The sequence below is a fragment of the Chaetodon auriga genome, chromosome 17 (genome assembly GCF_051107435.1).
Source record: "Chaetodon auriga isolate fChaAug3 chromosome 17, fChaAug3.hap1, whole genome shotgun sequence".
Lineage (NCBI taxonomy): Eukaryota > Metazoa > Chordata > Actinopteri > Chaetodontiformes > Chaetodontidae > Chaetodon > Chaetodon auriga.
Window position 1 is genome coordinate 7,818,816 of NC_135090.1, and position 60,531 is coordinate 7,879,346.

General features: G+C 44.6%; 2 protein-coding genes across 4 annotated transcripts; both read right to left on the minus strand.

The window, feature by feature from the left end:
* Positions 1-2,024: 2,024 nt before the first annotated feature.
* On the minus strand, positions 2,025-33,769 carry trit1 (tRNA isopentenyltransferase 1). Of its 3 annotated transcripts, none has more exons than XM_076754376.1 (11): positions 33,581-33,769; positions 21,479-21,619; positions 18,324-18,422; positions 18,017-18,174; positions 17,088-17,230; positions 16,791-16,902; positions 12,505-12,617; positions 12,276-12,353; positions 4,175-4,284; positions 3,182-3,299; positions 2,025-2,892 (listed from the first exon to the last, which is right to left on the minus strand). In XM_076754376.1, the coding sequence occupies exons 1-11, from the start codon at positions 33,737-33,739 to the stop codon at positions 2,663-2,665; spliced, it is 1,461 nt and encodes a 486-aa protein (XP_076610491.1). In that variant the 5' UTR covers positions 33,740-33,769; the 3' UTR covers positions 2,025-2,662. The 3 variants fall into 3 exon arrangements, with proteins under 3 accessions (XP_076610491.1, XP_076610493.1, XP_076610490.1); XM_076754378.1 differs by having other exon boundaries at positions 18,017-18,171; positions 33,581-33,761; XM_076754375.1 differs by having other exon boundaries at positions 18,017-18,240; positions 33,581-33,761.
* A 2,248-nt stretch (positions 33,770-36,017) lies between these two features.
* myclb (MYCL proto-oncogene, bHLH transcription factor b) lies at positions 36,018-41,385 on the minus strand. Its single transcript, XM_076754379.1, has 3 exons — positions 41,128-41,385; positions 39,564-40,277; positions 36,018-37,767 (listed from the first exon to the last, which is right to left on the minus strand). The coding sequence occupies exons 2-3, from the start codon at positions 40,231-40,233 to the stop codon at positions 36,977-36,979; spliced, it is 1,461 nt and encodes a 486-aa protein (XP_076610494.1). The 5' UTR covers positions 40,234-40,277; positions 41,128-41,385; the 3' UTR covers positions 36,018-36,976.
* Between the last annotated feature and the right edge of the window lie 19,146 nt (positions 41,386-60,531).

A 60,531-nucleotide genomic window follows, 5' to 3' on the forward strand; every position in this document is an offset into this window, starting at 1 on the left:
ATGTATGTGTGTGTGTGTGTGTGTGTGTGTGTGTGTGTGTGTGTGTGTGTGTGTGTGTGGGAGGCCATAGTTGCAGGTTTCCCATTTCAAAACTGGTTTGGTGCGTTGATTCTTTGTGCTCACGGTCTGCAGCTAATGAGTTCACTCAGTGCATGTGCATGTGTGTGTCCACAGATGATCCACTGCATCGCGTTGCGCAAAGCGCTAATTAGCCTTGTGACCATGGATGCTGCCCTAGTTCTCTACTTCTAATAGTGTGTGTACGCGTGGTTCAAGGGGCTAAAGCCTTATGTCATTGAATTGCGCAAGCTTCCTTCTTTAAATGCGGAGTGATTCAGCAGCGCCTGGAGGTGCCAGGCCAGACTCCAGATAAGAGCGTACCACACACAAAGCTGCCTCACCGACCGCCTCTTGTTGTTTCTGTTTTTTGTAATTACAGATGATAGAAATGAGGAAAAAAAGCACCGGAGGGGAAAGAAAACAAAACTGCAATTCCCACCTTGTGGTTGTATGCTTCCATCAACCAGTCAAGTTGCAGTTTACATGCATGTCTGTCCAGATGGAAGGTACTGACATGTATGATTCCAGTGAATAATTTCCAGTGAGAAACACGCTGTCTTCAATTAGAGACTATTCTTCCAGAGGGGTACAGAGGACTGATGGAGGGCTTCATCACATGGTGTAACAACAAAGCTCAATATCAGCAGAACCAATGAGCTTGTAGTGGACTACAATGCTTCAGATTTTCAAGGTGGACGCTCAAGATTAGTGTCACCAATTAAGTATCTGACCAAATGTGAACTATGGTCCCAATCTGCCCTCCTGCTGCAGAGTTAAGCCAGAAAAGGGATTCTACAGAACATTATGATGTATGGTTGGATGATTGGATGGATGTATTGGCATATTGCCCAAACCTATTATAATGTCACATTGAAGTTGAATCTTGTCATAATTAGCATATGGTCATGTCATGTCATGATGTTGACTCTCTGACCACCAAAATCTAACCAGCTCATCCTTGAGCCTGAGTGAACATTTATGCCAAATGTGAAGAAATTCCCTCAAGGCCTTTCTGAGATATCACGTTCACGAGAGCGCTGCGTGCAGGACAACCCAAAAATATAATGCCTCCAGCCGTGGCTGTTGCTGGCGCAGAGGCATAAAAATGTCCAACAGGAGGAAAGAAAAACAAGCCATCCAAACACAGAAGAGGTTATAAAAACCAGACACCGGTTGCACAGTGACCTTTGCTATCAGAGGGACTCTCATACTGTATGGTAAGCACCCAGTGAGCTTGAGGCCTGACCCAGTTTGGAAAGTGAGAATGTGGGACACACACACACACACACACACACACACACACACACACACACACACACACACAGACTTCCCGCTATTATATGGCTGGAAATATTTTTAGTCATGTGGATGAGGTCAAACACCGGGAGCCTGTGAACTAAGCTTGTAACGACAGAATACGTCTTAGACTCGGAGTGAAAGCTTAAAGAAAGAGATGATGGAGCGTTAGCCGGGAATGCAGAACAATTGTCTGACTCTCAGGAACGGGGGGGGAGGTGTTGTCCCGGTGAGAAGAAAAAGCGTCAGGTGAGGTGAGGGAAAGGGAGCGCCAAAAGAGGCCTTTGGAGGGATGCCAGGTATTGTGTAAGTGGTTTTACAGCAGGCAGGCACACCTTGGTTTGAAGGGGGTACGACATGCCGCTGGATAAACAAAGACCTGCAATCAGTGCTGTGAAAACACACTCTCTCCTCCTCGCAGCCTGAGCCGGTGGTTTATACCTCTGTCAGAGCAGAAATGAGCTCAGCTAAGCTCCACTGAAAGACAACAGCACAAATCTGGTGGCTCGCCATTATCAAACAAAGAGCGAGAAACACATATTTAATGGCACTAAAACAAGGTGGCAGCGGGTGAACAGCGCATACTTTGTGTCTCTCAAACCTCTCGAGTCCAATTTTGTGGATTTCCCGTTTTCGCTTCAGTGACACAAAACACATCAGCCTCTATTGGTTGAGAAACTTTAAAATCCCTTGGTTTATTCAACATTTTAAAGAGCAGTTGATTTAAATTAAAAGTGCACGGTGGTTAAGATAAACACAAGGTAACAAAGGAAGGTAAATCCTCAAATGCTAACAGTATGTAGCAACAGTATGAAAGATCCTCCCTTCACTTAAGGCACATTCTGCAAAAACAGAAAAATAAACCTCGATTATCAGGCAATAGCTACAAAAAGAGCCCTTAAAAATTCTTTTCCACAAGTTTCTTTGGCTGCACGTATCATAAAACATCTTGTTTATCCTTTTGAGTCCACAATGTTGCACAGGCCTGACCATCAACACACTGAATCTACTACAAAGATGAACTGCTTCAAGGATCCGGACTTGGTGCCCATGAACAAGGTGTTTTTTTCTTAGCTACATTCAGCAGAGATCTGTGTTATTTCCTCCTCTGTCTACAAAGGCTGAGAATGTCTGTCACCCCATTCAAAAGGAACTACTTACAAATAAGATGGTGCAGCGCGATAAAAGAGAAAACTCAAGCAAGAAAGGATTCCTATAAGGAGTGCAAGGAAACATCCAGCTGTGTGTGCAGAACAGTGGTGGACACCTGAATGAAGACGCATGTAGCCTAGAGTCTGCGCGACTCTCAAAATGTCACAGCTACTTCCTTGTGTGTTGTCATTATATCTTGGGAGGAATCCTGAGAGGTCTCAGCACAGCCCGGGGCCACAGTGTCACAAGAGTCCTTCGAGAGACTCTCCACAGCGTCTGCAGCAGAGGCAGGGGGTGCCGTGGTAACCTGGCATTGGTCACAGGCCGGATCGGGTTTCCTCTTCTTCCTCACATGATAGTGATGCTTTTTGGACTTGAGGTGAGCTGCGCAGAAAGGAAATAAAGAGGACACTGCTGGATATATTTGACATGAGAAAACAGTCATTGGATAACGACCCAAAATGAGTCATGAGTGAGTAAAATGAGTAGAAACTTGATGTCAAGAGCCACGGTCCAAGCTTGCCATCACTCCTTGTGGCCCTGTGGTATCTTTTAGCCCTTATAACATGGAGATGTTTTGGTCGCCCCTGGACCTAAAAACTGAAGTGGGTGTAAATATTCATGTACATTTTGACGGCACATGATTTTGTGCCATGTTGTCATATTGCCTCACCTGTCCACTCCAGGTCACCGATGATCACTTTGTCGCACAGGTCACACACATGGCGGCTCCGTTTGTTTCTCTGCTCCGCCCCCTGCACTCTGATTGGTGCAATAGATGGCTCCTCACCCTGATTGATTGAGCGAAACAGCTTTTAGTTTCACGGTGTGGTGCTGAAACCTGCCCTGGGGAAGTTTTCCTTTATTACATTCAGTGCTACTTTCCAGAAGACATGGCGTGTATTCTTGAGGTCTAACAAGCAAATTGAAAGCATTTTGCTCCTCACAAAACAAGAATATTAATAAACTGTTGCATTGTTTACATCCATGTTTCTATCCAGTCTTCATCAGTGTAAAACCAGCAGTAAGATGTGAGTAATGCACGTGCATATACACCCAAGTGTGCACAATAAGAAATCCATTTGTAAAAACCTTGCTCATACAAGTGGTTCAAAACTCCACAGGGTTCCTTTAATAGCGTGTTTATGGAATACTGGAATTAACTATTTAGTAATAATGACACAGAGTCAGGTGTGAAGGGAAAGGAGGGAGGAAATGAAGGAAAAAATGAGAGGAAAAAGAGAAGGAAGAAAAAGGACAGACACTGAAATAAAATGGAACAAACGAAAGCTGAAGAGTTGGATAAGGTGGTATGAAAATGGAAGAAAAAAAAGAGGGAAACAGGAAAAATAAAAAAAAAAGGAAGGAATGTTAAGTATAGAGGTACAAAATGAAAACTTCCCATTGGAGATAAAGGGAAGGAATCAAGAAGGCAGGGAACAAATTAGGAAGTAGGAACGGGGGTAAAGTGATGGAAAAGGGATGAAAGGGAAGGAAAACAAAAGTAATGGAGAAAACCACAAAGTAAGCAATGGAAAGGGGCTGAGTGATAAAGGGCAGAGGAACAAAGTGGGGAGTAAGGGAGGAAGCAGACGCATCGTTTTATCCCAACAGCAGATGAACGCTGCTGACAGGCGGCAGCTAGTTTACACGACTGGAGCCCCACCTTGCCGAGACTGTGGAGTATCTGCAGTGCAGGGTTCAGCACCGTCTCCTCCCACCTTGACACGTCCGTTACATCCAGGCCATACACCACCGGCACGCTGTCTCCTGGTCCTACACACACACACACACATTTAACGCACATTATGCATTTTACAAGGCCAACACAGCCTGGCAATAAATGTAATAAAGGTTTTCTCAAAGCCAATATTTTGATTCAGTGTTTCCACAATTTATTTTCATTGGACTTGCAGAAAAGCCTCTGACAGCCACATTTCCACCGTAGTAGCTCTGCAAGTTCTGCTAGCGACAATATTTCTTTCAAGTGTGTTTTGAGATAAGAATTTCTCACAGATGATCAGCGCACTGAATTTTAGACTGAAAATGTCATCAAAAAAAAAAACCCTGCAGCGTCAATCAAGAGGTTGATGATGCAGATACACATTCGATTCCTCATATGAGGAGACATATTGACTGGCTAATTATGCGGCTGATCATTTGACATCCAGTAATAAGAAACAAACGGTGACGTTTAGTCAGAGAGGATGAGGCCGACTTCAGCGTGAATGCTGTACAAGCTGGGAAATTTGCAGTAGCAGTGATGTGGCGGAGCCGCACCCTGAAGCTCTGTCAACCTGCTGACTCACACTGGCTCGATAATGTCTCTCCCTCCTTCCTCCCACCCCTCTCTCCTGTGCACCATCTCTCTCTCTCTCTCTCTCTCTCTCTCTCTCTCTCCCTCTCTCTCTTCCTTGCCATCAGTCTCGCTTCAGCTTTCACTCATTCGCTTTCTCTCTCTCTCCCTCCTTCTAACTGTTCCACCCCCATGTTTCTATTTTGCATCAGTCAGCAGTCTCCGGGCCAGGCCTCAGCACTAAACAGCAGCACCAGACCCTGCCCTGCCTGTCTGTCTATGTGTATCTGTCTGTCTATCTGCCCGCCGGTCTGCATCAAGAGCCCCTGCCCTGCACTGATTGAAGACCCAAAGATGCACAGGAAATGAAGGTGTGCGTAACTTGTAGAGACTTGACTTCAAACTGCATCTGTGTGTAAACAAACTCCAATTTTGTGCATAAAAAATACATTTAAGTTACATACTAGAGTTATAAATCAAGATGCGAGAAGAAAATACAGGAAAAATAAAGAGCAGTGAAGTATAAAGGGCAAATGCACAAAATAATTTCAAAAAAACAAGCAGGGTGTGCTTCAACATGACTTTAGCTGCTTAACCTGGATTTATACTTTTGCATTAAGATACCAACGGCAGCTACATGTGAAGGACCCGAAGCTACGCTGTATGATCCACCTGTTTGGTGTCAAGGTGGTGATTTGAACGGGTGAAATACAACTCTGACATATAAATCAAGGCCTACATCATAGGTATCTACGTCAGGCCTCCTGTTCAACCCTCAAGTCAAGCATAAATCAGGTTTAGGAGTCTCCAGCCATGCTCGCAGTTCTCCCAGGCAGTATTTCTGCACAGCGGTGCTTTGAGCTACATGCTAAGTCAGCGTGTTAACATGCTCACCTTGTATAATGTTCACCATGTCTCCCATCCTAGCATTTTAGCATGATAACATTTGATAGAAGGGATTTCATCATAAACAACAGTATGGGGAAAACCTCTGGCCTGATGATGGAGCTAGAGGAAAAGTCCTGTGATTGCTAAAGTGACTGGGATTAATCCTCTGGGGAACAGAATGTGTGAACTAAATATGATGACAATCCACCCAAAACTTATTGAGATCTTTCAGCCGCCCATAGAGCCACGCTGCTAGCAGGCACAAAGCTGGATCGAGTCAGGTGCATTTTTTCATAAAGCATCAATGGGTGAAGCATACACACACACACACACACAGGTGTAAATGAATCCCATTAACCTGTAAGGCACGGTGAGCCACCTCAATTATGGCTTAATCCTCTCCACATATAGACTGAACAGTGGAGCTGAGGACAGCAGACATCCTATAGACTGAAGTTACTAACTCTGCTGGGAATTGTCTGGGACTCCATTATTAGAGAGGAAAACAGAGCGGCATCTGTATAACTGGTCATCTGTACGGCAAACTGCACCGACTCTGTCAGCGGAATGAGTGTGTGTGGGAACAATGAGAGTCTTCACACAGCTCCGCCTGGAAGCTATAAACTTTCATTTTGGCCTGGTTCTTGGCACAAGCCACATTTCAACTCCTTCGGGTATAAGTTTGCATACTGTTGGCTTTATGTACCGTCGGCCACTTAAACATGTGATGCATTTCACTCACTTCCTGTCGAGGCCAACTTTGCTTAATTGAATGGCTGACAAAGGGCGTATAAGCCGAGTAAACACAAAGATCCTTAATGGCACCCTCTAAGCACTCCTGCACCTGCATCACTCGGCTTCCCAGTGGGTGTTTTCTGTTTTACCAGTGCAAGCTACTAATCCCAACACTCTGCCCGGCGTGTGTGTGTTCATACACCGGACAGACAGCAGGTCGATTTGTTAGTGTGTCTCTTTTAAAAACATCACTGACTGTTAATCAAAGCCTCAGGTTTCACCGGCTTGGTTACTGTGTGTGTTTCTCTGTGTGCGAGAGGGGAAGTCTTTTGTGTTTGTGGCACAATAGCAGGCAGGTGGTGGTGGCGAGCGTCACCTGGAATACCTATACCAGATGTAGCGTTGGAGCTCTCCAGCTCCACCTCGCCGGCCGCCCTCCTGTTGCTGCTATCTCTCTCCATATTTTGTCCTTTTATCTCTCTCAACACCAACCCCCCTTCCAACAATTCCCTCTTGCCACCACCAACCTCTCACGGGGCAGAGCGGTTTTAAATAAAAGAGATAGTGTATGGTGGGTTGCCAGATGCTGGATGGAAACCCCCCCCCCCCCCCCCTCTTCCAGCATTCTTGTTTGGGATCTGGTGAAATTTAACTCTGTTAATCCACTCCGTAGTGAATGAGGGTTGATAAGAAATGCTGAAGGGACAAAGAGCAGGGTGGTCCACACACACACACACACACACACACACACACACACACACACACACACACTGTGAGCATTGCTTTTCAAGCACACAGGGGAGCCTTGCCAACAAGAAAGAGCATCTCCTGTCGCTGGGCAGCTGCTTGCCAGTGTTGAGTGTGTGTGTGTGTGTGTGTATGTGTTGAAACAGTAGTCCACCTGTTGCAACAAACGGGCCAAGAATCATTTGCTGCATTATCCCTGTGTTTGCTGGGTGAGTATGTGCGCCTGTGTGTGCTTTGCTATAAAAAAAATCGACTACCAGTCTCAGTGCGGCGCCCCTCAGCCCAGCTGTGCTTCTTTGGCTGTCGTCCACGCTGGAACACGACAGCTGCCTCTATTCACTCAACAGCCTCCTTCCTCTTTCCTATAGTTCCTCTTCCACTTTTTGTCCCCCTTCCCTCCTTCTGTTGTTCATGTATGATATTTCAGCAGCAGGTTAAGTGCAGGGCAAGGACATTTCAGCCGATTTGACTCCCAAATTAAGTTCAGTGGGCTATGACTTAATCTGGTTCCCCCCTCCATTATAGCTCTATTGGAGGTGCTATAATCAATATTTCAGTGTTGACAATGGATCATATGACCGCTGGATGTGAAAAAGTCACTCGTAGTAATGAAGACAACAATCACCAAACTCTGATAGTGTCGGTTTCAGACGCAGCAGGCAGCTGCTTTTAGACAAAAGCTCTAAAAATGAGATACATTATATATATCCGGCTACAAAAGGCAGACAGACAAAGTTAGCGACTACACAGGTGAGCATTTAGCAGGAATTGGTGGAGACCAAAAACAGAGAGTGAATATTGGACTTCTACTCGTCAGGTGGACACAATCACGACTCCAAATGATTGCTGATGTCCGTCCTCATCTGCTGGATGTGTGAATAAGTCATTTGCTCACAAGTTCCCCTTATCAATTTAAAACATGATCATATGTCAAAGTTACGTTCACAGCCTTTTTCTGTGGCCCAAAAAGGGCCTAAAAGAAAAAAAAATAACCATATATGAGAATATATTCAAGAATATGTAGCAAGATTGTGTAATCTAAAGGAGAATTGAGACAATTGTGTTTTTTAATAAATGCCTTTGTCTCTTCAGCCGCCTGTCATGTGGGGTGATATGCAGCGAGGGCCCCCCTCTGGACTCCAACCAAGGACATTGGCAGTTACATACCCCTTCGACACCCCAGCTATTTATATTCTCTTTCTATGGGGGTTTCTCTGGGAGTGGCAGCCTTTTCTTCCCTCTCTTGCTAAACCAACTTTTCCCATCACAGCCTGCAAAAAGCTTTTTTTTCATTTCATTTTGGATTTGTAATTTTTCCATCTCTGGCATTTCCACTCAATGCACGGACGGGAAAGCACCTATTGTCGCATCTCCTTTTAACTCTCACGCCTCATTCTCATCTTGTCCAGATGTCCCTTGTCTACCTCCACCTAGTGAAGGTGACAGGGAGGCCTTTGTGGTGACAACAGCCCTGGCTCGACCCCGCAGGCTCCACGGGCGGAGGCTGCATTTGTGTGTGTGTGTGTGTGCGTACATGAAAGCGCTTGCTTGAACACAAGGGTGTAAACTCGCCCCACACCTGTTGCCCCAGCTGGATCAAATTACCTTCGCTCTCCATCCATCCAGCCACCCATGTGTCGTCCCTGCCTCTCTCTGTCTCCATCCACCCTTCACTCACTCTCTCTTTCTCTCTCTCATGGGACTCCAGATAGCTACACCCCTGTTACTTAACACTCACGGGGCCTCAGTCGAACTACACCTGCGTATCCTGGTTACAGGTAGAGCGTGTGTGTGCGTGTCTTTGAGGAATTAAAAAAAAAAATAGACAAACTCTACGGGCACTGGCACCCTCTGCATTATGTGGCACTTATTAAAAATTAATATAACCTCAAATTACCATTTTCTTTATGGGGTGATTAAATGTACTAATTAAACATTCCCCTATAACCACACGGACACACACACACACACACATCCTTTAAGTGTACACCCACATACAGACGCACTTAAAGGCAAGACAAATTAAGCTTGATTTAATTTGAGCTGGCTGACCTGGCGTTTAAATCCCCACAGCAACCAAAGTTGAGTGCATCAAGAAAGTATTTAAGACACTGAACACCCACCTGCTCCCACACCGACAGCCGCCGCTAAAGACCGAGCCGGAAAACTGGGTTAAACTGGTGCCTGCGAGGCTTGAGATTCTGCGTATATTTACATTTACGGTCAACATTCAGATGGCTTTCTAGCTTCTCTAATCTGCTTCATGGTATGACTGAGGTGCTCTGCCATTTCCAGTTTGTCTTTCCCTTTGACCCACTCGTCTCCGTGTGCTCGGGTTGGTCCACGTAGCCCCCGGTGACCCCGTTGCCCGAGCTTGTGTGGTCAGGGCAAATTCCCGGCAGCTCTGTAATGCTTCAAGAGATTAGCCTGCTCAGCTGAGGCCTGCCGGCATCTCTGTGTGTGTGTGTGTGTGTGTGTGTGTGTGTGGCTCAGACGAAACAGAAAAGAGGTCAGCAGTCACAGCAAGGGAGCGAGGAGAGCAGAGACGATGCAAACAGAAAGGTGGGAAGAGCAGGGTTAGAGAGCAAAGCCGTGGGTTAGGACAATCCCAGCCGGGGCTGGACACAAGGACAAGGCTGTCCTACAGGCAGATACTTGAAGGCTCTGACACAAAACATCTGACATACTGTGGATACCAAGAGGGATTAGTTTATGCGTGAACAGAAACAAGACCTTTCACAGGAAAATGATGGCATTTAACAAACCTTTAATACAGCCATTCAGATGTAGAGATTTAGGAAATATGGACCCAGCCATAATAATGTCTGCCGGGGCAAAGGAGCCAAGCCTCCTGTTGCCTTCCAAACACTAGCTCCACAGATTTCCAGGAGACTAAATTCTCAGTTTATTTTCAGACAGACTCAGAACAAGTGTTTGAGATGGTTTATGTTATTTTCAGGCTTTTTTTTGAAAGCTGTCAGGAGCTCGTGCTTCTTGCCCAGCTCTATGTTATTCATGCTGGAGTCTCGCAAGCAACTGCAGGGAAGAAGAACACGGGGCGGTCGGGCAAAGAAAACGAACCTGACTCACAATTTGCCGCGACAAAATTCCTATAAGACTACCTTGTAAAATGAAAGCCGTATTTATGCTGTTCAGCGGGGCAAGTGTCATGACAAAGGATAAAAGAATTGTTGCCGTGATAACTTTGCAGAGCAGTGAAACCCTTCATCAGCCCTTTTGGCAGCTGAAATACCTTCAAACTCATAGATCTATTAATCAAACTGAACACCCTGGATTGTATTTCATTGTCTCTCTGGTACCTGAAGTAACACGCCACCAATGCCTCACACTGAGAGCCCGCTAACAGGCTGACAAATATCAGCATTTCCCTTTGAGACCTGAAGAGTTTTGCAGATTCTGCAAACAGGCTTCACGGGAGAGAAAGTTTCAGGCTTTTAGCACATCTCATCTGTCTCCACCTGTACTGCAGGTCCTGAGTTGGCAGGTGTCAATCATCTACAAAACACTTTAAATTGAACATAGAAAATAGTTCCCTGGAAACTGCTGCAGCGAACTGTATGGCAGGGACTATTTTCTCTGTTAAACAGGTTTGAGGTGATTTCTGTTCAGTTGAAAACCTGCAGAGGTGTTTAAGGCTCTCGCTCCTTGTTCTGATTGTTGTTGCCAAAGAACACATTTCCCAAATTTTGTCAAGTGAGGTGGTAAATGAAATGTCTGATCATGGCCACAACAAAACAACAGGACTGGCGCGGACACTTCGATTGTACTTTGGGTGATTTCTGAGTGTCTGCATGCAGGGAGTTGATTTCATCCGCTGCCATCTGTACGGTCAGGCCTGATGTTTCAGACAACTGAGTCTGAACCGGGTCTTAAAGGGAGGTTACATGGACCGTCCAAACACACACAGACAGAGACGCATGCATGCATGCATGCGCAGCAGCACAGACAGATTACTGCATATGTAAAAGCACAGGAACACAGATACACACACACACATGTGATGAAGACCATATGGTGTGTGCAGCGGGTAGGCAGGCGGTCAGAAAGAGGGGTATTGAGGTTTAGGACCTGGCATGGCCTAAGCCACTTGGGCCTAACAGGATTAGGAGGCTGGGTTACTACAGGGCATGCTGCTGGTGGGACACAGAGGCCAGGCTTCTATTTGGGACAGAGAAACACACTCAGCCTTTACATAGAGGTTGAAAAGAGGGTGGGTATCAGCACCTGCCAAACACCGGCTGAGTTTGGCTGTGGTGAGTACACTCGTCCATTCTGCAGTGCCGGAAACAACCACTACATTTCGCTCACATGCTTTTGGCGCCACAAGGAACAGCGCTGGGAAGAAAAAGCCTTCAAAGGTCTTAGTCGCAGGTGTATGCTGGGGATGGCTCTCAAAACATTAACCCCCTCTAGCACGTCACAGCGGCTCACAGGCGCTGCATTAAATCAAATCCAATTTCGTGCCAGTGAATGAATGAATCATCAAAGTGCCATTTTGAAAATAGATGTAGACTATTAAAGGACTAGTTTTTATTCGCTTCGTAGAGTGCGATGAGAAGGTTGACACCACTCTCATAAATGTACTAAATGTGCTGCTCAATATGAAGCCAGGAGGGGGTTATCTCAACTTCAAGCTACAAAAAGGTCCAGTAAATGAGGTGTGATGATTAACTAAAAAAAAACTACTTTAAAATCACCTACAAAACTGTGCTGATATCTTATTTTTTTGGCAAAAAAAAAAAAAAAAAAAAAAATCAAGTTTGGAAAGTGACATCAGCCAAATCTTGCTGTGCACACAGACTGATGAACACGCGCACACACACACACACACACACACACACACACACACACACACACACACACACACACACTACAGTCTGTACCCTGGAACACAATACGGAGTCTGAGAGGCTTATTGTGCGTCTAATGGACTTCATGAATCTCATCTTGTTAAAGAGAGTGCTGATTGCTAAGGAACTGAGCTGTGGAGGACAAACACACACAAGCACACGCACACACACACACACACACACACGTATGCACACTGACGTACTGCATGATGTGGGTGAAGGGTACTTACGTTTAAGGAAGCGGTTGCGAACCCACTTATTCTGTTTTCTGGCGTAACGTCTTGTAGCGATCTTCAAAGCTTCTATACCTGCAGAGTTAAAAGCAGGCTGTTATGCTGCAGATGAAGGGGAGGCAGCAGAGAACACTTAAGGTTGATCCTTCCGGTTGATAAATCAACCAGTCCACCAACCGGTGAATCAAAATCCATCTCTGTGACTTTGATCAGGTATGTCTCTGACCTTTGTCTCGTAGCGTGTCTTTGTCCTGCTGGGTGCTGCTTTCAGGAGCAGTCAGGTATTCATGAAACTCCTTAAAACCGATTGACTGGAAAATCCCATGTTGATAGTCCTGACTGGGGAGGGGAGGAGAGGAGGAGAGGAGAGAAGGAGGAGAGGAGAGGAGGAAAAGAAACATTATCCATCAATGGAAAAAAAAGTTTCTGTCTCCAACTTGACATTTCCAGACACCCGGTGGTGACTCATTTCACCTTCTCCTCCTCTATCTCTCCTTGCCTCTCTGAACAAAGAATATCAGTCTGAGCAGATGGGAGGCCCTTCGGGGTACAAAGTGACAGAATGACATTAAAAAAAACTGAACGGCACAGGCAGAGGGACCCACGGGTGCCGGGACTCCGCAGCCTGACCGGAGTGACATCAGGTTGCGGCAGAAGCCCACTGGTTACCTCTTCAGACAGTAGAGATGCAACATTTCCATCAACGTCAGACCACATCACCCCAGTCTGAGCTCTGCTGCCTGTTCTAGCCCAAGCTGTGCCTTCCCAGGTTTTCATAACAATTGGCATGCGTGTTCAGTTCAATGACCTGAACCTTTCATGAATTTGGAGTGATTGCAAAATACACGAGAGGAAAATGTTTTCTCTAGCGTAAGAGATGACTTGATGGATGAATGCAGTGGTGTCGAGAAAAACAAACTGTTTACAGTATGTGGAATGGACCATACTGTGTACACATAAATATTTTAATATTTTCTGTCTTCACGTGATTTCTACTGACATTGTTTAAGTTTAGCTGCCAACAACGTATAAAAACTAATACATGTTTTAACCACGTGCCTATATTTAGTCATATAATGAAACAGGAATTGTTCTTGAAGCTGTTGTAACTGTCAATGGTCTGCATGGGAAACAGAAGTGAAAACAAAACAGGAGGGTTCCCACACTGGGAAAATAGAATGATTTGTCTTTAGCAACTGGAGTTGGAGAGCCGGGTGGATGCACAGCTGGTCTTAAGAGTCTAAATCAGATTTTCTGAAAATCTGTCTCAGCCATTGTTGCGCACACTTTTTGTCTGTTCATATCCGAATACTGCATTTATAGCTTTAGAGCGCTTTCTGCCACGTTCCCATAGGCCTGATTAAAACAATAGAGTACAGTTTAAAATCATAATTTACCTCTACCTCTTCAGATGTTATCACGGACTCCACTGTTCACGACGCTCTGTACAGCTCGTGTTTTCATTATGGATAGGATGCAGCTGTGGCAGACGACCTGTGTCCTGATAATGTTCAGATCATCGCACTGAGCATGTAAACTGGAAATCTGTATTTCTTAATAAAACGTTTCTTTGAAGTGACTTATTGATAGTGATTATAGATTATATTTACTGATTTATAACTTTGTTTTTGTCTTCTCTGGTGCTTCTTACCGATAATTCACTGCTCTTGCTATCCATCGTGTCTCTTTGTAGAACACTTCAATTCTTTTGAACACATTGTCGAATAAACATTAATAAAACGAATGACTATTTTGGGTCCATAACTTACACTTGTAACTGAAACAAGAAGAGGAAATAACAAAAATAAATCTGGCTAGACGGGCAGAGACAGAAATTTGAGAATAGCGACAGAGCACAGGAAATGTAGAGTCAATGGAGGGAGAAAAAAGAAAGACAGAGGAAGAGAGAGAGGAAGGGAGGGAGGGAGGGAGAGATTTGACCTTGATGTCTGGCCACAGCAGCCAGCCGGAGATAGAGACATGAGGGTAAAGGAGAAAAAGACAGACGGACAGAGGAGGGGGGAGTAAAGGAGTAAAGTGCTTGGGTGATCAGATTGCTGAGAGGGCAATAGTGGCAGAGATGGAAGGAGAGAGAGGAGGAGGAGGAGGAGGAGGAGGAGGAGGAGGAGGAGGAGGAGGAGGCTGATGAGGTGGGATGGCGTGATGAAGGAAAGGAGGGACGAAAGAAGGGAATTGGCAGCTTCCTGGGCACCGTTCCACCAATGCATCAAGTCCCCGCAGCCACACCCCGTCACACACACACACACACACACACACACACACACACACACACACAATATCAATATCTGAGACCCACAGCAGTGTCCACACACCATATCTGTTTCAGCTAATAGTGAAGCCCACATACATGTTTACACATATCTCCTTTCACATACACACATATAGGATTCTTATTCTTATTTGCTTTGACTGCAAGACACAGTGAATGCATGCCACTGACAGAGTGACATTGCTCCAGTATGCTACTGCTCATGCAGTTAGTGTTAACAAAATGTCAGGGACAACTAGATAATTGTGAGGAAGACAAGAGGAGAATCTTGAAAATTTCAATGTTATCGTCAAATAGCATATTTACAGACAACACAGCGCTGTAAGTAATTTCTTCCAGGGCCACCAGAATTCAGTGTGGGATAAAATTCCTGAGGCCCTGAGGTAATAAGTATCGCCAGACTCCCCTGGTAGTGCTCTGTTCTACAGAGGGGGCTTATCTCGGCAATTATTAATAATCACTGGACATCCTAAAGAAATATCAGCCCCATCTGAACTAAACTCGCAACAGTGTGGGCTGTTTCTAAATTGGTCTCCAGGCCTTTGGGAAACGACAGCATACAGAACAGAGTGACCTGTCAGACTGGGAAGGAGAAATAAATAACTGGATAGCTGCTTGACCGAGTTCACTTCACTCCTATCGCCCTGGTTACATGGAAGAGACGATTTGAGTCTGGATCCAGACCAAGTGTCTGGATCATTAATTTAGATAGGAGGACGAGGATGAGATTTCGAAATAGCTGCACAGACTCTGAACCTTCAGACTCCCTCGTAATGTTCAAAAACAATGACCACAGGGCTAAAGCCAAGTATGACACACATTTTTGGCCCACATACCAGATTCATCATCCCGAACTGTATCTTCGAGATGGATCTGGTGGATCTTACAGAACAAAACGGTGGCTTTGTGTGTGGAGGATAGTGCAACATGGGTGTTATCCCTATGGGTGTTCAAGGGGAACTGTGCTGATTTTACACAACAGAGTCTGTTTACAGGTCTTGAAAGTGCTGTTAATGTTATGTGACATGTGCGAGCAGCTGCAGTAAACTGGACACCCTTTTCACTTGGTAAAATGAGTGTATGGCATTCAGTAATATTCAATTTACAGTCATGTTGATGTCATGTGTGCTGCGTTAAAATCTGAAAAGGACGCAATAAACTCATTATCAACACGTTCAGGGGACATATCCTACTTTTCCCCTGATGCTACACAGTGAATGAACAGTGCTATGCGTCAGTGTTTAATTCAGAATGCATCTGATCCACCAACCAGCATATATTTTTCATTTTTTTCACTGTCTTGTCCCTCTAAAATAGCACAGCAAACCAGTGGAGGTTGTTAGGGAGCTGAGGGGACAAACACAATAGGTCACTGCTGAAGTATGATGAGGTAATGGTATGACATGGTTAGACTGATATTCATTGACTGCAGTCACTTGTTGATTTGATTAGTGGTTTACAGTCTAAGAAGGTGAGTTTGTGTTGTTCATTGACTGTGGCTGATCAGGCTAATTGTCGGCAGTATCTAACAGCAGCAGGTTGCGCTGCATTTTAGCCACGATGCCCCAATAATAGTGGCCTTGAACTACAAGTGACTTAAGCCCAGGCCTGCGATTGCTTATGTGAAAAAAGTTGATAAAAGACTTTTGTGGCTCCGCAGTGAGCTGCAGAAAGTCTAATGAATTGGCTCAAGTGATGTCACCTGAGTCAGCTTCGGTTGGGGCTTAAAGTTTGAAAATGAAACAAATCTCAGGGTGTGGACTTGGAAATAAGTGATCTTACCAGACCTCTGCAGCCCACTCCTCATCTCTGCTCGAGGCTGGCACTTTGAGGCTACAAGCATGACACACCTGAACCTTACACCAAACTGCTAGCAGTCGGGATGCACTGTGGGTAATAAAGGCACCAGGTTTTGATGAGGAAGAAGATACAAAATACAAAAGATGATATGTCTGATTCTACTGCATTGATTTTGTGCAGTACACCTTTAACAAAATATCTTCAGCATCAAATACATGTAATCCCTGCATCATATTGCACTTTGACACAATCCTCCTGATTACAAGATCAGAACAACTGCTGAACAAGTTCCTGAAATCCCAACGCCTTCAGCCTCAAGTACATTAATCCAGACAGAACCCGAAACAACGACAGCGTCTGACGGCACTAAAAGATGATTAATTCAGGATGAGCAGGATCGTGTTTTGCTGCTGATTCGCTACCTGTCATCCTGGACTTTCTGCTGATTGTAGCGGACATGGAAGTCTCTGAGCTCCTCTATCAGTCCGGCAGACAACATCTCATCCACACGAGCGTCCAACCGCCTGTCGAGAGCTGGGGGTGAGCGGAGAGCAATATAACAAGCGGAGCAGCAAAATAAGACGGGTGCATATGAACAGTTATTTCATGCTGCACTGAAGCTCCCATATCAACATGTCTATTTCTGTTGTTTTGAAGAGTAGCAATAACAGTGAAATGAAAATCCATACAACCCCCCCCCCCACCCCCCCCCTACTTACCGTCCATGTCAGCATGCAGCCAGAAGATGCAGGGGTCTGGGTATCTCAGCGGCCCCCCCAGCCCATCGCCTCCCTCCTGCCCCCTCTGCTCCTCCAGCCAGGAGCTATGGGGGATGCCTGTCTCCTCATGGATTTGAAGACTCCTGTAGATAATAAACATTAAAGCAGACATGTTGTTTTACCCGTTTCCACTGGGACTGGGACAACCAAAGAGATAATGTGCAGATTTTTTCCAAGTTTGATACCAAATCCTAGGAGGTTACGTCCCAGTCCCTGTGTGGCAGCCTTCGCAGGGTAAACTGAGATTAGCTGAGTCAACCATCCGCTCATCTGTTAAATCCAATGTAAATGAAAATCTCTAAACCCCTCTTCTGAGGAACAAATTCAGCTCTAGTTTGAGTGCAGTCTAAACAAGACGGGAGTGAACAACAAGACACAAAACTGTTGCATGAATAACATTCAGCCGGGGTTAGACAGACTTCTGAGACATTAAGATTCAATCCAAGACGCTCTCTTTAGCCGTGCCTCGCCGCTCTCTCAGGTTGGGAAAAAATACGATTCCTGTCATCCTCTGTCATCCAGAGGAACAGGGTAACTTAACCCGCCAACACAAAAGACCAGAGTGCACTGACTGCGACTCATCAAGCCGTGTGCGTGTATGTGTGAGAGTAAACAGATGCTGGGCCCCGTCAGCGTACATTGGGCGGAGGCCAAATTCGGTGACTGTCAGCGTGAGACAGACCAAGAGCCCTTCAGGACCTCATCAAAAACACGAGAAAACTTGAAAACGTTGTGAGCTGCACACACACACACACACAAACAAACAAGCTACCACGAGACACACTCACAGAACACTCTACGCCATATCATCCCAATCTGTCACAAAAAGCTGATAAAAACACCACTGAAGACATTACCAGCTGCATCACCTGGCTAGCTTGCGTCTGTCATTGGGGTGCAACATGGCAGCCATTTTGGGGTCCACCTCCGCCAGTCGTTTGTGCAATTCAGCTCCTCCCAGCGTCTCCAGCTGCAGCTTCCTGTTTGGATCCCCAGCTCCTCCCTCTCCCGACTCCTCGTTGTCCTGCTGTGGCGCACATTTCGCTTTTAGAGTCGACTGAAGCTTCCTGCGCATACTCCCCTGAAACCCCTCCTTTGAATACATATGTTAGATATGCGGTGTCAGAAGCATGGAGGGAGAAAGGTGTGTTTGAGTTGCACATGTGCGGCACTCACCCCCGTATCCAGCAGCACTCGCCACAGCAGAGACTCGATGTAATAGTTGGTTCCCCCTACGATCACTGGCAGCTTGTTTCTGCTGTGCATGTCATCGATGTTGGAGCGCGTTAAGGAGGACATTGATTTCACCTGTTGCTGATTTTGACCGTTTTGACATGAATGAACGACAATTAAAAGCATTTTCAGCTGACGTGTTGAGCTGATTCAGTGGCACTCAGTGAGCGCCATTAAAAACAGCTCCAACTTGTTTCTAATTCAATCAGTGACCGTGAGAGGCTGCCAGTCACGGTTTGCAAAATTGCATGCGACTCCTCGGGCTATTCATGCTTACTGTTCAAGGAATTATTGTATAATGGTCTGAGGATCCAGAACACACAGAACAAAACAGCTGTGCAAATTATAGTCCCATAGCAGATACGTCGGGGGAAAAAAGCCTGATCTTAATGTGGCAGTGGGTTGGCAGAGTCATCTCCAGTGCATGTAGCTTTGTTTGAACATCGAACTTGAAAAACAATGTTTAAAAAAAGGAGAAAAACGACAGAAGTGCTGCAAAACAGCGAGCGGGGATGAAAGGAAAGGAAACGCTGGAATTCTGCAAGAACCTCAGCATGCTGGATGTGTCCTTGTAATGATTCCATGCATCAAAAGAGTACGTGGGCCATAAAAGAAGAGCCTCAGCAGAATAGTGATAAGCAAGAACAATACCACTTAAGGTCAATAATAGACTGCACATTGTAAAGAGGACGCAAATGCAGCATTGACATCTGTATGCTGACTCTTGGTGGATTTCTTCTTCTTGTCAGCGTTTACAGCAACTGAGTGCAGTGGCTGACATGACCATACGCTCGTACAGTGGTCATTTAATATAATGCACGTACCAGGTGAATAGTCAGCAAGTTATTTTTGAGGAAAAATAAACTCTCAAACGTGAGACTTGCTGCATTTCTTTGTCTTGTATGACAGTAGCTGTCAACCTTGTAGGCTTGTGACCACCTGTGCGCACTCACACAGTTCGCTTTAGCGAGCTAACTGCGCAAGAATGACGGAGAAAGTGAAGCCAAAACTCCCCATAGCTAACATGCCAGTTTGACAGCTGTTGGTGCTAACAATAGTCATGTTCATTGTTTACGGTCATTATGATAATGTTAGGTGGTTCCTTACGTGTGAAGGAGACATGAGATAGTTGGCTACGGTTAACGACGTGCTACTCTTCTCTCCCCAACACTCCCTCGTCCTCCAGCAGCAGTCAGGCGCTGTGAGCTATTGTGTTCTGGGGTGCAGCTTTACAGGGACGCCTGAAGGGAGGGGACGGGATTCTGTCACTCGAAAACCTTTCACAATCTTGTTTGCAACCACTGGTTTGCGCAACATTGCCAAGCCCAGCTTTAAAACAGAGAACTGTCTCCATGTGAGCCCTTGTCACAGGTGTCATCTTGTGACCCCGAGGATTTGTCATGTGACCCACTAGAGGGGTTCTGACCCACAGGTTGGGAATCGCTGTTTTATGAACTGAATATATTTGTGTTTTGAGAAGTTGATCGCACAAAACACGCAATCTGAAGATGTCAGCAAGTGAGAGCTTTTGGTGCGCATTTTTCTACAGTTTCACACCAAATGAGTTAATGATTCATTTCTAAATAATTAATGATCATTAGTTGCAGCAAAAGAGTGAATGCTGCATTTTTTTTCACAAACTCAACATCGGCTCCGACTCTCTTAGGTAAAACCTCCTAAACCAACGCACAAACATCGATGCTGGAATCTTAAACAGCCTTACTGTCACACAGACGGAGCCGCACCTCATTTCCCTCACTCTCACCTTTTCTGTCGCATCTTCTCTCATCTTGCACCTTCCCTCCTCTCTCCTCCTCCCCTGCCCACTTTCTTCTTAGGGATAATCAAATAACCACCGAAACAAGATAAAGGCCCATCAGCCATCGCCACTCACCTCCCCTCTCTCTCTCTCTCTCTCTCTCTCTCTCTCTCTCTCTCTCTCTCTCTCTCGCACACACACCACAGAGGGCTGCATCACTGTGTCTGCAGAGGAAAGGAGCAGGAGGTGGGAGAGGGAGCGAGGGTGATCGCTGACAAGCAGCAAGGAAAATCGAGGGAGGGAAAACAGAGAGAGGGCTGGAAGATTGAAAGCAATAAAAGAGAAAAAGCAGAGGGGTTGGGGGGGGGGGTGTTATGTGAGTGGCATGTTGAGTGAAGGATTGATGGCTGATGATGCATCATTAAGTCCTGCGTCTTTGAACTTCTTGAGTCCGTCAGCCTTCTCTACACACACATGCATGCACGCACACACACACACACACACACACACGTCGTGTTTTCATCACTTGTGGGGACATTACATAGACTTACATTCATTTGCCTATACCTAACCTAACTTCACCTAACCCTATCCTCAGTCTTTATCCTAAATTGTGGGGACCTGTATTTTGTCCCCACAAGTACAGTGAGTAATACATGGGCACACAAACACACACACACACTTCTTCCTCCTTCTCCCTCCATCGTCGCTCTTTCCTGCTTTACAGTTTAAAATCCTCCACACCGCTTCCATCCCCTCTAATCTGTATTCATCTCTTTTCCATGTCTCCCTCTTCCCACCAGCAGGCTCGAGCTGCACTGAGCCTATTCTTGGAGTTACCGCATCCCCTCGCCGCACTGGTGTGCGCGTGTGTGTGCGAGTGTGTGCAAGAGAGAGTGTGTGTGTGTGCATGCTTTCCTGATCTATTAATACCATCTCTAGTTATCGCCTCCTCTCTCCACATCTGTGTGACGGCCGGTGTCTGCGGGAGGGTGTGACTGCCCAGAATGTGTGTGTGTGTGTGTGTGTGTGTGTGTGCGCGTTTGTGCGTCCACACACACAGACTCCTCTACAAATATCGTCTCGACTGATCTCTCTCATTTTTAGTGCAACATCTGCAGCAAGACACAGCAAGACAAGGACATGGCAGATTTTTCCTAAGTGCGCGCACACACACACACACACACACACACACACACACACACACACACACACACACACACACACACACACACCTGCAGACCAATTAGAAAAAAAGTCAAATGGACTGAATTCTTTCCCAGCAGTTACCACTTAATAATATGTTTCCACTAATAAACATGTTTCCAGGAAAGGATATTAGAGCCAGGGCTTTGTTCCTGAAATCCACTACGGTGTAGCTGCAAACTAACGGGTCCACAAAGCTGATCATGTGATGCCTGCACTGGGCGCGCTCCTCAGCTGTCACCTTGTTGGTAATGATGTCAAGGCCCTGGTACACCTGAGGGGGATGCAAAAGAACCACAAAAGCAGAATAACTTAAATGAGAACTGTCATTAAAAAAAGAAGTGATTTACAGTGTACAATATTTCACTCCAACAAGTTTACTGGAAGTTTTTTGTCCTAGAAAGCATAAAACACAGAAAAAAAACTGCATCCACACAACAAATAGGGCAGGAGACTGAAATGTGTGCTAGGGGTAGGGTGTGTGTGGATGTATTTGTCAATGTCAGCAGCTAGAATCAGGCTGTTAGGGAGCAAAGGAAGGAGGAGCGCCGCCCGTCGACCATGTGAAATGGCTCTAACCATTCTTGCAAATTACGAAACACACCTCCTCTCTTACATCACCGGTCGACGGGGCTCCCTCATGGAATTTGACAGCTGGGTGTCATACAGAAGTCTGCGCTGACAGAGTGGAGAGCTTTCGAAAGGAGGCCTCAGGATGCAGAGATCCTTCTAACTGGACCCGTCTTTGTGGAGGCCTTTGTTCATCCCTTCAACTCAGACAGAGTCTCGTTTTCTCTTGTTCTGTCTCCTTGATTATGAACTGAACAGTGAGTGATGAACAGTGGTGGACAGTAATGGAGTAAATTTACTTGAGTACTGTACTTAAGAACAGATTTTGAGAATTTGTACTTTGGTATTAGATTTTTCGGATACTTCTTACATTTTTAAGAAGGCTGGGAAGTACTCGTTACTCGACCCCATCACAGTACCCGCTCTCAACTGGGATCTTCGTAACAGCGGAAGTACGTCATCACGCACGCACGGCTAGCAATATAAGTACTTCCGTCTTCCACCACACTCCCTGTTTCAAAAAACGAAACGCGGTAATGGCAGCAGCAGAACAGGAGAGCACGTCGGAGTCGGGTACGTTTACTGTCAATCAACAAAGGCTACAATGATCCGAAATATACATTTTTCCTTTCTCTGAGCGTCTGAGAAACATTGTCCCTCACATGTTCCTGCTGAAAATGAGTTTGTCTTTGTTTTTTCATAACTGCTGACTACTGTAACTGAGATTGCAGGAGATAACAGCACATTCTTGCATTTACTCCCCATTCAGTATAGTGTATGTATAGTGTAGTGGTTCTACAAGCAAGCAAAAGTGCAAACATTACAGCAATGCATTGATGCATAAAAATTTACCTTTACTTGTACTGTAATATTTAAAGCATGTACTTTTGAATACTTGAGTATATTCAAAAGCAATTACTTTTGTACTTTTACTCGAGTAATCTTTTGACTGAGCTACTTTGACTCAAGTACTGGCGTTGAGTACTTCGTCCACCACTGGTGATGAACAAGTGTGTGAACAACTGAAACTCCACAGTGGGACACTATGTCAGTTTGCCATCAGCAATTTGATTATTGATTAACTATCAGCACCCCCCCATTAATCATGTACCTCTGCGGCCTTGTCCTCTGCACAGCACCTGTGTATAGTCTACCATCAACCATTCAAAGTACGTCTGCGTGGCTCCGGCAGTGAATCATCCTGAAGTTGCCAGGAAAACTTTATGAAAACCCTTTTGTGTAAAAAAACTTCAAACCCAAACAATTTCACCAGTAGGCATCCCTGATTTGAGTAAAAAAAAAAAAGGTTGGTGAAGCACTCTATTGTTCAATAATTCAGGGTCGGAAAATACAGCCTTTAATCATAAGCAGTCAGCCGGCTATTGGGACTGAAGCCCAAATGAACACACCAGCATTATTTTTACAATGTGAAAGAGTCACTCTGCCCCTGTGAAAATGATGAACGTTTCGAGACAAACGATGCATTGTGAGCGACTGTTTTTTTACTTTTCAGACTCTGGCATTTCACTGAGTGGAATCTTTGTGAAGTTAAGTCAGCTGGGATGTGGTGAAGTGGGTCGTAGTGGAGAGATGAGAGCCGGGAGGGTCAGTAACACACACTGAAGTCTCCTTCTTCTTACAGATGCCAGTATTAGAGGGTTACAATTTGACAGCGCACCAATCTGTATCCTAGAAGCGTTGTGAGTGTGATAGGATTTGACAGGTTAGCCCTCCCCAAAACACGAACTATCCAAACACAGCTCAGCAACCAAAACTGTGGAGCCTTTGGTATCTTTTTTTTAAGTCTTTCTAAAATCCAAAAAGTGAAAGGGATTGATTTAATAGTGGGTTTATCTGCTCCAAACTAAGCTGCAATCATCAGAATGTCCGTCTAGCTCGCTCACTGCCTACAGAGATAACAGAGCGTCACTTCAAACCAAGAGCTAACTCGCTAACGCTACATTATGATTAGCGCATCCATTGTGTATTTTATAAGATAGGATTATGTTTGACAAACACATCCTCGCATTAAAAGCTTTGCTCTTCCTGTAAATAACATTAATGATGAAAACATAGTTTTAAAAAATATGATGACGAATATTAGGACTAGCTAGCTCTGCACTGCAGTACAAAAACAAAGCTGTTTCTTTCAACTATGGAGGATGCTAACGTTTGGCCGGGAACATGTAGCTTTAGCCTCAGTCTTTGTTAGCATGATGTTCTGCATGCAGCCATCAAGAACACGTGTAAGACCCCTTCACAGGATACTCATTTTAAAACAAGTCACCTGAAAACATTCCGAAAGCTAGTTTTTCAGCTAGCCAGTTAATGTTAACTAATTAAGCTAACAGCTAGCTACTGTTAAAAAACTGCATATTTTCTGCACAACAATGAAAAATCTTCATTCATGAATTCATGAATTTATTACTCCAAAATTATTATACTTTATTTTCATTCATTGTGGAATCTTTTTGTCAGAGTACGGCAGAACATGTAAGCGACAATTTAACGTTGTCTTAAATTGTTTTCTTCCCATTTAGGAAACGTTTTGTGGTGCAAGGCGTGCCGACATCCTGGATACCTCCTAAATTTGTGACAGAGCACCTTCCAGCACTCTACATCTCTCAATGCATCAACATTACAGACTGCTTGACCTAACGTACACGCATTGATCAAAACAGAGAGGGCAGGTTATTGATCACATCCTCGGTGAAAGTGCGTGTGTGGGTTGCGTGTACTTCACCAAATGTTCTTCAGCACCGCGGCAAGGCAAAAAGTGAGGAGCAGGGCAGGACAGAACAACTCAGCCTGATAAATTATTCACGGCTTCTCTGCACGACACCACTGTCAGCCGAGGGAGGGATGAATGGATGCATGGATGGATGGATGGATGGATGGATGGATGAAGGAGACGGAGAGCAAATGAAGGAGGGTGAAGGTTTGAAGGGGTTTTTGGAAAGAAAAGGAGCGTTGGAGGAGAGAGAGAGGGAGATGAACAGACATAAGAGGAGACAGAAGAGCGCTGTGTACTTGTTACAGAGAACATGATGCTCCCTGACAAATTTGCACACATTATCCACCACCGCCACCACCAGCACCACCAGCACCCCTCCTTTGCCTTCACTGCTCACACACACACACACACACACACACAGAGTCCTACGCAGATTGTACCGAGTGAAGACAAATGGATAGGTAGCAGATGGATGGCAGAATGATGGTGAGAGATGCTCAGAGATATAGGCTGGCATCAGGTCGGTGTCGGTGTGTGTGTGTGTATGTAAGAGACACAGTTCCACACTCAGTGAGGGTCATGTGACTCTCATTTTGAGCCACACACCTCCCAGATTATCACACTTTTATTCCCCCACGTGATGAAAAGACAAAAGCTCTCTGAGCATTTTAAAGGGACGGTTCATCCCAACATCAAAACTACAGGTGCCAAGTTCTGGAGATGTTGGCTGAACCTGATGGCACTCGGCTTGTGTTGCTCAACACGCCAAAACAAATACACCTAAAAAAAAACCTCAACAATGTCTCTTTTCAGAAACGATGGGCCGGTTACTCGAGTTCATCCACAGACCTTGTTTTTTCACGTAGGAACTATTTTCCTTCTACCAAACTGCGCCTGCCAACCATATCACCGTGCAGAAGCAAGCATGCATCTACTCGCCTCACCCTAGATCTGGCATCGCTAACTTAAGGAGATTAGTTTACCGCTAACAACACTGCTAGCTAACAGCTCAGCACAGGAGAGCACCATTAATGTTTACATCCCGCGCCGTCACAAGAACGAACCCCTGGTCTCTGGTAGATGCACAATGATGCTGTTGGAGGGGGCATTTTGGTAGAAAGAAAACAGTTCCATCTGCAGAGGATGATCATGTGATACAGCTGATAGCTATCAGCTACTAAATGGAGCATATGGTGAGATTTCGTTAACTACTGTTTCCACGACAGAAAGGAAGTTCTACCTCCATATGAGTAGATTTAGTATTTTCCAGGAAAAGGCGTTCTAATATATTTTATTGTGGTTGTTTTATATCTTGTCAACTTGGCCCCCCCAGGTTCTCCCAAATCTTGCCTTTCTTTCTCTCCAGCAGTAAAGTTTCATCTCCTCCACCTGTCCTCCCCCTCACAATCCCCCTCATTTAGCTCATTCTTACCTGGCACTGAGAGGAACACAGCTAATCCTTATGTAAGGCCTCCTCAATGCACATTCATGCGTTCTCGTGTGAGAGACAACAGACTGCCATGATTTTAATTTTCGCCTTAACGAGGACAAGGAGACCCGAGAGTAAAAGCAGGCAGAGGAAGACCGGAGTGTAAAGCAGAAAAATGAAAAGAGCCACTAGAGTGGAAGATATGAGGAGAAAAATGCTTTGAGGGGGAGCTGCAAATGAGAGAGAAAATGAGAAAGAGATGAAGACTTCCAGACGAGGCTGTGGAAATGAGCTACAAATTGCGGCGATGTTCGAGCTCAGAGTCATAAAGGAATCAAAGATGAAAATCAACACAGCTAATCATGTTTACACGTCGGCTGCAGGAAACTGAAAGAAGATGTCACAACAAAAGGAGGCACTAAGTGTCCTAAAGTATGTCTCAAATAACGCAAAAAATAAAACTCTGGTGTCATCCAGGTTGGAAGGAAGACACAGAATTAGGAGACAAAAAGATAACAAAACATGGAGGAGGAATTGATTAGTGCTGAGCAAGTTGCTCCTCTTTGCTTTCAGCCGGTCAGATTTCATGCCACCAGAGGACCAACCAAGAAAATGCACACAGCAGCTTTCTATTGAGGATCAGCATAAACATGAAAAAGCCAGCGTACATGACATTTCCAGGAGGTGGGCAGATGTTTAAAAGCCAACTCTAAACTGCAAAGAGATGAGTCCATCTGATGATATGCTTTCCATAAAAGCTGCAGTCGTAATGTGTTGTGCAATTTCTTTATCAATGAAGAAAAAAAAAACTGTCTTCCGGGAAGTTGCTGAGGAAACGTTTCGGGGACGTGCTCGTCACGCTCAGCTTTTCTAATTCCAAACGTCATAATTCACACTGATATACTTTAATGGAGCCCCAGCTACACGGACACAGCTGCCTACTCCTTCCTGTCTCACTTTTTAAATGGATGTGACCATGTGGCTTGTGTGAGAGTGAGGGAAGAATGTGTGTGTGTGTGTGTGTGTGTGTGACAATGAGCTCAGTGTTCGAGCTCTGCAGAGCCTGCAGCCAGCCTGCCTGGCCAACCTTACGCCCTGCACGAGACAGCTGTTCCTCTGCCACATAAATAAGGGGGGAGCATGGCCAAATGAAAGAAAGAGGGCAAGAGAGAGAGGGGGGGGGGGGGGCAAGACAGAGACGCAGAGAACAAACACTCATTGAGACATAAAATAAGATTCAGGAAGAGGATAAAGGAGGATACAGCAGACCTTTCACAGTAGTGTCAGATCAGCGTTTCGCCTGTATTTCATTAACATACTTGCAAAGTGTTGCTTTCTAGCCAAAGATGACCATAAGAGACCACATTAAAGACCCTGTAAAACATCTGTAAAGCTAGCTTTATTTTATGTGCACTTTTTACGGGGCGCACACCCCGATACTGAGCTCACCGAGCAGACTGTGCATCAGCAGAACGTCACTGATCCGCACACGGTTTTCTGTTCCACTCCGCTGGAAGCAACGGTTCATCATTTTTGTTATTTGTTATTTCTTGCTGAAATTGATGCCACTCTGATGTCTGTCCATTAAATAGAAAGCTAGTTCAAGCGGAGGGTTAGCTTAGCGCAAAGAGCGGGAACAGGCGTAAACTGCTGGAGTTTTTCGCAAAGCTCGAACACGCTCAGCTTCAGCGTGAGCTTTAGTTCCTCTGTGCTCTGCTGCTGACTCCCCTCTCACAGTCTGTTGTCAGGATTGCACATCAGTTTCACGAACAGACCTTTTTAATTCACGAATAATCAAATATATCACTGCTGTCGGACATGAGTTTGAATACTGCATCTATATTCAACAATAAAAGCCACTTCCTCAGCAAACGCCTAATATGCAACAATTTTCACTTCATCAGTCGCTTTATTGATCTCATGATGATCTAAATTACACTTCAGTGGGGTTTTTTTCTCAAAAATAAAATCTGTGGAAAATACTTGTGATATTTTTTTTGCATGAAAATCGTGACTATACAGAAAAAAAAGATTTAAAATGCCCAAATATTGCAAGCTTTGATCAAAACCAACAGCAGCAGCAGTTGTAATGAGTCGGTTCTGGTGAGGAAGACTGAACGGTTCGTCCTTATTCTGACCCGTGGACGCGTCCCTACACACCAAACTGCAAGCCGCTCTGCTTTATTCCTACCCTCCTCTCTGAATCCTTTCCACCACTACACTTCCAGCAGAATACCTATCTGCCTCTTTTCTCTTTTTTACCCCTTCTCTCCTCCTCCCTCAAGGCAGCATCCTTCAACAATTTATCCCTCCATCTTCCTCTCCTCTCTCTGTCTCTCTGTGGGGAATGGCCCAGTAATGCCAGACTAATAAATCATTCATGCCGTTGTTCCTCCCCTCCTCCTCTTCCTCCACCTCCTCCTCCATCCTGCCATCCTCCTCTCCCTCGCTGCTTTACTGTAGCGGTGACCGCATCACCACACCCGCAGACTGCAATTTACACACACGAATGCACGCACGCACACACAACCAAAATAAGAGTTAATCAGCTCTCTTTTCTGTCTCGCTCGTACACAGGCTTAGATTACTTAAAAAGATGCATCATAAATCGGATGTGGGAGGCAGCATCGCCTCAGTTACAATACAAACAGATACGTCAAAGCCCAGACAGGTCACAGCCACACCAGACAGATAGAGAGACAGTGGGGGGGTGGGGGGTGGATGAGGGATGACTGCGAGCGAATTAGAGGGATATAACACATCGGTGCGCAGTTTTAGAGTGTAGGATGTGTTTAATGCGTAGATAAGCAGTTGGTGTTCGCGTACGTGTGTGTCTGTGCATAACAACCTCTGGCCAATAACGAGCATAACCTTTGAATGAATAAGCAGCCCTCACTCCGGTCAAATCAGTTGGCTGCATGGCCGTCGCATTAACAAATTTACGACTTTAAGGCAAATGAGCCCCCGGTGTTTTCACAAAGAAAGGCCTCCCTCTCTCCACTTTTATGGGACTATAAGGGCAAAGATGACACATGACAGCTTTCCTGCTGCTCAGGCCCTTTTCTCACATCCAGCAGAAAAGCACAAGCCTGACAAATTGCCTTCTTTGTCACAATCCTCACTGCTCAGTTTGTCTTTTATAGAATATGGCAGCTCCTTCTTTCACACACCCATAAAGCAAAGGGTCACCAGCCACCGATACTTTCAATAGTCCCACAAACTGATGTCGTGGTGCATGCATGTGCATGACCTGTTAAATTGGCCCTCAGGACCTCTAATGGCCCTATAGTATGACACCCCATAGCCCCGCCCACACACAAACTCAAACACACACTCTTTTTTTTTTACACCCTGCAGTGAAAAATTACTTTGTGATCACAATGTGTTATTACTTAATGCATTGAACAGGCGGCTGCGAGCAAGCGTGAGAACTTTAGATCACTGATGATCAATTTAGATTCTGTCTGTAACTTTCTTAAGACAGGAAATTAATGGCAGTGAATGTTAAGTTATCTTATCTAAGTTTGTCAAAGTTCAATAAAGATTACACAGCAGCTCCAAGAACAGACGGTTTAAAAAAAAAAAAAAAAAAAAAAAACTCTGTCTTGCTGGTGCATTCAAGTGTTCTGGGAAAACTAAAATATCCAAGACTAGAGTCCTGGTTGTGCATAGAGAACACCAAAAACTTAAACAATATTGCAGAATCCCAATCAGCTGTGTCAGAACTGGATTGCATTGTATCAGAAGTAGCTGCTGTTTCTCGTCTTTAGTTAAACTGCGCAAAAACATCAAAATGGCCTTTTAAGATCCTTCAAAATCCGCAGTAGTAAGTAGTAAAAGTAGCTGTTACAATGTGCAAGAAATACATGGCCAGTCTGCTCATTGTCAGTGGCCCAGCAGCTGCCAAAATCCTTAATAAGAAGAGTGAGAGCGTATATTTCAGTTATCTGCAGCAGCGTTTGACCGATGAGTAAACTGGTCTAATGTTTCAGTGCTTCTGAGCACTCCTCACATGAATCACCTCTGAAGTGCACTCGCTCCATCAGCTGACTGCCAGCGTCCATGTCGAATGCTTCTTATTACCAATGATGCCTTGCGAAGTGTTGTCAGTCGGCCGTACCTGGATAAATCATCCTCTCCTCTGAGGCTGACACTTGATTAACAAATGTCCATCCATTAGAGCTCATCAAAAGCCCGGCTCAACCAATTAAACCCTGCAACTTGTGCGTACCAAACAATCGGTGCAGCAAGAACTCAGGACCTTGACATAGTGTAATTATCCAGCATATACACAGGACATGCTTAAAGACGTTACTCAAGGTGTCCACTTTGGCTGTAAAAGTTCTTTAAAGTTTCTCACATCCCCTCACATTCATCCACCAAAGCAAAGCCTAGACTTTTCCACACACCATCCGTTCACACTAACTCTAACCCACAGTGCTCCGCTGTCACATGAGCAGTTGACAATGGCTTGAAGCACGCCCACATTATATACTGCAGGCATTCATTTCCAATCTGTGGATACAGCCTGTCCCTGCTACAGCGAGGGTCACTGAGAGCTCAAACTGAGAGCTTTGAAACTTTCAGATGACTTTTAAACAGCCCAGTTTAAGCCTGGAAAGATCTCTGTAATGCGATGCGCATGGTAATTTAAGACTAATGTAAAGAGCAAAATAAACACAGGAAGTGGGAAAATCATTCTATTTTAAAGACTTAGAAATAGGAAATTGATTGTGAATATGGTGCTGGTCTCCTCTCTCTCTCTCTCTCTGTCTATATATATAGGTGATGGGTACAGTGAGGGCTGTATGTATCGTGTTATACACTCACACATTTTCCCATAATTCCAGCTTCTAGGGAGTGACAGGGACTCCTGCTGGTCCCTGGACCCCCACTTTGGGAACCACGGTTTTACACTATTTGGCAGTGCCTCGTTCACTGACAGTAGAGCCGAGCACTTGTGTGTGTGTGTGTGTGTGTGTGTGTGTGCCATAGATAGCATGTTCATTTAATGAGTGAATAATATCCCCCTGCATGTCCAATGAACTGTGGGATGGGGGCTGGGGCCACGGGCAGGAGGGGGGTGATAATAACACAATAGGAGTGTTAGGGAGTGTGGGAACCAATTCTCCCCAGGACAATGGGCACTTCCCAGTGGCCACAGCGTGCCCATTCACTATCAGCTGCTGGGCTGGCGTAGCACGGCGCTGAATATGCACCAGCTCAGCACAATGCTGCTTTCTCCCAAACAAGACCAGACTGTTTCCTATCCCAAAGACAACACAGGCCAGCTCTAGCCTACACACAGCCTCATTCTCACATAAGCAGCCTCTCTCACTCACTCCATGTCTGCACGTCTCCCTCTCGCTTTCCCTCGCTGTCACACACACCAACGGGAGGGCGGCAACAAGGCCAGGGATAGTGGAGACAGGCTGGGGCTGCCGTGCTGTAACTAGGCCACTGTTTCTCTCCACCAGGGCTGCTGGTCGCTGAGATATTCTGGGCTGAAATGTTATTAGCGTAACCCAGTTTACCCAGTACCAGGTGACTGCTGGAAGAGGCGCTCCCTGCTGGGACGCACACTCTCAAGGACAATGAGGCAGGAGGGGGGGGGGGGGGGGGGGGGGGGGGGGAAGAAAGGTGGTGCTGAAACAGGAGAAAGGTGATGAGCGAGCGGAGACGATGTGATTGGGTCCTGTAATCGTGGATAAAGTGGAGCTGCTGTGTGTGCGTCCACGCTCGCCGTGCTCTGCTGTGACCCAGACTCAAACCCGTACCCAACCTTTTCTTTTGTGTGCGCGCCCTCTGGTTGCTGTGGCAACGGAGCCTGAGAACCACAAGCGAGGGCGGGGCCAAGAGTGAGAGAGAGAGAGAGAGAGAGAGAGAGAGAGAGAGAGAGAGAGAGAGGAGCCAAGAGACGGCGAGACGAAGAGTTTTTTAAATGTCACGGCTTTGATGGACAAACACACACTCACACACACACACACAGATTATTCTGTCGTTTCAATACAGTCATGCATCTTTTATTCTACTGCTTATCAGACAAACCTTTATTTCCTGATGAATATGGTTATTCATACTGTGACGGGATGAGCAACAAAAGCCATATTTTTCTGACAGCCCTTCAGTGTTACCGGACACACTAACTCATGACTGATTTCCATTCATCTCTATCGTGCTCCATTAGCCCAGAGCACCGCTGCCACACGCATTACAGTGTCAAAGCAAACGGTCACAATACAACCTTTTAGCTACATCTGAAACTGTTACCATGTGGCCTAAATGGAATCCTTAACGATCGCGATCGCATTCCTCCTGCAGGCAAAGCGCTGTTTGTTTTGAAGGCGCCAAGATTTCCAGCACATGCAGTTAATTCTGCGTACATTCTCTCTTGAGTATCTTGAATGTTTGACTCTTCAACAGCTGTATCTCACTGTATAACACTGTTTTCTGCAGACACAACACACATTTACTGCCTCATCCCATTCATACAAGAGCAACTGTTGTATTCAGTTATGTATTGCAATTCATTACCACACTTTATTAGCTATTATTTGTCTGTTATTACACTTTGTATTTGTTATGTCGGTATTGTTTATATGGTACCTTCCACCTTTATTTTGCATGCTTCATATTGTAGACAGTATTCCTAGTTTATGCTATGCTTCCAGTCTTGTGCGTCCTTTTGCCACAGTGACAATTCAGTCTCAGCTTTATATTTCTCATTTCCTCTTATTGTTGTCGCCTTCTGATCAGGATTTCCCTGAACTGCCTTGCATGGTGGTGTCACACCAACCTATAATTCAGCAATAATGTAACTTCAGTGGTTTGCACTTCATTCCCTCCACTGTTCTTTAATTAAAGCATGCTTTAAGTCTTCGCCATACAACCAAGAGATATAAGGAGGACAGAAGACAAGGAACACACACAGCTGTCATGCAGAAGCAGATCCTCTCTCTTTCCATAGTGTGTGTGTGTGTGTGTGTGTGTGTTTTAAAGCGCTCAAAGTGGTGCTTTAACTGTCCTTTAAATATCTGTTAGCTAGTCGTGCTGCATGTATGAGAGGATGTTTGTGATGTGTCATGTTGCTGTCCAGCGGCTGAGCCCCTGCAGGGTCCCACAGGCCACGCGCACACACACTGATGTGGCTCAGACACGTTAACCACGGTCTCCTCTGCTGTCCCAGTGTATCTGAGGTGAGCTTAAGTGTCGGCTACGAGTCAGAGCAGACCGAGAGGCCGGACTGTAACGAATACGTACTGTCAGTTTCACGGTGTGACTCGCGCCTTTGCTAACGCCTGCTATCCAGCGCAGTGACATTCAGCGAAATACAAACTCCACATTCACCCGGACTGGATGCGTTAAAAGACAGCCCGCTGGCTTGTATTCGGATCTGCGTCCATCTGGCTGAACGGCAGATGTTTTCTTCTGCTTTACTCGAGCATTATGGCTGCCATGTCAAGGACTCCCTGCGCATTTCCCCTCGTCAACAGTCTCCCTACCTGCATGGAATCGGCGCTGATTATTTCCCCCTGAAGCCGTTTTCCGATCTCGATCGCCAGCTTGGACTTGCCGGTGCCGGTGGCTCCTAAAATCACCACCAACGACGGGGCCATCGCTCTCCGCAAGGTACACTGCACGGTGCGTGCGGACGCCGCCATGTTGCTGCTTCCTCGGCGCCCAGCTGACGGTCGTGCGCATGCGCAGTGGGCGGAGAGAGGAGAGGTGGGCTCTGTTTCCAGGCAACAGGCAGCCGTTACTGTGGCAACACTGATAGATGGAGGGTCTCTCCTCCTCGGAGACTAAATAAATGTAATTATTGTCACATCTCAGTCTTGCTGGTGTAAACTAAACGCAGTGAACGACACCTGAAGAGTTATATGTCATTAAGGCCAGTTCAGATAAGACAGACCAGTCATACAGCTCTCAGCTTGTTGCTGTATTTGTGAACAGGTCAGATTGTTGACAGTGTTCATGAAACGCCTTTACAGGGAGGACTGAGGAAGAGTTAGTGTTGTTTCGATGGAAACTGTTGGTGCTCTGCAGCAGCGACCTAGGATGCTTGTTGCCATGGATAAAAATGCCAGGATGGGTTACCTTGGAGACTGCTCAGAACAAATGGTGGATGGGGTGGGGGGTGAGGTGGGGAGGACGTGTGTGCACTCACACAGGTGGTTATAATGGAAAACAAATGTATGTATAAATAACATTGTATTGTATCTATATCCAGCAAAATACTGATTACATTATCATTATTCGTGTGTGTGTGTGTGGACAGGGTAGAGACAGTCAGACAGGGTAAACAGGCCGTTTATGATGTCAAACCATGAATTTATTATTTTTCTGACTTACTCTTCATACATAGAGGCTTATGAGGTACAGAGAAAAAACAAAGTGCTGAGACAAGGCTCCAAAATCACCATAGTTGAACTCCCAAAGTAAGTAAGCAACATCCACTGCTACCATGACTGTGCCAACAGCAGAGACCAGTGACCAATACAAATCCCAAAAAAAGAAAAAAAAAAAAAGAAAAAAAAAAGAAAAAAAAAAAGAGGCAAACCACTGCTGTGGGTGCACCCTGGAGAAAAAAAAAACAACGACAAAATCAGAGCTAATGGTGGCTTGTGCTGAATTAATTAGCATATAAAATATTAGCGCTAGTTTAAAAGAGGGGGAAAAGGGAAACATGAATGAGATCCTGAAGTATTTGTTCAACCAACTACGTCGTCTGTGTGGGTTTGGCATTATGGTATATATACAGCATATCACAGCAAGGGGGTGTTTTCCTCAAAAAACAGCCCATGACCCTATAACAAGAGCTTACAGACTACTTGGGAGTTTCCTGAGTGCTGGTAAGAGCAGGGCATGCTACTCGCCATGTTCGAGTCATTTTACAGTACTAGTTCCAGGGCTACAGTGTTCTCTGTTGCATGGCTTATGGGACAATAGGGAGCACCAGGATTGCAAAAAAAAAAAAAAAAAAAAAAAAAAAAAAAAAAAGCAACATTAAGGTCACTAAAGTTTAATCGGTAGATCCTCTTAAGTCCAACCCCCCCGCCCCCACCAACACCACCACCCGCACCAGATTTAAGAGAGTGCTACAGCTTGAGTGATTGGATTGAATACAGGAGCATTCAGGTGCTTTCCACTCCACAGAGAGAAAGCAGAGCATACATGCCAATTTTCAGCACATAACCACCAGTAAAGCCCTGCCAGCTACAACAACAAAAACAGTCATTAGCTCACACTGAAACACAGCTCGGTAGGAAAATATAGTATAAAACTTTTGTCAACTCTGACTTGTACGAAGAAACCCCAGAGACAGAAAAATCAATGAACAGTAAAGAAAACAAGTAGGCATTGCAAAAAAAAAAAAAAAAAAAAAGTGTTGACAAAGTGGCTAGTGTGATCAATGTTCAGTAAGTGTTTTATTTTGACTCTTTTTCATAATCATTTTTATTAACAAAAATAGAAGCTTTGAGTTATCTTTGAAAAGCCGGCAAGCTTGGCCCTCAGTTTACGACGCGGGGCCGAACAAAAACTAGGATGAGTATAGTAGACAGCTCTGGTTTTGGTTTGGAAGGGACTGTACAGTAAGGATACTATATACATAACATCCAACAGGATAGTCTACATACATTGAAAGGCTTCTATAGGCATAACATCAAATGCAAAATAAAATAAAATAACAAATGTATCAGACAGCAAGATGAAAAAAGTACAGCTGGAACTCAGTGGACTTCATCTCCAAGCAAAACTTGGTATTTTTCATGTTGCTTAAACATACGGATTCAATTTAAGCCATTCTGTAAGAGTTTCTTTTGGTTGAAGCCACCATTCACCTTTTGGCTGCTCTCCATGGCACAACAATAATAAAGATAGAGAGGCATCTTAGCAAAGATCCTCATGGTGGGTTTTTTTTTTTTTTTTTTCTTTTTTGCAGATTTTGATTAAAAATTGGATCAATCTGCCTGCATGGCAACATATTTTCTCATTTATTTGAATTCATATTGAGTTCTCCGAATGATGCTACAAAACAGGCCATTACTGTGGGAGTGGCGCTGCTGTCCAAACATTTATGATGCAAGACGAAAACGCTGAAGTTATGAATGGAAACCTGCAGGCACAGATGTTAGGACTTAACCTGAGCTATTCCAGGAGGAGCAGTACATATTGTATCCTTCCAGTTGTTATTGTTGCATGGCTCAGTGCAGTCCCACTACAGCCCCCTGCATTCCCATCACTGGCATCAAGCGTAAAGCTAGACAAGGAAAAAGCATGAAGAAAAGAGCAAAAAGAAAGAAGGAAGAGGTTAGATGGTATGAGGAATGGGAAAAAAGAAAAAAAAATGGAAAAGAAGACACAACTTGATAACAAAATGTACAAGTTGTATGCCAAGAGCTGAGGAGCAGGGGGCTGCGGGGGCTCTACAGAGAAACCCTTCAGACCGATAGAAAGAGGAGACATCACTGCTGTGCAAGCACACCAAGCCTTATCATAATCAAGGAGATGTCTGACCAGACCATGCAGCAGTTAAACAGCACAGCTGTAGCAGCTTTTCAACTAGAAGCTGCTGCATTCACAACAAGCCGCCCTGTAGCAAGCAGAAGTTTTTAGCAGGGGGGAATATAACAGTTTGACAAACCTATATTGAGTAACCATGGACATATTAATCTGCCTGTTCGATGTCCCATAAGATCAGTCCCTCGCTGGCTGTCCTGACCGGCTTACGGCCTTGTCAATCACTCAGAAGCTAATGTGCAAACCACAAAAATAAAAAACCCACCCGCACTATTCCAACGTGACCAATTCAAAGTGAACATTAGTGTCTTCTCTCCTTCATGTAGTCCCATTCAGTTCTGTGAGTGTACATGTGTGGTGACGACCGACCCCGTCGCTCAGGATCGTTTCAGGTGTGCCAGCCTCTGCAGCAGCTGCAGCTGCCTGGCTTTCAGCTGCTTCCTCTCCTGAGCTTTCTGCCTCTCGCTGGTGTGCAGCTGCTGCAGGTACTCCGTCGCTCGCGTCAGGATCGCCACCTTCGGCGTCTTGGGGCAGTCCGCCAGGCCCGGGATCTCGTCCCGCAGCGACAGGAACCGCGAGCGCAGGTCGTTCCTTCGCTTGCGCTCCAGGAAGTTGTGCGCCTTGCGTTTGTCTGTGTCCTCGCAGTCCGAGGACTGGGGGCTGGACAGGTGGGAGAGGAAGTGGGCCTTTGAGGGCGAGCTTTGGGGATGGGAACTTGAGGAGGAAGAGGAGGAGGGAGGAGATGAAGGTGATGCAGAGGAGGTAGGAGAGGAGGCGCTGAGGTTAGGGGACTCTGACCTGACTCCAGCCACGGTCACATGAGACTTCCTGCTGTCTAAGTTCAGGGGGGCGTGGCCAGGCCGGGGCTGGTGGTAATGAGAGTTCTGGTGCGGCTGGGCGATCTGGGTGGAGGCCTCCTGCCGGACCCTCTTCCGAGGCGGCTCGACCGGCGGGGGGAGTGTGTCCGGCGAGGGCGCAGCATAGTTGTGCTGCTGTTGGTGGATGGAGATGTGGAAACGCTTCATGCCGGGGTCGAGGGGGTCGGCCCGCACCGTTATGGTCACGGGTTTACGAGTGTTGACTAGTCGACGAGGTTTGCGTTGCTGCTTGTGCTCCACTGTCACCACGTCAATCTCCTCTTCATCCTCATCTTTCTCATCTTCATCATCTGAAAGGACAAGAGGGAAGGTATTAAACTGTGTGTTTGATTATACAGAATACCTGGTGAGGGATGCAGGTCAGGTGACAGCTAAAGCTGGAAAGATGAGTCACATATAGGAGCCACCTCACTGGAAACACTCACCTGCCTCTTTAAACCAATTAAATGCTTCTGTGAAAAGTTAATGCACACGACCTCATGAAATCTACATGATGTCACATACACTCCAGAACACACACACACACACACACTCTGAGTGATGATTCACTGCATTAGGTCAGCTCCCTGAGTGGAAATTGGCTCACTTCATGTGGACCCAGTGAGGATGAGAGGCACAGACAGCTTAGGTGAAGAAGCAAATTTTCTCTTCAGCTTGCTAAAACGAGTCGACTGATATTCAACGCTGCACACGTTTAAAACAATTTGCTGCTCTATTTACTAGAGTGGAAGCAAGGTATTAAACATGAGGAAAGGTCTTAGCGACTTGATTTCCGCCAACTGACTAGACTCTTGAGAGATTTGCAATGCTCTTGTAAATTGAAACACACTTTTAAAGTAATTGCACCTCTGTGTATTTGACTGCTCAGAAAGTAGTAATCTCTACTTGAATAACACATAAAGAGATGCTGGGGGAAGAGGGAGTGGCGCCCGCCTATTATTTACAACAGCATTTATATGACAAAAGATGACATCTCATATTACAAGGCATACAGAATGAATTCCCTCAAGTAGCCCTATGATGGCTCTTTACTGGAGCTTAAGCTTACACTCATTTCCTATGATTGCTCATTCTCCTCCTCTTTGAGCACATATTAGCCCCTGAAATGGTGTGTAACACTGCCTCACACTCATGTCAAAGAATTCTGCAGGTCTAGCCGACCTCCTAAATGGCTAATCCCGCTCTATTCACAGCCCAGGCTGGCTCGGACCAAATCCACCCACTGACACAATTGGAGCTGCAGCCTGTTGAGCGGAGGAATGCAGCAACAAGTTCCCTTTGTGACATTCCACACACCATTATGCATGGTCCAAGCTCAACATCACATGGCAGCCTACATACCAATCTCAATCATATGGGTTGGAAATGGAAAGAGGAGGTCTCGAGCAGGGGAAATTTTGGCGAGACAAAATAACTAAAAAGAGGGTCTCGTTTCCTTCCCTCCTTGTTACATAAAGTTCCAATAATAATGAGAACTCTTATTGAATTCACGTCAAAGCCGAGCCGGGAGTGCAGAGAGGATATTGTTATCATAAGTCAGACTGGAGGAGCAGGGAGAGGTAGCAGCTGGTCTGCTGGAGCCCGGCCAAGCAGCAGATGTTTCAATGGGCGTGTCGCTCTTTGGGCTTGAAGCATGTGTTGCATGCACCAAGGTAACGCAATGCAGTCATGTGCCATGCCAGCCCTTACAGCCAGATAATGGCTAATCAAAGCAAAATATTAACTAAATGGGTGAAGGGAACATGACATTTCAGGTCAGATAAACCTCCAGTCCAGCCCTTTTAAAACTGCTTGAATAAAATTCATGCGGACAGCCAAATGAGAAACAATAAAGTAGATGACTTTTTTTTTTTTTTTTAGAAATAAAAGGAATATTATTTAAATACTATGAGAAAACTGTGATAATGAGTGATAATGGTCACTAAACCACCGATAGAGTATCAGTATAGCATGCAAATACGTACAGGATATAGACAGAATCATAAAGCTCACTTCAGCTCAAAGTGAGTCAAAGAAGAGCTGTTACAGTAAAATGTTTCTCTCGATAGAAAAGTCCAATATGTTTCATATTCCGTCTGTTACTGACCTGATGAGTCGGTGTGAGACTCTGATGCAGAGGACACCTGTTTCTTGCATCCACCGGTTAAAGGGAAAGTGAGCACTGCAGCCGGGTCCACACAGTCCGCCGCCAGTCCGCTGAGGGCTGACGCGTCGGTGGGGGCACTCTGCGCTCTTCCCGGGGACGTAACGGCGGAGCCAGCTGCGACTTTGGAAGCGGCTCCCGTCCCGGGACAGGAGGCGCAGCGCTCCCCTACAACTCTGTCCAGCTGCTGCCCGGCCGAGAAGCCGCTCCACATGCAGTCCTGGATGATGATGGAGCTTAGGTTCCCGAAGGAGTCACTGGCCGTGGTCAGCTTGCAGGGCAGGTCCTGCTGCTGCTGCTGTTGCTGCTGTTGTTGTTGTTGCTGCTGCTGCTCCTCCTCCTGCCCTAAGAACTGAGAGACCCACTCCAGCTTGTCCCCCAGAGATGGATAGAGCAGCCCGACCCTGGCCGACCCCTCCACCGCCCGGACAGGGGACATGGGCGGGGTCGGTACCAGCTCGAATTTCTTCCATATGTCCTCGCTGGGTGCCGTGGACTTGAAGAAATCCTCATCCGGGTCGTGGTGGTCGTCGTAGAAATAATGTTGGTAATGGTCGAGGTGGTCCATGTCCCAGTTTTCATAACGAGGTGCGGTGGAGCTAATGCCCGGCATGGGGGCTGCAGGCAGTGGGGTGAATCACTCCCTGTTCCCTCTGTCTGAACAGAGATAGAGCCAACAGTTGTATGAGAACTGAGCCTCATTCTCATCAAAATAATCACAGCCCTGTCCCTAGACATGTTGCCCTCTGGGGGGAATGGGTTGATTTTTGTGGCCGTGCATAATGCAGCTATTCTGGATGCATCATACTGGTTTAATTATATGGTTTGTTAGAGCTAAACATTGTCCGACCGTTCAGAGAAAAACATCCAGCGAGGTGTGACAGCTAAACTAAGCACCTGTGTGAGAACATGATGTGCCAATTAAGACTAGGCCTGCAACAGAGACCTTGTAAGGGTAATCAGTGGGGTACCATCCACAGGCTGAACCAGCCCACAGCTAGGAGGACTTTTCCAGGCATAAATACTATGCTTAAGTTAAATGTCGCAAAGTTAAAGTTAAACTAGGCTACGCTTTGTTGCTGCTGAGAAGTTCAAGTTTCGCAACAGTGTTTCATTACATAACACTGTTTTAGTAGTATACTGTGACAGAGAGGCAGAGAGGAGGGTAGGGGGGTCGATTTTCTGCTGACTGCTCGGCAGAAAAGAGAGATGAAATTAGGCTGAAATTCATTAATTGGATAGACAGGTACCCGTTCTGCCTGCCAACGAACCCGGTCAGGCTGGGGAGTCGTGCGTAAAGTAGTTTATCTGACTCCTCCTCTGTTCAACTCCTTATCAAGCTCAAAGAATTCAGCTGCGACTGAAAGAGCGCCGATCAGTTAATTAAGCCGCAGGCGCGCCGGAAAGCTGCGAACACACAACTTCATTTCTGACCTGAAGAGTCTGTCCCTGCGCCTGTGTGTGTGTTGACATCCTCGTGAGAGGGACAGACTAAAGAGAGTTTTACCTGGTGTTGAGAGTGAAAAAGCTGCCTGCGTCTTCATGGATCCGCCGTGCGCAATGTGTCCAAAAGGCAGCGGCCACAGTGATTCCTTACGGAGAATCTGGCTCAGATGTGCGCTTTCGCGCTGATCCGCTTGGTGTCTTTTTCAGGTTGTAAACAGTCGCGGAGGTAAATGAGTCCGTTTGGTCGCCGTCCCGCCGCTCAGAGGTCTGGACAGGCTTTGGCTGTGGTCACTTTTCTTTGCCGACAACTGCACTATATGATCCGGGGGAAGGAGAGTTGGCTATTATGCATAAAAAGGCGGGTCGTAGTAGCAGAGCCACGCCTGCCGTTTAAAGGTGCAGCACACTCAAATCACCCATGATGCGCTGCAGAGGGGCTGTTATGAGAGCCAGTATGACACTGATTTCGTAAGATGACGCCGTTTTGCTTTTGCAATCTTTACGCAAACATAATAACACCATGTGTATGTGTGTGTGAGTGTAAACACATTTGTGCAAATGCATGAGCACCTGTGTGCATTCATCAGGCTACATATAAATGTATTAATAAGGAGGGTGTCCTCCACAATCAGCACTTACTGATGTCTGTGTGACCATGTATTACTTGTATTACTCAAGATGTTCGGACATAAATCTGTTTACACAGTCACATTGTGGAGACTCGCCTTCTGTATGGACAAAATGCAAGTCCCCACAATTTAGATTATTAAATTATCGGGTGAAGAATTGGCTTAGGGTTAGTCTCCAGAAAATGAATGTAAGTCTGTTTAATGTCCCCAAAAATGATGGAAACACTACATAGTGAGAACCCAAGTTAGAGTGGGGACATTTTTGGAAAGAAAGGACATTTTGGACAGTCCTCACATCCTCAAATCCTTTGAAGGCTGAGACCAGGTTTTAATGTTTAGGCTAGAATTAGGTCTAGGTTTGGGTCAGGGTGAGGGTTAGGCTCAGGTTCAGGCAGTTACTTGTAATGGTCAGGGTTAAAGTAAGGGGCTAGTGAATGAGTCAATGAGGGTCCTCACAAAGATAGGAGTACAACTTTCTATGTGTGTGTGTGTGTGTGTGTGTACGTGTGTGCGTATGTGAGAGGGTAGCAGTGGTTTCATGTAGACATATGGCTGCAGTGTCTAATGAGGTCCATGCATCTCATAGTCTCTGTAATCAATATCAAACTTATGATGTAGAGCCCTCCCTCTGAGAGAGTCAATATGCAAGCAACGCTCTGTGTCTGCCATGTCATTTGTGTGTCTCCTCGACAGCTGCACACGCACACACGCAGACGCGCTCCAACAACTGCTGACACTTGTGTTTCTTGCCATACGAAACCATCTCAGTCTTTCCTTTTTTCGAGGCATGAAACTATGCTGCAACAAACTTTGGCACACTCGCTCTTCAGGATGACGATTGAGAAACATCCTTCCTACACAACTGCTCCTCTGAAGTTCCCTCTCCAGCTCGACGGCGAAGCAGACAGCGTGAAATCCTTGTCTGTCCAGCTCATCTTCCCATCAAACTTCAGACATCCACCCCACCCCCACACCTCATACCCTCAAACCCCATCTCCTGCCACTCATCCTGTATTCTTCTCTCCTCAGTTTTACTCTTGCCTACTTTTGTTCCCCCCACCCCAGCCCTCCTCTTGCGCTTTTATCCTCAGTCACCCCTGATCAAAAAGCTCTTGACCCTACATGAAACGGGGAGACTTTGGAGGGTTATAATCTCTGTTTCCCAGGAGAGAGTCTACAAAGACACAGAACTAACAGACTGGAGAAACAGAAGCGGCAATCTTTCAATTTCCCTGTCTGTATCACTTTCTCTCTCTCATCTTGTCCTGCTCCTGATCCCTCTTTCTCTTGCCGCTTTTATCTCATCCCTCTCTGTCTTCTGCCTTGTTACATACTTTGAGATGCTTAATCTGCCTCCCTGCTTTGAATTAATCATCAAAAGTGAACGGGTGCAAGGACCAGCTCCTTAAAAAGAACAGAAAAGAAATGTCTTTTTTGGATAAAATAAGTAGATTATGTGAGTTTAGCCACCCTTCCCCCACTCTTTTAATAAACTATATGTACAAAATTTGCACTTTCCTGTTTAAAGGCAATATTTCATGGATATTGAAATGTAAATATGATTCTGGAAAATGTTTTCATGCTGATTCTTACTCCATGGAAGTGTTGTGGTGGGTCTCTGAGGGAAATAGCTAATTTACAGTAATTCCCCTACGGATTAGTGAGCCTTGTTTGTGTGGAAATAGGAGGGGTACTTGTGATGTGTGCTGAACCTCTGATCTATCTTCCTTGATATTTTTTTTTCGCTAAAAAACACCCATACACACAGCGCAGATACAGAAGACGTAGTCTCTTAGGATTAGTGAAACATTATCACTCATGAGGTACCAATTAAGTGGTATCTGCTCTCAGAATGGAGAGGCTGATGGTGTTGATCTGCACGATACATATTAATATTTAACATTATACTGCTGGCTTGCAACAACTTAAAGTAACAACATAAATAATGCAAACCTCAACAACCCTGGATAGTTCAACATTGTGGGGAAACATGCTCATTACTCTTTTGTTGAGAGTTAGTTGGGAGGATTGACACCACTCTCGCGCTGGTATAGTAAATATGACAGCCAGAAGCCAGTTATCTTAGCTTATCTTAGCATAAATGCTGTAAATAGCTACTCTGGCGCTGTCTGAAGATAAAAAAAAAATAATCTGGTCACCAGCACTTTGATTGGTATCATACTACTCCTGTGGGTCTGTAAACTGCTGTGCAGCGTTTTGCCATTTGATAAGCCTTGAAATTCACAGATCACCTCTTAATTCTTGGCAAGAAATAGTGTATTTTCCTAAATTGTGAACTATTCCTTTAATAGACAGCAGTTATGATAAAACTTCACTTCATCACTCATGACCTTGGTGTCCTGTTTGTGCCGCGGTCACCGCTCTCGACTCTCTTTACTGCTTTTCACTTATACACCAAAACATGTTAGGAGAATTAACGGTGCGGCAGCTCAGTATGGCAGCGAAAAGTTAAAGTGTTATGGGTTCTCCCAAAATCAAAGATTATAGCACTCGCATACAAGATTTAATGTTTTCCATCCGCGCTGCCCCTGCAGCTTTGTGTTTCATTTTAATATAATGTGGTCGCTTCTAATCATTAGATGAGATTAGATGAAATGAGGCTGTGATGATCCCCATGGGGCTGTCGTAGCAGCAGCAAAGTGCAGGATATGACTTTATCACACAGACGACTGCAGATGATAAAAATAATCACACCAATTATGTAAAGAGAGAGCAAACCAGTGCAAATTTAGAAGGAAATGAACAAAGAAAGGCAGGTTTTTTCTTGAATAAACCTGCGTGTGTGTGTGCGCGCATGTGCCCCGCTAACTTTTGGTGTCACAACAGGTTGGTGTCGGCAGTGGAGCAGAAGAAAACATGAGGAGAAAAACTGTGAGTTAATTGATTAATCTATAGTAGAGACATGAGAGCAGGGACTGGATCGCCAGCCAGCCTCCATTTTCCTGGATGATCACACCCAGTGGTGGCTTATAAGGAACCAATCGAAATGCTGATGGTGTCATTGTTCTACAGCCATTACTTTGTGCAATCAATATTTACTTCATAATGATATGTTAGAGCAAAATGTATTCAAATGAATGTATGTGTACTGATTAGATTTACACATTGATTTGAAACAGATGATCAGAAATAGTTGAGCACTCCCCACGGCATTCAGAGTAGAGAAGAAAAGCAGCACACAAGACAGGAATGTAAATATACACAGGCTTACTTTGTTTACTTAATGAATATACAAATGCATTCATCTTTCATTAGGAATATTAGTATTTACATAACAGATAATTGCTCTTTGTGTGTAAAGGGATGATTTATTGCACTGAGGGAGGAATTAAGACGCAAGTAAGGGATGGAGCTGGAGAGAGGAGTAGATGGATGGGACACAGGTGGAGAGATGAGACAACAAGGGTCAGCCCCCCCACCTCTCCCCGGGTCACCCCTCTCGTCATTCCTCCAAACGCCCCGACTCCACCTGACTCTGACCTTCCAGACTGATCAATGAACACCTAGTCTGAGACACACCCATCAGTGTGTCTGTGATGTCTGGGCCGCCACAGATTCACTTCATGTAATGTGGGAAACTGGAGAGGAAAAGTGACAGCTGCTACCCACTGGATGGTGTTGACCTCCGACCGACACGCTAACGCACACACACACACACACACACACACACACACACACACACACACACACACACTTGCACACGGTAAGGGAGAGGATTGCCTTTCAGTCCAGATGCTCATTACATCGAGCTTTTGCACACTGAGCTGCAAACACACATACATACACACAATTTCTATGTCTCTGTCTGACTCTCCACGTCTAACCCATCCTTACTTATTTTTATTTTACCACTTCACTCTTGTGGTATCAAGCAATGAGAGAAATGTTTTTTTTGTCCAAAATGAGATGTCCTCTCTCACTTTTCTGCCTTGACTATAATACAATGGACCTCCATTGTATTAGAAATTGGAAAATTGAGCAGCTCTCAGCATTAAAAAAAAAAAAACTGTCATTTGAAAAATTCAAGAGAATAGTTTCTTTCCAAAAACAGCCTAATTGTTACCACAGAATACAGTTTTGAGGGAGTTTTTCTCTGGTTAAATGAAGTTGATGAGTGTTCACAGTGATTACTAACAGGAACACTTACGTCTTTACTGTGAACACCACAAATGAAATTCAGTTTACTTCTCTTTCATATGCGATAAGGGCAAGAATTATAGAGAAGGATATCTCAAAATCTGCACAAATGCTGGAAAAGAGGTGGTGTTGCATACATCTGTGCACAAATCAGAGTTTAAAAACACAAAATCTGATGTGGATTTGCCTGCTTATGTTGCCAGACCAGTCAATTAACTATGGATCAAACCACCATGTTTTCACACTCTTTATAATACCTAAAGCTTCCTTTTTTTCCAAGCTTGATTGGTCCTTATTTAATCATGAATATTCAACATTACACAGAAATAATTATGATTTCCTGAGCCTGAACCAAGCAATAAAATGCTGTATATGGGTTTTCCAGTAATGTGTGGGAGAATGTTTTCCCATTTAACTAAAAAATCAAAGCAGGAACTATAGCACGCCATTAATTTTGCTTCCCACTGCTGTCCGGCAGCGTATCTTCGGCTCTATAATGTTTGTATATCTTCTTGTGTCACTGAGCGTCATAATTCCACAACTGTCTGTATGTAACGATATCTGTGCAAAAACAACAGCCGTGTGTAATCAAATGACAAATTGATTTTAATCAAATGGCACCACAGCTAATGATTAACAGTTATAGAAAAAGCATCAAGGTGGCAGGAAATCCATTCAGCCTGATGAGGATACGACTGAACCCTGAATACCAAGAGTGAGCAGAGCTCATTGCTTTCACATGTAACAAACACACCATAATGAGCAGACAGGTAAATCATCTTTCTAGACTGCATGTGTGTGTGTGTCTGCACGAGCGCGTACAACTGACCAACCCAAATTACAGACACGCGTGCGCACACCCACAGATGCACGCACACACACACACATCAGCCGCAATGACTGACAAGCTGTTGTTACTCAGTTGCTCGTCTTCTTTCTTCAGTGACTTTTATTGCATTCTGGGTAGAAATCAATTCTGGAGGAACAGGCTGTCAGCACAGACTGTACCCTGGAGACAGAGAGAGAGAGGGAGAGAGAGAGAGAGAGGTAAAGAGAGAGGGTGTGAGTGTGAAGAAGAGAGGGGTATATGTGCATGTGTGTGTGTCAGAAAGCAAGTGAATAACAAGTGTCTGGCGGAGACGGAGAGGAGAAGAGGGGGGAAATGGAGGAGAAAGATTCTGAGCAAAATAGTGAATTAAAGGAGGATGTGAAGAATGTAGAGAGAACTGAAAAAGGGAGGGAAAAGGTATTATATATCAAGGGAGTGAGCGGGAAGAGGGAGAGACAGGGTGGAGAGAAAAGAGAAACAGCACGATGGAGATTTAGGGAGGTGAAGAAATAGCAGTTCACAGGAACAGACTTGAAGAAAGCGATGCAATTACATAACTGATATTTGGCAGGGCAGTGTTATTGAGCATTCTTGAAGCATTGCACACTCTGACACATATACACACACACTGACAGATCTGTACACAAACTCACACACACTCCGTCAACACAGAGTACAGATAATCCCACATATATGCATACAAGCATAGTAAATAAAGACAGCCAAACAGTAGTGCGATAATATTTCCTTTGACAAATTGCCTTGTGTTCTGCATGTACATTACATAACGTATGCAAAATGTCTGGGAAATTATCAGTGTGTGCGTCTTCTAACCAACTGAGCTCATTGTTTTGAATCTCAGAGTCTGCAGAGTTAGGATGTATTTTAGCTCTGGTGGCGGTCGCTGTCTTGTTCTTTGCCAGCAGACAGGTCAGCTGTTTCGTTCAGTTTGGGGGAGACAAGTTCCTTTGTGGTCAACGGGACTTCAGGCATCCTGCAATGTTAGTGATTAACGATGATGCAATGATAAATACAAAATGAGAATTAAGCACATGTGGCTTCCAGCTGGTGATGATCAAACGCCTTTATATAAACAGACAAACATTTGGTCGTGTTTTGTGAAGGAAATAGACTTTTTGCACCATGTTTGCTCGTCCTAGTAGTCAAAGTATATGAAAAACATTTCTACCAAAGCATGTGTTCTTCTTTAACCTGTAAAACATTCAAAGCTGCATTCGCCTCAGAATCTTTTTTAACTGGGGGCAGCGAAACAAGCTGTGTCCTCATGTGTTAGCTGGCAAGTTAGCATGATTTGGTCTCCAGTACCTTGATCTTTGCTGCTAAATCCTAATTCCCACCAGCTAGTTGCTAACTTAGTACGTGTACAGTTTAGTGCTGGGCAGGTATCTAATAGCTTTTCAGCTTGAATCAGCCACCTGATGCTTCTGGAAACAGCAGATGAAGGCTGTGAGAGCCGATCAGAGCAGCAAAGTTCAGGGCCAGAAAACCAGAACAGTGAGCTCAAAGGTGCTGTAAAGTTCCTCAGAGCTGAGGGCAGCTGCAGTCTCAGGTGACAATTACCTGTGGGTTTGTCAACACGGCTGATCATTTTTGCAGATGAACATAGTAATTTGATTATTTGTTGACGCAAAAATAACAATTAGTAGCTTGTGATCATAGTACAATTTGCAATCCATAAACTGAACGATAGGTAAAGCGTTTACCCACCACTACATCCTTCACAACTGCAAACATGATGGCGTCACCTCAAAACCAAACACAACATCTCTGTGTCCCTGTGCTGTTTTGGTACATTGCATGAATTCCTCACCCACTGTGTCCTCTCTGCAGCAGATCAGAACATACTGTTCAGGAGTGAGACATCTAGTGGTGAGACCTAATGCTGTGCCTCCTTCACAGACACACTAGCCTTGACGCTGAAAATGCCCAGAGACAGCAATTCTATTTTGTCTGCACTTTTCCTCTTCTTCTTCTTTTTTTTTTAATTTAACCACCCAACTGCATGCTCAGTCAAATTCTACAGCTCTGTGTTTTGTACACAGTGTACAAAATGTGAATTGTGGAACCACAAGAGGGCAAAGCTGTCAAGGCAGCATCATCTAAAAAGTGATTTTTCTCGATGTACATTGGTGCGCGAGCGCTGTACTCATTCATCCAAGAATTTACAGACAAAGGAGTATGAACTATAGCTGCAGCTTTGAATGTGCTCTCTGCCTACCGACAAGGCTGAAGACCTCACGTTGCTTTTGAACACAGTGAAGATGTAACCTTGACAAGCTGATACAGAACTAGCTATGTGTGTTTGTGCAGACAACAAAATCCTGGCAAACACACTGATGCAGAGCAGATGTCGAACAGCCTGCAGCCAAAAACACTGTCTAAAATAAAATGAACACAATCAAATGCTACAATTGAAGTTGTGATAATGTATGTAGTTTTGCTACTCCCATTTGAGAATCTGGGACCTAAATGTCTCTCAGATAACAGTTTAGAAAGCTGCTTTTAGATGATACGGCCCTCAAGTTAGATTGGTGTTACTTTACCAAGAAATCCCTGTCAAAGAAAGTCATGTTAACATTTCCTGTTAGATGTTTTTACTCGTCACAGGTGGCGGCATCAGGTACCCACTTGGGAAACACCTCGGACCCTTCAGTCCATTAGAGTTGACAGACAGACAGACAGGCCCTGTCACTCATATTCACATTTATGAGCAACTCCGCGTCACCACTGACCTGCATGCCTTTGGGCTGTTGAGGAAAATCCATTCAAATCTCTTTTGCTGTGAAGCGACAGTCCTTACCTCATTTCTACAGGTGACACATTTAAAGCTGCAGTAATCAATTTTTTTATGCATGTAAAAGGTCAAATGTCAGTGAGTAATATGAACGAGCACTCTCAGCAACAAATTCACAGAGATTTGTCCCCCGATTCTGCAGTTCATCAACTCTGTGCAGCATTTTGGCATTTTTCAGCTCATTGTTTGGGTTTTACAGACCAGAACTTTTGCTGTTTTGATTCATGGAGTTGCTTCAGGTGTTTTCAACTGTCGCAAGCAGCGTGAAAAAGCTCAGTTGAACCCATTGTTCGCATCCCGGCCCCTGTTCCCAGAAACAGACGAACAACAAGATATTTTTCTCAGGAGTTGCTGGAGACCAAAAACAAATTATTGGAATATTGAACCCAGACCCGCTATGTGTCAGCTGGATGTGTAAATAGGCAACTGTTGGCTAATACGTTCACATTTTTAGGGTGAATGCTGACTTCACTGTGCTCTAATCAAATGCTTTAGACCATAAATGTTTAATGCAAGGGCTGAAGCAATGATTTTAAGTTTCAGGCAATGGCAGTGAAGGAGTCGGGAGTTGCATGTGGCAGGAGGCTGAACACCAAGTCGGAAAGTTTTATTTCAGACAACAACGTAAATTTGTTTGTGGTGGCTCCTCCACATGGTTAGAAGTGTTGGGTGTTCCATGGTGAGCTAATAACTGAAGTGAACAGTTGAAGTTGGGCTGCACAGATAGGATTACCAGCATGTGTACAAAATAGCCAACAAGCCAGTTAGGGCAAATCTGTGGTATCTTAATTGTCAGAGCTCTAATTTCTGATTCAGTTTAATAAGAGTGTTTTTGTTTTTATTTTCTAATCATAAAAAGCTCACCCCTCGCAGCTTTAAAGGACGGATGGGGGTGCTCAGTCTGTGCAGTGGCTGCTGAATACTGGCCCTGAGCTGGTCGTGTAGCCTGAGGGCAGGAGAGGCAGGGATGAGTGGTAACCTACAGATGGGCGCCCAGACACAGATGGGCACACACACACAAACACACACAAAGGGCCCTGCAGAGAGATCAAAAGAGGGAGTATGGCTTTGGCTTGTCAACAGTGAAGACTGATAGACGGAGGCATCTGTGTTGGTTGGAGAGCGGAGGGGGATGAGAGAGGAAGTGTTATCTTCCACATTATCATCACATTGACTTTAAGAAAAACAATGTCTGGATTTGCTAGAAAGCTGGGAAGGACTCACCAATTTAGTAAAATGCATAACTGACATAAACTGAACTATCAGCGCATGTGTGCTGTTTCCTCTGTAAAAAAATGAGGCAGAATTGATCATATAGATTTATAGATTTGCCTAATCTTATATCTATCGTGACAGTCTTGAGACACGCTATTTGTAATTCAAATGGATTGGCCCTGTCGACTGCAGATGAGGCGAGAAAACCACGTCTGTTTTCCTTCTCCACAGGCTCTGGTCAGAAATGTATGAGCTATAAACATAGTTACCCACACAACAGAGGAGGGTAAGTGGAGAATAAAGGAACCAAGAGAGACCACCTCGCCTCATAATTATTCCTAATTAAGATTAATTGCCTTTTGGAGGGCTGGGGTAATTCTTATTTGGCCTGTGGGTGTGATTTTCCACACAAAGATGATTCAAAACAAAACAAGACTGTCAACACAGATCGCCTCAGTTGTTAGTATTGTCTCATAGTACAGCGCCTAATTTATTACAGTACACTGGTACATTAATCTCAGTCAGTGCTCGGAGAATATTTATTTAGCAACCAAATACCAGTTTGCATTTTTCTCCTTCAGGAGCTGGTAGAGACCAAAAACAGAGCTAAAGACAGGGTGAATATTGGATTTAGGTGGCCAGAGATACTGACTCAGAGTCATGGGAGACAGGTCAAGCTCCAAAGACCCTGGGTCCTACATTTCCCATAGTGCAATGTAATAGACAAATTGCTTATACTCTTCTACAACCCTGATGACATCATTACTCTTAGACTTATATATATCTGAGATGTCCCAGATGATCCTTTTCATAATGCCATAAAGCTCGTACACACTGTAGTTACATGAATAAGTTGCCTGGTGTGCCTATATGAATATGACACAATCCAGAGAGAAGTAAAAGTGGATTCCACATGCTCTGTTATTAAGTTTGATTATGGTCCCTGTAAATGATAACTCTTGTGCCAACAAGACTCAACTATGCAAGTGAAGTATTATTAGGTGAAGCTGGTTTTCCCTTTTTCAGAAGACGGGAGACCACCTCCGATCACAGATCCAATCTCTTGTGCCGTGGAATGAGAGGAAGATCCAATTTTCTTTTTGTGTAATGACAGACGATCACTGAGAACACTTATCTCATCTGTCTCGCAGACAAAATAAGAGCGCTGTGTGTATGTGCATGCTCTCGCGGTCAGTATGAGAACATGTGCAGAGGAATTGGGATGGTTAAGTAGTAATATATGTATAATACAGACTTTTACTGCATCACATTCGATGAACTGTCAGGGTGACCCAGCAGAATTGTGGGAATTTCTCAAGACTGTCCAGCGTTTGACGTAAGGCGCCCTCTAAATGACACATTGTGAGTGCTCAGTGCCCACACACAATCTGCTGCTGCTGCAGACCATATATTCATTGGGTCTCTTTGGGTCCTCACTTTAATACAAAGACTTGCTGTCCTCCCTTCACCCGCCACAAACTCCTTACCTCCCCCTCCACAACCTCAGAAACGCCCAGCAATTGTCTCTCACCGTCCCTGCTGAGGAAGACACAATGGTTAACTTTTAACAATCCCTCCAGCTCCTCCTCATATGGAGGCAGTCACCGTGTGTGTGAATGTGTTTGTATCTCCTCCTTATTGTCTGTAGAGCATATGGCCTTTTGCCATCGCAGGTGGAAGGTTACCGAGTGAAGGAATTCATGTCATTCTGGGAATCATTCTGCCTCCTTTCCTCTTTAACAAACTTAGTTATAGGGCACTCATGCTTGAAAGTGCAGGCACACATAGACACACACACACAAGCATTCATATGACCACACACACACCTACTATATGACAGAACATATTTGCCACATACCATTTGCTGCATTTGCCAGTATACTCTTACATATATCCCTTTATATGCAGCTGTAGAAAGTAACTATACTTTTACTTAGATACTGGACTTATACTTACATTAACTGATTTTCAAGCAAGCCGTTGCTAGTTTACACATCCAGCAGACACAGAGCAACGTTAGAATTCATTTAGAGTGGTGTTTGTGGCCACCTCATGAATTTAAGTCCAATATTCTGTCTGCTGTTTATGGTCCTCACCAACCCCCGAGGGAAATATCTGCCTCAAGAGCTGCTAAATGCTCCACGAGCTAAATGTTACATTTTTTTTCTCCACCGCATTTATTTGACAGTTATATATACAAGCTACTTAGGAGACTGAGATTTTATGTTCGCAACATACGGAGTAAATTATGGAGCAGCTTCAACACTGAAATGACGCTCACATGTTGATCATCCAATAACTGTGTGTATGTAATAATCCAACACTCTGAATTTACTTGTGCTTTTTGTTTTCATCGACCAAGAGTTTCAAAATAAATGCAAAGGAATATCATCTTTTGTCTTCTGTCAATTTTGCATGCCATTACACCCCTTTTACACACACAGACAGGCACAGACACACACACACACACACACACGCACACACACACACACACACACACACACATAAAGACAATCAGACTAGCCAGATATTATCAGGAGCAGATATCAATGAGGAGCATCTTGTTACATCTTAACTATGGGGAGGAAGGGACACACTGAGAGATACACACTATACCCCTATTGTAATTCTACCACCTTGGGGGAAGGGATGAGGAGTAAAAGGTGGGGGTGGGATGAAGATTGAATGCAATTGTTTCTATAATCTTGGCCCATTGTATGTCTATGGAACATAGAAAGTAGGGAGTGAAGAGATGACAAAGAGGCGAAGAAAAGAGCAGACATCTAGACCAGAAATGAAGGTTAAACATGGTGGTGGTGGTGGTGGTGGAGGGTTTGGGTAAAGAGATGGTAATGGTGGGGTTGGGGGTGAAGTGACCAGACTCCAGGGAGAGGCTGTGATGGTGGGCCGTGGTCCCTCAGGTGGCAGCCCATTGCCTCGGGGCCCTGGACGGGCTTCCACATGTCAAGCCTGGCTAGTGACAGATGTCTCCCTCTCTGAAACAGCAGCACTTCGCCACTAATCAGCAGATGATACTGCAACAGAGGAGGAGAGGGGTGTCACAGTGAAGTGGGAGAGAAGAAAGGGAGGAGAGGGAGCTACTTGTGTTTGTGAATATTCATTTGCTTTCTCTGAAAATGTGTGATGCAGGACTTTTTCTGTGCACTGCTCTTCTGGGTATCTGTGCACGTGTTTGCACGTGGTGGCTTCACAGTAAATCTAACAGTACGTTTTATCTCTTTGTCCCTGAATCTGCTCTCTCTCGCTCTCCTTCCACTCCACTTCTTGTAAGATACAGTGACAATGATGAGAATGTGTAGCTGACATGAATAGATGGTGCTGATTACTGACTCCGTGTTTTTGTGTGTGCGTGTGTGTATGTGTGTCCCAGTCATGGCAGTAAATCCATCTGTACTCAGGGTGTTATTATCCAACCTGTATCCGGGCGTATTTCTCCCGTGCTGACACAGTCTTCACCCATGGGTGGGCGGTGCTGGGATGGCAGCTTGCGTGCATGTGTCTTGTGTGTATTTCTGCATTTACATACACATGTTTGTGATTACACTGTATGTGTTGATGCGTCTGTGTGGGTTTGACTTTGCGTCCATTTGTGTGTCACCGTGTGCACATGAGGACGTTGGTCCGCCCATGTCTGACTCTGGTGATGTAGCTTCCTCCAGGGATGCTGATCTTTAGATCGCTGAGCCTGTCAATCATTGTGATTGATCAGTCTTCTGCCCCCTCCCGCCCTCATTCCAATCCCCCTTGCCCTCTCCTCCCGGTCCAAGCCCCCGGTGATTAATCACTCAGTCAGGCAGACAGGTAGCAGTGACATCATCGAATACTCCCCAGCACCCCACTTAAAGGCACACACTGAGAATTGGTGGTAAACTGGGTGATAACAGCATATCCTCTGTGTTCCCAGCAGTCCCTGAAGTAATCATGTTTACATTCACTTGGTGACACAGAGCAGTGTAACAAGGAAATAACTTCATTGCTAATGGAAAAGGAGCCAGTTTTTTGGCATTACAAGCATTTTGCATTTAACATCCACATAGGCAGCAGCACCCCTGTGTGTATTTTGAGGAGGGGTACATAATGTACACAGCAGCTCTCTGCAAAGTTTATACACAGTCTGATCTAATCAATGTTGATATGCACATAACGTCTAACCTGAAGTCTGAATGTCATGAACTAGAGACAGCAAACACATAATCTAGTTACATCACCTCACCGCTGTTGGTTGTTGGTCTGCTGATACGTCATAGAGTGAGACGTCATCATCTGACCAGCTAGTGGACGTATACTTTACCATACAAACCATGCTCAGCCAGAGATATTGTACATATTTGTGTGTATATTTCTAATATAACGTATTGATGTGTCATCTCATGTCCCAGTAAGACTTTGTTACTGCTGGTTATGCTTTGCAATACCAAGCTAGAATTTCAAAGAATTTGACTCTCCTCTCCCTTTGCTATGCTATCCTGGAGGCCTGGAGGTGGCGTTCTTTCATTTGATGTCATCATACTTATGTGCATTCACTAAATAGGTACAGAGAAAGTGAGAAAGTGAACACATCAGTCACAGAAGAGGGTTTTTTGCCCCCCCTATTTTCTCAAGCTGTTCAACATCACATAATAACATAAATAATCATAATCCATTTCATCAATTGACTGGCAGTATTACCTCTCATATCCAAAGCCAGAATGACTAATATCTATTCCATATCTTATGACCATATCCAATATACAAACCTGCCTCAGATCACAAGTTAGAACAGTGAGATAATGAATATCAATGATTTTTGCATTTGTGACCTGTGAGAATTTGTGAGCATAGTTTGCTCAAATGATGCAGTTTCATCACAAACAATAAAAGAGAAACGACTGTGAAACAGCGACAAGAATCATGGTCACGCATAAACAGGAGCCACATGCCAGTATCTCACGACCTTGCTGCATTCCTTTCACTCTCCAGCCACACTTCAGCACCAAAACCACAACTTCAGCTCAAGGACCAGGAAAAAGAATTCTCTCCTATATGATCCTGAACAGCACCGAGCTGCTTTGAGACCGTGTGTTGATATAATCACTGTCATGCTCACCCAAACACTGCACACAGACTAACTGCCTCCAATACTCAATGCCCACTGCTCTTGTTCGTGTTACAGTTGCTTTGTGTGTTGTATCTACATCATGTTTCTTCAGTAAAGGTCAGAGGTTCTGTGACCTTTCGCCTGCTGCTCTCCCTTCATACCTACTGGACTGTCTGCTCAGTCGTGTCATTTCATATATGAAAGAATATATGTATAAGAAAACAGTGACAGCTTGTGTTGAGAGGGAGAAACATTTCCTGGAATAACTGCATTGCACATGAGTGGGCCTGACCCTGCTCTGCGTGGAAGGAACATTGACTTTTACTGCTCCCTGCTGGGCATGTTGTTTTGCTGCACACAAGATCAATTATCCCCATCCCCCTCCCCCTTCATTGTATTTCTTTGGTTCCATATCACAACAAATTACGGAGCGATTAATTTTTTATTTTTATTTTGCAATTGGTTATAAACATTTCTTTATAGTGAGTTAAAATGCACTAATGCTACCTAAACACCTCATGCACATCTCAAGATCAACTCTTACACTGCTAACACTGCAACCTTGCAGTATATATGTCACAAAAATGAACCAGAAATGCTGCAATATTCTTCAGTAGGCTTTATTTTCCTAAACTACTTCGAGATGTAAATACACAGCAGCGGTAGTCAGCCCTTCTTCTGCATATGTGTCCAGGCATCCAATCATCCACTGCATTCAGGAGAATCACATGATCACATGGACGATTGTTATAAATTTCCCACCTTCGCCACCGCTTCACGCATGTGTAAAAAAAGCCCCAGATGATTGAACAAGTTACAATGAGGAAAGTCCAACATGGACTGAAACCTTTGTACTTTTGCACATTTTTCATGGCAGCGCTGTAATGTATTAAACAGAAACATTTAAAATCCAGACTTTACTGCAAATCCCTGTTTTATAAGGCACAGCTCAGCCCTTGCAACCACAGATAAATTTCCCACATCCATTGTTTTTGTGATGTGGATTTAGCAGCATGTAGCCAATTTCAGTATAATTTACAATAACACAGTAATGTGTAATCGCATAATGAATACACAGTTCTGATGTTTGAGAAAGATGTCAGTCAGTTGATGGAAATTAAAAGATTTGCCACTGAATGCATTTTGCATCAAGGCAAGGAAAAGTGATCCACGGTTTAGTCCACATCAGCTTCCGGTGTGGATTATTGTGTCTTCTCATTTGCCTGTGCAGTGTCCTCATCTGACAACACAGACACTGTAATGCTGCAAATATTCCAGTAGGTGGCAGCAAAGTTGAAAAAAACTTCACTCCCTCACTCATGTGACACAATGGAAGCAGCTGCGGTCACTGCCTTCACCCTCGAAATGCATAATATTCAACAGATTTAATGAGGTGACAGGAGGTAATGCAGTCAGATGAGTCCTATTTGATGATGAAACATTGTCCTTGGAGTCTCTCCATAATAATGCAGCTGTAAAAAAAATAAAAGTTCACAACACTGAAGAAGGTGTCCATTACTGACAGTTTACTATACAATTTTATAAACATATATAACCTCCCACAATTGCACTTTGGATCATATAAACCTTTGTCTCACTATAAGTTTCTCTCTTCAGAGACACCATATGTGAGAGCAGGAAATAATAAAAGGTATATCTCTATAGAGGCAATAAAGATAATGGGTAAGTATTCTAGATAATGGTTTACTCTTGGAGAGTTACCAGAGAGTGTGTTTAGTGTTTTATTGCAAAGTATCTGAATGTGTATTCTTGTACTTTAGAAAACTGCTTAGGTGAACTTAAATAATCACATGTTGGCCTATTTCTGCAGCTGAACATGCGATGTCTGCACTGTTTATTTTGCTGTAAAAACTGAGATGTTATTCTATGCAAAGAGAAACGTGAGCACTGACACAAGCAATAGAAACATAGCGGACGCAGCAGAGATGACGCACAAATCAGCTGACAGTCTGGCTCAGAGTGAACTTGTGAACTCCAATTTCCTTTGACTGTCCTTGTCTATTTTCTCCCAAGGGACAGGGGTAGACATACCAGTAAGTGGGTGTAGTACACACACACACACACACACACACACACACACACACAGAGAGAGAGAGAGAGAGAGAGAGGAAGACACATGCACACTCATGCACACGTCACATTTTCCATTCTGAACATAAATAAGCCCTCTTGAGAGCATAACCATACACAGTCAGTTGTGTGGGGTCTATTATGGCACCGCAGCTGCTCTCATTGTAGCGTCACATGATTGAGTGAGTGAGTGGCTGAATATCTTAATGGCATCCTCTTCAGCAGCTACTATCAACACAATGTCTGATGGATCACCAGGAACAATCCAAGCAACTCATTCACCAACAAATCAAAGGCTTGAAAGATAGTGACCGATATCACATTGATGTCAATATTTCGACCTAATCTGGACTTGAAAGTCAAAATGACCTCCAGCAGCCAGCAGCCTGAGGCTACCTCCGGCTAAATCATTACACAGTCACACCATAATGACCTCCCATGTGGCAGTGAGCACATGATCCCTTATGAAGAGACAACGGCCAAAACAGTATAGAGTTTAGTCTGAAGTGTAATCAAGCGGCTGCTGTGGTATGGTACATTTATCAAGTCAATGTTTATACTGCATACTATACTGTATTTTATTGCCTGTGATGACTGTAATAAAAGGTAAAGTGATCATTTGATTTGATTTACTGCATAAACTGCATTTTAGAAGGAAACCACAGTGGAATTCTCCATCTCATTCCTATGCGGCAGAGAGTGTTGTAGTCGTGTTTGTTTGTCTGCACGTGCATCTGACATGATGCAAATTTGTGTGTGTGTGTGTGTGTGTGTGTGTGTGTGTGTGTGTGTGTGTGTGTGTGTGTGTGTGTGTGTGTGCGTGTCCAGCTGAGTTCGTACTGGTGTCTCCTGTTGGCTAAACAAAATGAGAACACTGATAAAAGTACAGAAATGTCTGTGTAGTTGCCTTTTGACCTACATTATGTTTGCATATTACCTGCTGCTGTCAACATAGTTCACACACACTGTTCTGCAAGTAAGAACATACAGTACATTATTGATCTGGCACCTCTTTCAACTCTGCACGCAGTCTGCAAAGGATCCTCTGCTGACAATGATATTCTAAAAGTGAAAATCACAGAGATGAAACATGCTTAAATGCAATGCTTTTAGGTGAGAACCCCCACATCAGTAAGGGTGAGACTTTAAAAAAGGTGACAACAAGGAACCAGTGACCGACAATTCATGCTTACTATACTTTTTATTACTCCTACTCAGCATTCTTGCTTTCAGTAAGAGGGCCAGCCTCACCTATAGATTCTAATGTCCAAAGTCAAAGGCTGGTAGTTTCCCAAAGTCTTTATATCACATACAAATGTAAAAATAAAATGTCAGACTGCTTCTTTGAAGGACGGGGTTAAGGAGGGAGTTAAGGAGAGGTGCCGCTCTCACGGTGCCTGTGTGGCAAGCTGAAGCTGCAGCCAGTTAGCTTAGCTTAGCACAACACTAGCCTGACTCCGTCCAAAGGTAAGAAAATCCAACTACCAACACCAGTAAAGTCTTATCTTATCTTATCTTATCTTACTTTACCTCCGAAGCTCACTAATTACCATGTTATATCTTGTTTGCTATCCAGCATAGTGGACTGATGAATAACAGAACGCGGGAGTGTTTAACAATTTGCATTATTTCAACGGGCTAAATGATAAAGTAGAACAGCTTCTCTGTAGCTGACATAGTAGCATAGCATTGTGCACAGTGTGTCATGAGAATGTGCCGCCTTTTCTTCTTTATCTCTGCTATATCAGTTTGTGCTTTCAAGCTTTGGCTTTAAGACAGTGCCACTTGGTGGCCAAAAGCAGTTAAGCTTTTAAGCGATAGAACACAACACCATCCACCTCAAGGTGGATTCATTTGTCTTTAGACAGAGCCATGCTAGCTGTTTCCTCTGCTTTCAGATGTTATGCTAGGCTAGGTTAAGATGACTAGCTTCTGGCTGTAGCTTCATATTTAGCATACAGACGTGGGTGGTATCATGTAACTCTCAACAAGAAAATGAGCATGTGTATTTCCCAAAAATTTGCCAAACTATTCCTTCAAATGGTCTTCAGACCATTTGAGCCACCATGTGTTGCTTCTTAAGGTTGGCAAAGTGGAATTTGGTTGTAAATGTTTCACTTTAAGCTGACTGCTCTTCAGGTTATCCTGTTTCATGTGAGGTGAGTCATGAGACTCAGCGTGAAACTTTTGGACTTTCTCGTCTTACCATCATCACTGAATGTCCTCGGCGACTGTCATAGAATCATATGTTTACTGACTTCTGCAAATTTGAATCGTCTTTTCATGCATTTTTGAATGTGCATGATTTAGAACGAAAGAAACATCAAAACGCAGACACACTGAGGTCTTAATGTTTTGAAGGTACAAGCCATGATGTATAAATTTAAGACAAACCTCTATGAATCAGTTACCTTTTGTAACTCGGATTTGGCCTCCAACCAAACAAACTTGAAGTGGTTTTCCATTAACTTCAGGTGAGATCATGTGAAACGGGTGTGGCGCAGTAACCAGGAATTTCTATATGTAGAAAAGCGGTTGCACTAATTACTAAACTGGATTGAGTTGCAACATCTTCAGTTATTGTGTACATGCATGCATTTGTCTGCATGTTTGTGTTGCTGAGGTTTTCT

Coding starts and splice junctions, on each gene's coding strand:
- trit1 (XM_076754375.1), bottom strand. CDS start 33,739: ATGGCGGCGTCCGCACGCACCGTGCAGTGTACCTTGCGGAGAGCGATG. Junction 17,231..18,016: donor GACAGACGCAAGCTAGCCAG/GTGATGCAGCTG, acceptor TATTATCTACAG/GAGTCTTCAAATCCATGAGG. Junction 4,285..12,275: donor TCGCAACCGCTTCCTTAAAC/GTAAGTACCCTT, acceptor GTGTGTGTGTAG/GACCAGGAGACAGCGTGCCG.
- myclb (XM_076754379.1), bottom strand. CDS start 40,233: ATGCCGGGCATTAGCTCCACCGCACCTCGTTATGAAAACTGGGACATG. Junction 37,768..39,563: donor GTCTCACACCGACTCATCAG/GTCAGTAACAGA, acceptor TTGTCCTTTCAG/ATGATGAAGATGAGAAAGAT.